The sequence below is a fragment of the Hyla sarda genome, chromosome 3 (assembly GCF_029499605.1).
Source record: "Hyla sarda isolate aHylSar1 chromosome 3, aHylSar1.hap1, whole genome shotgun sequence".
Taxonomy (NCBI): Eukaryota; Metazoa; Chordata; class Amphibia; order Anura; family Hylidae; genus Hyla; species Hyla sarda.
In genome coordinates, this window is record NC_079191.1 from 358,845,808 (window position 1) to 358,906,755 (window position 60,948).

The 60,948-nt window shown below is 41.1% G+C and overlaps 2 long non-coding RNA genes across 4 annotated transcripts; one reads left to right on the forward strand and one right to left on the reverse strand.

Moving 5' to 3' along the window:
• Window positions 1-38,888: 38,888 nt before the first annotated feature.
• On the reverse strand, window positions 38,889-52,858 carry LOC130362722 (uncharacterized). Of its 3 annotated transcripts, none has more exons than XR_008891538.1 (4): window positions 52,713-52,858; window positions 45,490-45,611; window positions 39,775-39,889; window positions 38,889-39,287 (listed from the first exon to the last, which is right to left on the reverse strand). It is a non-coding gene; the product is annotated as an uncharacterized LOC130362722 (long non-coding RNA). The 3 variants fall into 3 exon arrangements; XR_008891537.1 differs by having other exon boundaries at window positions 38,889-39,159; window positions 52,619-52,743; XR_008891536.1 differs by having other exon boundaries at window positions 52,619-52,743.
• Window positions 52,635-59,710, forward strand: LOC130362723 (uncharacterized). Its single transcript, XR_008891539.1, has 4 exons — window positions 52,635-52,732; window positions 56,226-56,357; window positions 57,587-57,665; window positions 58,172-59,710. It is a non-coding gene; the product is annotated as an uncharacterized LOC130362723 (long non-coding RNA).
• The last annotated feature ends 1,238 nt before the right edge of the window (window positions 59,711-60,948 follow it).

The window sequence follows — 60,948 nt, forward strand, 5'->3', positions numbered from 1 at the left end:
AGTGGGTCACATGATTGTTAGTCACATGATAATGTTTATCACATGTTTAAGTCATCTGTTTGTTACCCAGAGAGCACCAGGTGACCTGCAGTTGGCCTATGGGCTCCTTGCTCAGCCGCCTTTATAAGAGGGGAGGTACTACAATCTCTCTCTTGTGTTTCACTTTCTGCTGAGGTCAAGTCCAGTCCAGACGTCTGATGGTCAGTGTCCAGCACATCTGGAGGCCTCAACCTAAATTGCAGCCACAAGTCAGTAAGTCAAGTCAATTCACTGCAAAGTCCCAGCAAGCTGCGAGGTCCCCTGTGTTACTAGTCACCTCTCTGGGATCCTGGCCGAACTGTATAGACTGTACCATCTGTCTACCTCAGTAAAAGCTACCATTAAACTTAACCTGGCCTTGGACTATTATTTGCCCCTGCCTAACCTAGGACTAGCATCAGGAACACGAAGGGGTTAATACCATCTACCCCTGGGCAAAACCATCTGCCCCTTACACCTCACATTACATCCCAATGACACCACAGATAAACAGGGTACAGGTGCAGGGGAGGCACAGGAGTCACTGTATGGAGGCTGCCTGACAGGGCAGCAAGGGTACAGGGGTGCACCTTCTGTACTGGGCACCACACAAGAAACCTGCATGGGACTACAAGTCTGTGGTTACCCAGTATAGACTCTCAAAACAGACAAAAACAGAAATCTTAAGATTCTTTTCTGAACAAAAAGAAAACTTGTGAAGAATAACCATAAACAATGGGCAATCATTTTTATAACTGCATATAGCCATTAATACAAACAAATTCTGAACATTATTAGTAGAAATCTGCCTATCCTACATCATGAAGATGAACTGTCAAACATTCTAAATCACTGTTTCGTAAGCGTGGTCCTCAAGATCCCCCCAACAGGTCATGTTTTCTGGATTTCCTTACTCTTTCACAGGTGATATCATTATGGTCAGTAAATCAGGCATCACCACATGACCTAATGGGGGGGTGGGGGGGCTTAAAGACTGCACTTGAGAAACACTGATATAAATGATGGATGTAAATGTGTAGCCAAAAAGAGCAAACCATTACAGACATTGTAATCCCCCATCTACTTTGAAATCAGTACAAGCTTTTAAACATCCAACAATAAGTTTTTTTTTTTTTTTTTCAGATTTGAAAACAGTATATATTGGTCATGTTAACATGCATATACTTCAAAAAAGATATCTAAGTTAATCAACTGTGAAAGGCAATCCAATGCTGAATACTGTTACTTACTCCAAATGTGATCCACTATCTCAAACAGTTTATTAATCATCTATTTTATACATGTAAGCTGTTATAGTTTGGGATCATGTCAGTATACATGTGGGAGTTGAACATTATACATGGCATCATTGCTCAGTAGTGCTATCATGCTAGTCACCAGTCTGCAAAGGGCCTGCCTAAATGGGGGTTATAGGGTTAAGGGGAAAAGCAGCCGGATCACAGTGAGTTAATTAGTAGTCTGAGAGGGAAGGTTAGGGCACGCCCATTTGCTATACTAGTCCTCCTCACTTCCCCTTCCCCCTGTTTGAATACTCACCAGGAGAACTTGGTCCCGCCCTCCCACTCTAATTTTCTTTCTGTTTTATATTTTGTTGGTCGGGTGTGTCCGTTGTTGGACACTCGTGCTCATGATTGCAACGGTACATACCTACCTGTTATGTAGGATATTTAAACTTAACAAAGTGGTCAGATTTGTGCCCAATAACTTCGATGGAGGGCATGCCTTTAATGGGCATATCCTGTAATGGATGAATGAAGAAAAAAGAGGGAGGGTTGGAAGGGGTCCGCAAACATCACGAACGTCCCTCCAGTAGGAGGCAGGGGCGTTATATAGTGACTGCGAACTGATTGGCCTGGTAATGGATGCTGAGAAACCAAAGAGCTGTGGTAGTCATACCCACTCTGACCTAAAAACGGGCTGGCACTTAAACAGGGTCTGCTGACATACTAGCTGATATTTGCCTCTCTAGCATACTTTGCCTAAGACATCAGGACAAGAGTGAAAACAATATAAACCTGTCAGGCGGCCTAAACAAGCTCAACATGTCTCTGCTAATAAGTGGCAAAATAGAACTGTTAGCAAGATGAGACACAACCACCACTACCCGACTGACCTTTGGCGGTAACAGCCTTGTGGCTCCATATTGCCTGTAGATCAAACAACATCCGAAAACACCTTACCTGAAGACTGAGCCATGCCCCAAACTGCCCAGTTCCTGACTCCACTGGTCTCGGGAGTGGCATCTCGCTGCGAGTGACCCATCCCTTCATTGCCATCATGTCTGTAGACATGACAAGTCTTTGCATACCCAACATACCTGCAGACACTACAGCCCCATGCATGAGCCATCGGGCCCTCAGGCTGGACCAGTCTTGTGTACCATTGTGCCTATAATAGTGTTGACGTGGCAACCAGCCCAGAAGCATCATGAAGCCAAATAGTTCCTGAAACACAGTCAGGAGCAGGCATCAGCAGTACAGCAGAGGGTTTCATAACCTCTAAGATTGAAAGATCAATGTTGACATTTCTGTGAAGCATGTATTTAGCTAGTGTTAACATCCAAAAATGTAAGGCCCAAGCCCAGAAGCATCATTAAGCCAAGTAGTTTCTGAAACACACAGTCAGGAGCAGGCATCAGCAGTACATCAGAGGGTTTCATAACCCCTTACATTGAAAGATCAATGTGGAAATTTCTATTAAGCATGTATTTAGCTAGTGCTAAAAATCCAAAAATGTAAGGCCCAAGCTCAGAAACATCATTAACCCAAGTTGCTCCTGAAACACACAGTCAGGAGCAGGCATCAACAGTACATCAGAGGGTTTCATAACCCCTTACATTGAAAGATCAATGTTGAAATTTCTATTAAGCATGTATTTAGCTCATGCTAAACATCCAAAAATGTAAGGCCCAAGCCCAGAAGCATCATTAAGCCAAGTAGTTCCCGAAACACACAGTCAGGAGCAGGCATTAGCAGTACACCAGAGGGTTTCATAACCCCTTACAGTGAAAGATCAATGTTGAAATTTCTATTAAGCATGTATTTAGCTAGTGCTAAACATCCAAAAATGTAAGGCCCAAGCCCAGAAGCATCATTAAGCCAAGTAGTTCATGAAACACAGTCAGGAGTAGGCATCAGCAGTACACCCGTGGGTTTCATAACCCCTTACATTGAAAGATCAATGTTGAAATATCTATTGAGCATGTATTTAGCTAGTGCTAAACATCCAAAAATGTAAGGCCCAAGCCCAGAAGCATCATTAAGCCAAGTAGTTCCCGAAACACACAGTCAGGAGCAGGCATTAGCAGTACACCAGAGGGTTTCATAACCCCTTACAGTGAAAGATCAATGTTGAAATTTCTATTAAGCATGTATTTAGCTAGTGCTAAACATCCAAAAATTAAAGGCCCAAGCCCAGAAGCATCATTAAGCCAAGTAGTTCATGAAACACAGTCAGGAGCAGGCATCAGCAGTACACCAGAGGGTTTCATAACCCCTGAGATTGAAAGATCAATGTAGAAATCTCTATTAAGCATGTATGTAACCTAGTGCTAACATCCCTAAAATGTAAGGCCCAAGCCCAGAATCATCAGTAAGCCAAGTTATTCCTGAAAGACACAGGAGCAGTCAGGAGCAGGCATCAGCAGTAACCAAGAGGATTTCATAACCCCTTACATTGAAATGTCAAGCTTTAAATCTCAATTAAGCATTCATGTTAGCTAGTGCTACCATAACATATTTGGAGTTAATATCCCAGTCCCAGCAGTGTCAGAAAACGATATATTGGCTGAATGACACAGAATGGAGGTGGGGAAAGCATAAGGAGCTCATATAGTGTCTGAATGGTACAGCCTGAAGGTGGCTGAAGCATGAGGAGACCATATAGTGGCTGAATGATACAGCGTGGAGGTGTTGGCAGCATGAGAAGACCATATAGCGGCTGAATAGCACAGCCAAGAGTTGGCAGCAGCATGAGTAGACACTAGACCTTCACATTCCCTAAGATTAAAAGATGAATTCAAAAATTTAAACTGAAGATTTTGGTAGCTAGTGCTACCATAACAACATTTTTATTTCCAGACCCAGGCCCAGAAGCAGTATCAGTAAACCATATATTGCCTGAATGACACAGCCTGGAGTTGGCAGAAGCAACTTTTAAGATTTTGAAATTTAAATTAAGAATTTTGAAATTTAACTTTTAACTCTCAAGTTTTAGTGTCCCGGGCATGTGGGTACAAAGGACCAAATCTAACAAGGAGTCACATGTCACATGGCAGCACAATGACAGAGCCTGGAGGTGGCATCAGTTGGAAGAGACCATATAGTGTCTGAATGGCACTGCCTGGAGTTGGTGGCAGATGAGGAGACAATAGGGCCTCACAATCTCTAAGAATAAAAGATGAATTTTGAAATTTCCATTGAAGATTTTTCGTAGCTAGTGCCACCATAAACATATATAGGTAATGTCCTAGGCCCAGCAGCATCACTAAGCCATTTAGTTGCTGAATGACACAGACAGGAGCAGGCAGCAGCATGAGTACACAAGAGGGGTTCAAAACCCCTAACATTAAAAGGTGAATGTTGAAATCTCTATTGAAGATGCATGTTAGCTAGTGCTACCATCCAAAAATTTAAGGCCCAAGCCCAGCAGCATCCCTAAACCATGTAGTTGCTGAATGACACAGACAGGAGCAGTCAGCAGCAGGAACGCACAAGAGGGTTTCATAACCCCTAAGATTGAAAGATCAATGTTGAAATCTCAATTAAGCATGTATGTAAGTTAGTGCTAACATCCAAAAAATTTAAGGAACAAGCCCAGTATCACTAAGCCAGGTAGTTCCTGAAACACACAGCCAGGAGCAGGCATCAGCATGAGTTTACAAGAGGGCTTCACAACCCCTAACATTACAATGTTAATGTTGAAATCTGTATAGAAGATGCATGTTAGCTAGTGCTAACATAACAAAAAAAAATTAGCCACAGGCCCAGCAGCATCAGTAAGACAAGTAGTTCCTGAAACACACAGCCTGGATCATGCAGCAGGATGCGTACATAAGAGGACTTCACAACACCTAACATGAAAAGATCAATGTTGAAATCTTTGTTGAGCATGTATGTTTGCTAGTGCTACCATAAAAAATTTGTAGGTAATATCCAAGACAGCCCCAGCAGCATCAGAAAACAATATATTGGCTGAATGACACAGCCTGGAGGTGGGGAAAGCATAAGGAGTCCATATAGTGTCTGAATGGCACAGCCTGGAAGTGGCTGAAGCATGAGGATACCATATAGTGGCTGAATGGCACAGCCTGGAGGTGGCATCAGGAGTCCTGAAAGTGACCCTAATGCAAGGAATTTCTGAAACTGGGGACCAGCACCTTAATTATGTTTTGCAGTATCCATGGCAGACAATGAGAGAGTCTGGAGGTGGCAGCATCAGCATGAGGAGCCCATAGAGCAGCACAATTAGAGAGCCTGGAGGTGGCAGCATCACCATGAGGAGACCATATGGTGGCACAATGACAGAGCCTGGAGGTGGTAGCATCAGCATGAGGAGGCCATTTGGTGGCACGATGACAGAGCCTGGAGGTGGTAGCATTAGCATGTGAAGACCATAGAGCAGCAGAATGAGAGAGCCTGGAGGTGGCAGCATCAGCATGAGGAGACCATATTGTGGCACAATGACAGAGCCTGGAGGTGGTAGCAATAGTATGAGGACACCATAGAGCAACACAATGAAAGAGCCTGGAGGTGGCAGCAGCAGCATGAGGGCCATGCCAACTAAGGGTTGAGTGTGAGGAACCCACAGACTGTTGACTGGGGTGTCGGATGTCACTTGAGATGAAGTGGATGACCGAGTGAACCAATCAATCACGGCTGCTGGGTTGCTGGCCGTGGCACGACTGCTAGCTGACACCGGGAGCTCAGACCTCTCGCTGCAACTCCGGCTGCCACACACCACTACTCTGCTGCGAACTCTGTCGGCACCTTATGAATTTAGGCCTCTGCCACTCCTCTGTGCACGTCCTGGCAATACTCTTCCTGACATACTTATTGCGTATATGAGGGGAGTACAATACGCTTTACTACACTTAAAACAGTATTTGTCTAGAAAAGCAGCAGGTGTGTACTATTGGCTGTCCTTTCACAGTATCTAGGCCCTTGACAGATTAACAAGTACAAAATAATACACTACTTAGATGTAGGTATGCATTATGCACTGATTAGGGCAGAAAAATGCGTTACAATATGCCTAAAAACTCTGTATTTTTGTAAAACACCAGCCGGTGAGTACTTTAGCTTGGACTTTCACAGTATGTAGGCTCTTGACAGATTAACAGGTAAAAAATAGTACAGTACTTAGATGTACATATGCGGTATGCACTTATGAGAGCAGAAAAATGCGCTACAATGCGCTTAAAAACTCTGTATTTTTTTCAAACACCAGCCAGTGATTACTTTTCCCTGGCCTTTCACTGTATGTAAACTTGTTACAGATTAACAGGTACAAAAAAGTGTACTACTTAGATGTAGATATGTGGTATGCACGTATGAGGGCAAAAAAAATGCATTTCAGTACACTTAGAAAAATTATTTTCATAAAACAACAGCCAGTGATTACTTTTCCTTGGTCTTTCACTGTATGTAGGCTTGTTACAGATTAACAGGTACAAAAAAAGTGCACATCTTAGATGTTGGTATGTGGTATGCAAGTATGAGGGCAAAAAAACGTGCTACAGTACACTTGGAAAACGTATTTTCGTAAAAAAAACAGCCGGTGATTACTTTTGCCAGGACTTTCCCAGTATCTAGACTTGTTGCAGATTTACAGCTACAAAATAGTACACTGCTTTGATGTAGGTATGTGGTATGCACATATGAGGGCAGAAAAATGCACTACAGTCTGCTGAAAAAAACATATTTTTACACAACAGCAGCAGCACACAACAGTGCAGCAACACAAAAAAAAAAGTGTACTAAACCCAAAATTGCACTCTGTCAAAGAGTATTAAGAATGGAGGGAACTGCTGGTTATTACACCGTCTACAGACTAGTATAAGCAGCAGATGATTTCTTGTGGAAAAAACACAAAGAATTGCACTGAAAAATCATTCATGCCTCCTCTGCTAAGGTGGATGAAGTTTTGAGGCAGCTTGTTGAAATGTCTGAGGCAACGAAAAGCTATCTGCCCCTCTCTAATCAAATGCTGAATAAAGTGACTGGGAGGTTAATGGCTGGCATAAAAATCCTTTTAAGCACTGCTCTCTGTCCACAACGCTGATGTGACTAGCAGTTGGAAGTGGAACGCTGCGCTATGATCAATTCAGCGCGTCTGTGTAACACACAGAGACACAAAGTCCGTCCTATCACTCTGCAGTGTATGGCATGAAATCAGCAGCGGTAAAATGGCTGCCGATTATATAGGGCTGTGACATCACAGGGGTGACTGAATGCTGATAGTCTCCATCCTGCATGTGATTCAGGGTCATCCCACCTACCTCCCTGCCCTCCCTTCCCGCCTTGCCTTTCCAGCATCCCCTGCCCCATGTACCGACATGTGGATCTGCCCTTTTAGGTGTCCTGGAGCCTGGAACACTGTAAAATGTAGTTTAATGAAGCGATTTGCGCAATAGAATTGCTGTGATATTCGCATCCATTGCGAATCTAATATTTCCTAAAATTCGTAACGAATTCGGGTTTGTCTGCTTCGATTCGCTCATCTCTAATAACAGGTAAATCAACTGCCTATGTGACGAAATGTTACTGCTCTGAAGACGTGTCAGTAACAATAATCTGTGTGGTACCTCCCCCTGCAGACGTGGAAGGCATAACGAGTGAACAACAACCTATGTGTTGAAATGTTATTGCTCTGAAGACTAGTCAGTAACAATAACCTGTGTGGGGCCTCCCTCTGCAGATGTGGCAGGCATAATGGGTAAACAACCACCTATGAGTTGAAATGTTATTGCTCTGAAAAAAAGTGTTAGTAACAATAACCTGCGTGGTGCCTACCCTTGAAGACGTGGCAGGCGTAATGGGTAAACAACCACCTATGAGTCGAAATGTTATTGCTCTGAAGAACGTGTCAGTAACAACCTGTGTGGTGCCTCCCCCTGCAGACGTGGCAGGCATAACGGGTAAACAACCACCTATGAGTCGAAATGTCATTGCTCTGAAAAAACATGTCAGTAACAATAACCTGTGTGGTGCCTCCCCCTGCAGACAAGGCAGGTATAATGGTTAAACAACCACCTGAGCGTTATGATGTTATTGCTCTGAAGACATGTCAATACCAACAACTGTGCAGTGCATCCCTCTGCAGACGGGGCAGTTAACAGGTATACAACCACCTATGTGTCGTGATGTGTTGCTCTGAAGACATGTCAGTAACAAACAACTACGCAGTGCATCCCCCTGCAGATGTGGCAGGTATGAAGGGTATACGACCTCCTATGTGCCATGATGTTGTTGCTCTGAAGACATGTCAGTAACAAACAACTATGCAGTGCATCCCCCTGCAAACATGGGAGGTATGGAGGGTATACAACCGCTTATGTGTCATGATGTTATTTGCTGGAAGTGTGCCTGTAACAATAACATGGTGCATGCCCTTGGACACAAGGATTAAAAGGTAGAGGCTGAATGTCAGATGTCAACATAACAGTGCTAATATGTGACCGTAACACTAACAGTGACTAACATGTGGTACAACTAATACAATAACTTGCATGACCTGTCAGTTACAGGAACGAAAGCCAGTATAACAGCATGTAGCATGTGCACGTGATATGAACTGTAATGTGCGAGTTAAACTAACATTTGCGTAGTGTGCTGCTCCAATCCTAGCAATGAGTGACACTGACTTGGTGGTGTATATGATACAATTAGTATTGCTAGTAAATGTAAACTCCGCTGTGATAGAAATAAATAGCCGGCACTTCCGCTGGAACTAACAGACACAGTAGCAGAACTGGAAACACATGTGTGATTGCACAAAATGTCTAACACATGCGAGGGGTGACGGCTATAGTAGAACGAGTGTTCTATTAAGTGTATAGATGTGATGGAAACTATCAGGAGTATGCATGTAAATTCTAGCATCAACATCTGTATCGACATCTGTATCTGTATCCATCTGTATCTAGTATCGACTATCTGTGCCCAGCAATGGTCATGGACTGATAAGAAGGCTGGTAACCTATGTAAAGAAAAATGCTGCGAATAACTGCACAGTGTAAATTACATTAAATGCTATCAGTACTTACAGATATAGTAGTATAGATATTACGCATGTATGCCCAGGGAAAGCTATGCAGTTATGCACCATATGAATACTATGCGCCTATAAACAGTATATATGCTATTAACGAAGTACAGTATGATATGAGCGTATGTACCAATATGCGTGAAAATACTGTATAAGCTATGCCCGTATGTACCGTGTAAATACTATAAGCGTGTGCATAGTATTAAATTACGAGCGTATGTGCCGTATCAATGCAATAAGCATATGTACATTATAATTATGTGAATGTATGCAGAGCATAGATGCTGATCACTATGCATAGTAATACTATGAGCGTATGCACAGCACAAATGCCACTAGCGTCCGAACAGCACAAACACCATAGGCGCACGAAACGCAGAATGCCGCGAATGCACATGCAGCATCAACGCCACAAACACAAATGCCAAGAGTGCATGTGCAGCCCAAAAACGCCAAGAGTGTATGTGCAGCATAAATACTATGGACGTAGAACAATGAGAGTGTATGAACAGTATAGTTACTGAGAACGTGTGAACAGTATAAAAGCTATGAGCGTGAGAAAAGTATGTCAAGAACGAATGAACAGTATAAATGCCATGAGTGTATGAGCAGTATGAATGCCATAACAAATGACAGAATAAAATGCCATGAAAACCGTATAATACAATAAGTGTACGAACTGTATCAATGCCATGAGTGTATGAGCAGTATAAATGCCATGAGCGTATGATCAGTATAAATGCCATGGCGTGTGAACAGTATTCACTATACTTGCCATGAGCGTATGATCAGTATAAATGCCATGGCGTGTGAATAATAGAAAAGCCATAAGCGTGTGAAAAATATAACTGCCATGAGTGTATGAACCGTATAAAAGACCATGAGCAGTATAAATGGGCTGAAAGTAGCTTGCGGGTGTCCGTGGAGGTAGACAGACCCAAAAATCTGACTTATATGCGGCACTTCTCCGGATGGAACAGATGATGTCGGCAAAGATGCTGTGTAAACCTTTTATTTTTCAAATTACAATAGTAACATGGGCAACAAAAGTTACACAGATTCAGGATATTCTGGACAACGCGTTTCTAGAGGGGATTCCTCTGTTCATCTGGTCCCTCCACCTGGTGAGTACCATTCCAACCACCACTAATACCCTCTATATGAAATTACTTCACTATGGGCGCACATTTCTCGCTTCCTTTCTTTTTTCTTTCTGTTTGTATGATAAAGAATAGATAGTGCTATTCCTGGTAGACAATGCTGAAGATTTATCAAACACTGCTTCAGATTTCACTATTCTTCTGCACAAGCTTTGATACATCTTTCCTAATGTTACTGTGGTGTCCAGGTATAGGACCTTGTCCTGTCCCTTGTGTTAAGTCCCCTCAGCTAGAACTCCTCCATCTCCACACGGCTCCCCTTGCAGGGCTTGCCCCTTGATCGCCTCATATAAGTGTATTTACCTGTATATTATTTAATGTCTAGGTATAATAAATGTATAGGATCTTCCTGGGTCATGTGATGTACCAAGAGTTCACTGGGTTCAGGGCTTACAGGTTTGCTGGCCAATGAGCAAGCCTAAAGAACCAGCATCCACTAAAACCATGAGTTATAAAGCTCACTCCTACAAATCCTGTGTGACCACTATTCTACTCAAATCTTATAATTAGTAACACAGTGGCCTGCTTAAAACTCATTGCCGTCAGTCCCAGCAAAGCCTGGGAGGAACCTGCATCCCGGCCTCAGGAGAAACTGTTCCATTGTAAAGACTGTGGCATAAAAGTTCAAGTAAAAGTTTCCAGTTATCTCATAAATTCTACTGTGGACATTGCGTTTATTATCCCTGCCGTTTGTAGGCCGGTTGGTGGCAGGACCTCTAATACTAAGCAAACCACACCCTGGCGTCATGACAATTAAGGGTTAATACCATCAGACCCTGCATCACCATGGCAACACCCCAGACACAACATTACCATCTTTGATAGAGCTACTTAGCATTGACTCCTAAGGGGTACACATGTAAACATGTGAATAATGATTCAACTAGTAATTACATTAACGTGGTCTAAGGTGATACAAGGTGATCAATCCCAAGTGCAGTTGTGCACCATCGTTGGAGTGGAGGACCTGCACCTATGGATCACAATATGGTTTCACTACTGTGGTTAATGTAAACAATGACATTAGCTAACCCTCAAAACTGATGTAAAATTGAGACATTAGCCAGCATATCCTTATATGAAGGACACACTTGAGCCCGCACACCACGCCAAGGTTTCTCAAATGGTACAGGACCTAACACAAAACCTACCTGTGCCAGATAAATAAAACCAGGAACCATATTACGGCAGCCTTAGGTCTGACTCAGTTACCTCCAGTGTGGACTAGGCACACATACAATGGGAGGGGGGAGACAAGCTACAAGCCCCATCCTGGTTGGTTCATTTATAGCAGGCCTCACAGGTGAAACCCTAATGCTACCCAGTGTTACGTCTAGCGCTCCGGGTCCCCGCTCCTCCCCGGAGCGCTCACGGCTTCTCTCTCCCTGCAGCGCCCCGGTCAGTCCCGCTGACCGGGAGCGCTGCACTGACATGGCCGTCGGGGATGCGATTCGCACAGCGGGACGCGCCCGCTCGCGAATCGCATCCCAGGTCACTTACCCGTCCCGGTCCCCTGCTGTCATGTGCTGGCGCGCGCGGCTCCGCTCTCTAGGGCGCGCGCGCGCCAGCTCTCTGAGACTTAAAGGGCCAGTGCACCAATGATTGGTGCCTGGCCCAATTAGCTTAATTGGCTTCCACCTGCTCCCTGGCTATATCTGATCACTTCCCCTGCACTCACTTGCCGGATCTGGTTGCCTTGTGCCAGTGAAAGCGTTGTCCAGTGAAAGCGTTGTGAAAGTGTTGTCCAAAGCCTGTGTTACCTGAACTCCTGCTATCCATCTTGACTACGAACCTTGCCGCCTGCCCCGACCTTCTGCTACGTCTGACCTTGCCTCTGCCTAGTCCTTCTGTCCCACGCCTTCTCAGCAGTCAGCGAGGTTGAGCCGTTGCTAGTGGATACGACCTGGTTGCTACTGCCGCAGCAAGACCATCCCGCTTTGCGGCGGGCTCTGGTGAACACCAGTAGCCTCTTAGAACCGGTCCACCAGCACGGTCCACGCCAACCCCTCGCTGACACAGAGGATCCACTACCTGTAAGCCGAATCGTGACAGTAGATCCGGCCATGGATCCCGCTGAGGTGCCGCTGCCAAGTCTCGCTGACCTTCCCACGGTGGTTGCTCAGCAATCGCAGCAGATTGCCCAACAAGGACAGCAGCTGTCGCAGTTGACCACCATGTTACAGTAACTTCTGCCTCTGCTACAGCAGCAACCATCTCCTCCGCCAGCTCCTGCAACCCCTCCGCAGCGAGTGGCCGCTCCTAGCCTCCGCTTGTCCCTGCCGGACAAATTTGATGGGGACTCTAGACTCTGCCGTGGATTTTTGTCTCAATGTTCCCTGCATATGGAGATGTTGTCGGACTTGTTTCCTACAGAACGGTCTAAGGTGGCGTTCGTAGTGAGCCTTCTTTCAGGAAAGGCCTTGTCTTGGGCCACACCGCTCTGGGACCGCAATGATCCTGCCACAGCCACAGTCCAGTCCTTCTTCGCTGAAGTCCGGAGTGTCTTCGAGGAACCAGCCCGAGCTTCTTCTGCCGAGACTGCCCTGCTGAACCTGGTCCAGGGTAATTCTTCAGTGGGCGAGTACGCCATCCAATTTCGTACTCTTGCTTCCGAATTATCATGGAATAATGAGGCTCTCTGCGCAACCTTTAAAAAAGGCCTATCCAGTAGCATCAAGGATGTGCTGGCCGCACGAGAGATTCCTGCCAACCTGCAAGAACTTATCCATTTGGCCACCCACATTGACATGCGTTTTTCTGAGAGACATCAGGAGCTCCGCCAGGAAAAAGACTTAGATCTCTGGGCACCTCTCCCACAGCATCCTTTGCAGTCTACGCCTGGGCCTCCCGCCGAGGAGGCCATGCAAGTGGATCGGTCTCGCCTGACCCAGGAAGAGAGGAATCGCCGTAGGGAAGAAAATCTTTGTCTGTACTGTGCCAGTACCGAGCATTTCTTGGTGGATTGCCCTATTCGTCCTCCACGTCTGGGAAACGCACGCACGCACCCAGCTCACGTGGGTGTGGCGTCTCTTGGTTCAAAGTCTGCTTCTCCACGTCTCACGGTGCCCGTGCGGATTTCTCCTTCAGCCAACTCCTCCCTCTCAGCCGTGGCCTGCTTGGACTCTGGTGCCTCTGGGAATTTTATTTTGGAGTCTTTGGTGAATAAATTCTGCATCCCGGTGACCCGTCTCGTCAAGCCGCTCTACATTTCCGCGGTCAACGGAGTCAGATTGGATTGCACCGTGCGTTACCGCACAAAACCCCTCTTAATGTGCATTGGACCCCACCACGAAAGGATTGAGTTCTTCGTCCTTCCCAACTGTACCTCTGAGGTCCTCCTCGGTCTGCCATGGCTCCGGCTTCATTCTCCCACCCTTGACTGGACCACCGGGGAGATCAAGAACTGGGACTCTGCTTGCCACAAGAGATGCCTCTCCCCCCCTCCCAGTCCCGTCAGGCAAGCCTCAGTGCCTCCTCATGGCCCCCGTCCTTGTGTCACCCTGCCCCGTGCCAAGCTTCACCCTCTGCCCTCCCTCCCCATTCCCACTCCTGCTGTACTGCCTGCCTTTGAGGAAACCCTCCATTCACTCCCGGTGTCCTCGTCCCAGGTAAAGCAGTTGTCGGACAAAAAAAGGGGGAGACCTAAGGGGGGGGTACTGTTACGCCTAGCGCTCCGGGTCCCCGCTCCTCCCCGGAGCGCTCACGGCGTCTCTCTCCCTGCAGCGCCCCGGTCAGTCCCGCTGACCGGGAGCGCTGCACTGACATGGCCGTCGGGGATGCGATTCGCACAGCGGGACGCGCCCGCTCGCGAATCGCATCCCAAGTCACTTACCCGTCCCGGGCCCCTCCTGTCATGTGCTGGCGCGCGCGGCTCCGCTCTCTAGGGCGCGCGCGCGCCAGCTCTCTGAGACTTAAAGGGCCAGTGCACCAATGATTGGTGCCTGGCCCAATTAGCTTAATTGGCTTCCACCTGCTCCCTGGCTATATCTGATCACTTCCCCTGCACTCACTTGCCGGATCTGGTTGCCTTGTGCCAGTGAAAGCGTTTAGTGTTGTCCAAAGCCTGTGTTACCTGAACTCCTGCTATCCATCTTGACTACGAACCTTGCCGCCTGCCCCGACCTTCTGCTACGTCTGACCTTGCCTCTGCCTAGTCCTTCTGTCCCACGCCTTCTCAGCAGTCAGCGAGGTTGAGCCGTTGCTAGTGGATACGACCTGGTTGCTACTGCCGCAGCAAGACCATCCCGCTTTGCGGCAGGCTCTGGTGAACACCAGTAGCCTCTTAGAACCGGTCCACCAGCACGGTCCACGCCAACCCCTCGCTGACACAGAGGATCTACTACCTGTAAGCCGAATCGTGACACCCAGTAAGATAACAGGGTGCATTCTCCTAGGAAGCCTACAAATATAACAACCAAAATTATATTACTAAACCAACCACTGTATGAGATCCATCAAAGCAATACACAATCCTATAAATCCTTTACAAAAGAATGATACCAAATTCCATAAAAAATATATCTTTATTAGAATCAATTAAAATAAGTGAATGACTAAAATAATTGACCCCACAAAAATCTCATAAAAACTATAACATACATGCACAAGACATTTAAAATGCACAGGAGGGGAAATAGGAGTGACCAGCCAATTGATAAATTAGGGACTTACTGCAGAGGTATCCACAATATTGCACTATAACTCAATATTCCAATATGAGGATGAATAGATATACAGGCAAAACATTGGAGGATGCAGTATAGTTAGATCTATTTCTTTACTACTCCAAAAAAAAATAAAGCCACCATACAGATCATTGCACATATCCCCACAGGAATTTAGCTGCTGCCAACCAAAATACTGACTAGATATTTGCAATAATAAACTACAATCCATCTCCCTGCGATCTGAATCTGAAGTGTACTTGTATTTTCCTCCGATGATTCGAAACGGAACAAAATTAGAAACTGACCTGGTCAAGGTCCTTGTAGAAATTCTCTGCCAGGACCTGAAATCAGCTGCTTGTTTATGAAAGGCTAAGAATGTGGTGCCTGTATGTGCTGCCTGGGTCCAAGAGTGAAATGTTGCCCCCCCCCCCCCAAAGGATAGGGGATAAGATGTATGATCATGGGGGTCCCGCCGCTGGGGACCCCCGTGCAATCTGTCATTTAGCACCCACCTTTGCAAGCTCTCCACAGCGCTGGAGGCTCCGAGTGTGCAGCGTGATGACCATAGGGCCGGAGTATCGTGACATCATGACTCGGCCCCTGTGTGACATCATGCCCCGCCCCTCAATGCAAGTCTTTGGGAGGGGGCATGACAGGTATTTTTCTGCCTCTTTCAAAATGTTTTATTTCCTCCAGAAATGTGTAGTAAGATATTCATTGAACCCTTACTAAATGTATGCCATATATTTGCAGAGGCTAAGAACAACAAAATTATTTTTTAAGCCATTTATACTGTATAGGTCAAACGTCTTAATGGTGTAATATAACATTTAGGGTAGAGTCACAAACTCAGCATATACACTGCGTAATTGACACTGTGAGAAACCTTCCAGGTAGCGGGAAATAAGCTGTGTAAGCCCTATGAGCAGACACACAAGGCTTTCCCTGCCACAGCCCTGTTTGTGCAGTAAGATTCGGAGGCTGGCCGAGCGCACCAACTGATTGATGTACAGTCCACCTCAAAAACCTTACTGCATACACAGGGCTACGGTGAGGAAAGTCCTATGTGTCTGTCCATAGCGCATATGCAGCATATTTCTCACTGCCTGGCAGATTTCTCGCACCATCAAATATGCTGCGTGTGCACTATGTGTGACCCCACCCTTAAAGTGTCCCTGTGGCTTGAACACTCAGACCCAGACTGATCATCATATAGCCATGGCCGTAAATGTTGGCACCCCTGAAATTTTTCAAGAAAATGAAGTATTTCTCACAGAAAAGGATTGCAGTAACACGTTTTGCTATACACATGTTTATTCCCGTGTGTATTGGAACTAAACAAAAAAGGGAGGAAAAAAAGCAAATTGGCCATAGTGTCACACCAGACTCCAAAAATGGGCTGGACAAAACTATTGGCACCCTTTCAAAATTGTGGAAAAATAAGACTGTTTCAAGCATGTGCTGCTCCTTTAAACTCACCTGGAGCAAGTAACAGGTGTGGGCAATATATAAATCACACCTGAAAGCAAATAAAAAGGAGAGAAGTTCACTTAGTATTTGCATTGTGTGTCTGTGTGTGCACCACACTAAGCATTGACAACAGAAAGAGAAGAAGAGAAGAGAACAGTCTGAGGACTTGAGAAACAAAATTGTGGAAAAATATCCACAATCTCAAGGTTACAAGTCCATCTCCAAAGATCTAGATTTGCCTTTGTCCACAGTGCGCAACATTATCAAGAAGTTTGCAACCCATGGCACTGTAGCTAATATCCCTGGACGTGGACGGTAGAGAAAAATTGATGAAAGGTGTCAACGCAGGATAGGCCGGATGGTAGATAAGCAGCCCCTAACAAGTTCCAAAGATATTGAAGCTGCCCTGCAGGCTCAGGGAGCATTAGTGTCAGCGCGAACTATCCGAACTATCCCATTGAACACCTGTGGAGAGATCTTAAAATTGCTGTTGGGAAAAGGCGCCCTTCCAATAAGAGACACCTGGAGCAGATTGCAAAGGAAGAGTGGTCCAACATTCCGCCTGATAGGTGTAAGAAGCTTATTGATGGTTATAGGAAGCGACTGATTTCAGTTATGTTTTCCAAAGGCTGTGCAACCAAATATTAAGTTTAGGGTGCCAATAATATTGTCCAGATCATATTTGGAGTTTGATGTGACATTATGTCCAATTTGCTTTTTTTTTCCTCCCTTTCTTGGTTTAGTTCCATTACACACAAAGTGAATAAACATGTGTTACTGCAATCTTTTCCTGTGAGAAATACTTCCTTTTCTTAAAAAATTTCAGGGGTGCCAACATTTACGGCTATGACTGTATATAGCCAAATGTAGCTGAGCGCTTATCTCCCCCACTTCCAGCAATCTCTGTCTCACTCTATGAGACAAGAAACTTGGACTTATAGTGGAGCTCCTCTCCTGCAGCAAGATGGAGATTGCAGGAAGTCAAGGGGAGAAGAGCTTAGCCACACACTTCTCCAAGATATACGTCACTGTACACTCAGACCCTGACTGAACAAACTTCTGATATGTCTCTGTGACACGTCAAAGATTTTACCAATGGACAGGGACACTTTAAGAGACCTATCAATCCCAAGATCAGGTGTGCCTCACAAAGAGGTCACTTTGCATGTGTGATCATTTTCATTACAGTCTGTGGAATACAGGAAAACATACACTTGGCCGTTGCAGTATAAACACTTTAAAGAGTACCTGTCATATCACAAAGAAAAAAATGGTGTAAGTTGACCAGTACCTAATTCAGATCATGTCCATATTTATCTTACAAATATCTTCTTTGTGTTTCTCACTTGGATTGTGATTGTGTGCTTTGGAGGGGGCGTGTCCTCACTCTGCATGACTTATGTTCCTCCTTGAGTCTGCTGTGCTGTGCGGTGTCTCTTCATTCAATCACTGCAGGCTGCTCTTTAACCCCCTCCTCTCTGTTTTAATGCTGCAGTCTGATAGGACAGGAGTGAGCACAGAGGATTGCTAGTCACAACTTCATTTGCTGGACTTTATCTTTTTGGTCTTTTTTTATAAGCTATGATTTCTATTAAAAGGAAATTTTCTTATGAAGCACATTAAAAAAGGTTAAAGTTTTGCCAAGATGTACAACACATAAAAATGTTTTTTATATGACAGTACCCATTTAATTAGGAGTGACCATGCTGCAATCAGTGACTTGCAGTTAGAAATCAGGATTAGATCACCAGTTAGGACAGGTACAACACACCGGTAGATCACAAGCCATTAGTTACCGTATTTATCGGCGTATAACACGCACTTTTTAGGCTAAAATTTTTAGCCTAAAGTCTATGTGCGTGTTATACGCCGATACCGCCCCAGGAAAGGCAGGGGGAGAGAGGCCGTCGCTGCCCGCTTCTCTCCCCCTGCCTTCCCTGGGGTCTAGGGCCCTGCTGCCGGCCCTTCTCACCCCCTGGCTATCGGCGCCGCTGCCCGTTCTGTCCCCCTGACTATCGGTACCGGCACCGATAGCCAGGGGGAGAGAAGGGGCAGCAGCACCCATTGCCGGCGCCGCTGCCCCGTTGCCTCCCCCCATCCACGGTGGCATAATTACCTGAGTCGGGTCCGCGCTGCTGCAGGCCTCCGGCATGCGTCCCCTTCGTCGTTGCTATGCGCTGCACGGCGTGGCGCATGACGTCAGTGCGCCGCGCCGGCGCCGGTACCGATAGTCAGGGGGACAGAACGAGCAGCAGCGCTGATAGCCAGGGGGAGAGAAGGGCCGGCAGCAGGGCTCTAGACCCCAGGAAAGGCAGGGGGAGAGAAGCGGGCAGCGACGGCCTCTCTCCCCTGCCTTTCCTGGGGGTATATCGGGGTATACACACGCACACACGCACCCTCATTTTACCAGGGCTATTTGGGTAAAAAAATGTTTTTACCCAAATATCCTTGGTAAAATGAGGGTGCGTGTTATAGGCCGGTGCGTGGTATACCCCGATAAATACGGTATATACTAGTTACCCAAATTGTTTGGCATTAACAAAATAATAACCATCTACTGGGGTTGTCTGGGGAATGTACTTACATAGTCCTCCTGGCTTGTTTCTGGCACAACATGCTGCTCCCCTATGCACTGTCCTCCTCTGCCCACTGCTCCATTCTTTCTTTACTCTTTCCTCCTGCACACCCTATTAAAACTAACTGTGGAGACCGTTAAAAAGGGCTCGTAGCTTGCCTTTATAATGTCAGAAGGGGATAAGGCTTGATGAGCTATGATAGAGAGGGGGATGCTAGAAAGGAGCGTGGCATACAAGAAAAGCCTGTAAGCCAGTAAAAAGTGTCACATGATCTCTGTCATAGTTGGGAGGGGGGGAGGGGACAAAGGAGACAGAGTGGACTGAAGGTGACAGGTGTTTCCACATTAAAGCCTGTTGCAGCATTTTCCAACAGGGAAAACGACCCATTACAGGTAATAAGTGTATATTGCAATACAGTTGCTTTCCATGAGAGACCATCAGAGAGAGGGAAGTTGTTTAAAACAACAGTGACCATTTACCTTTCCTTTAAACGGGTCAAAGATGCTTTGAAAATTGATGGCTTATTCTTCAGGCTCCCAACTCCCAGCACCCCTGCCGATCTGCTGTATTAAGAGGCTGCTGCACCCGCATTTTAAACCAATGCCGGTACACTAGCCCAGATTTATCAATCTGCTCATAACAACCAATCACAGCGAAGTTTTCATATTTCAACAAGCTGTGAAAGCTGAACTGTGATTGGTTGTTATGGTCAAAACCAGACAATTTTGTATTGCAGGCAGATTGATAGATATGGGCCAGTGTAGGCCCTAAATAATGTGTCCAATCGCATACTATGACAGTGCCATTGTTTAGGTAGATCTACTTGTATGCACATGAGTATATTAATATGCATTATCTTTCAATAACATGATATAGATGTGAATAAGCTCCACTTTTATTATAAATCAGTTTTATTGTAATTCATAAAATATGAATTCTCCAAATTCCTTCTGTAGGACTTAGGCAGCCACCATAGAAACATTATTCTGTACCCCAGAATCCCAGGAGGCATAACATATCTCTACACTCAGCTGAAACCCTGATCTTCATGCCTGTTGCTGATACTGAACCATTTCCTGCCTCAGTGTGCAATTATACGCAATAAACCTGCTTCTGCACACTGGGGAAAGCATCACATAATGGAAATGTTCATATATAAGAAATAATGTTAAGAAATATTGCTGCAAAAATGAATGGAAAGGCCCATCAACTCTTCAGAACATTTGGCCCTATTACATCCTGGTAATGAAAGAAAATGCTATGGCCAACCAAGGGAAGGGTGATTTTTCCTGATCTATTATAAACTACAATATAATAGAAAATATGTTTCCTTAAAGAGCTAGCATCCCTTTTCCAACCTCTAGAAATTGAGTTAACATTGTAATATGCCTCAGCTTAATAAATAAAAAAATAACTTGATAGATAGATAGATAGATAGATAGCGAAGAGTGAAAGATTAGCTCTGCAGAACCAATCAAATAGCAGCAAACTAGCAATCAGATACAGGGACATGGAAGTAAAATTTTAACATGGCTTCTCCAGTCTTTATTTTTTAGTAACAATACAAATACAGCCTTCACAAAAAACAAAAATAAATCCTGCTTGTCCAGGGCTAACTATACATAACTTTAACCTAGGTATATTAACCAGAGGCTTATTACCAACCACCTAACACAACAGTTAACATATATGTTACTCACATAGGTTACAATGTGCTCTTTTGAGGCTGAAAACCTCTCGATTTAAACGCTCATCATCAGTGCAAATTCCTAACAGCCTAGTTTGCAAACTGACTCTCACCTAGTTTTAAACCCAGTGAACAGCAGTTTTCGGCACCTGTGCTGACCTGAGATAGTCTGAAAACTTGGAATGGCCCAGGATGGGAATGAGTTGCCCCACTCCCAAACCTTCCTTTCATCCAATAAAAATCCAGGCCCGATAACAGTCTCTTGCAAGCTAAATCTTTACAGGGATTTAATTATTTCTGGATTTCCCATATCTCACCCTAATTTCCCTGGATGACATATGCACTTACTGAACTTGACCATTCTTGCCACTGTCTCACAGTAGATAGATACAAAAAAAAAAAAAATGGTCAGCACATCCAAAACCAATATAAAACATATGCATTCAGCTCTGCAATGCATTAAGGTATGAGGAATGAATGAGGGGAGACAGTTGCTGTTATATACCTCTGGCGGCAGCTTACCGTCTCAGAACAAATAGATAAAGCAGTTAAAATTCATAATTTCTGATTTTTCTATACTCCAACATCATCTGCTGGGGGAGAGTAGAGAGGCCCCCAAACACATCAGATGGTTGGTCACTCGAGCCAAAATTGGCGGGTTCGGCCAACACATGTCTAACGTGTATGATCAATGTAACTCACCATAATGTCACACAGACATGTTAAAAGCTTTGATTGGTTAGGATCTCAGTGCTATAGATCACTAAATAGAGCTGAAAGAAGCACTTAGTTCAGTAGCATGCAGGTGACAAACTCCATAGACTAATGGAGCTGTCTCCTGCAATTGGCCAGGCCGAGCCCAGAACTTGTCAAAACCTTTTTTTTTTATGACAGTAATGCTTTAAGTCATCACTGTTGTCATTGCATATAAATAATTTAGTGCGTAGATTACAGCTATGGCGGTCAGTACAGCTTTAGGGGTAGGTGCTTGGCTCAGGTCAGCTTGGCAGGCCTCACACATGCACTCTTTGTCTAAAACAACATTGGTTATATCACATTTCTAGTTATGTCCTATTTTATTATTTATAAGTTGTTTCTTTCCTTTTAACGTTACAGTATTGTAACATTTGGCCCCTTTCACACTATACATTCATCCGTTTTAAAGATCGGTTATAATGTTCCGTTATGAAAACCCGGAAAATTGTCCGTTAAATGGCCGTTACAAAATTCCATTATAGTCTATGGGATTTTTACATTATCCGTTTTAACCCGTCATAGCCCGTTATTAATGCATGCACTATTTCTTCTGTTCTTTCTCCCATCATAAAATAACATCCGTTATTAATAATGGGCTATGACGGGTTAAAACAGATAATGTAAAATCCCATAGACTATAATGGGATTTTGTAACGGCTGTATGGAGTTTTGTAACGGATGATTTTCAGGGTTTTCATAATGGAACATTATAACAGATCTTTAAAATGGATGGATGTATAGTGTGAAAGGGGCCTTACAGTATTGTGTGACCCAAAATGTTATAAGAATTAAACTAATCACAAGAATAATTTTCCTCTCAAGAATCATAACCAGCTAACCTGAGAAAAGGTAAAGTCATCTGTGACCTCTTCCTTCCCAAGTTGTTTTCTGTATCATCCACACAAAGTAATGGTGTCTTATAAGTCAATAAATAATATCACAGAACAGCAGTTTCCCTAGTAGCTAAATTTGACATAAACATTACAACTACCTAGTAAGATTGTAGTCCTTATTCCTTTAGACTGTAAGTAACGGTGGGTTATGACTTGGGCCATTGTAGTAAATTTCGAATCTCAAGGTACACAGTACTAAGCACAGTCGTCGACTAAAGATGCAGAGCTAAACCTCAGAGAGGCTACATGGTAAACGGGCGAAAAGATTAATAGGGCTGATAGACTGTGGAAATAAGGTTTAATTGATCTATTAGGCAAGCTGTGTATACAGTTTTCATTTTGAGGGACAGGCGTGTATATTTGTGCAGTCATCCTATGTAAACAGGTGGAATAAGTTGAAGCCCTAGAGGCTGGAGCGAGGCGGAAACATGGCTGACTGCTCAGAAGCAGATCCAGGGCTGAGTAAATTGTCTCATACCAGCAGATTAATGTCACAATGAGAAAGCTCTTTGGGGTTGAATGAATTGCATAACACATTAAGTTCCCTACTCCAATAAGTCTATCTGGTGCATATCTATGAACTGTCAGTGAAGGATTTGATTCCTCATTATAATTATTGATTGAAGAATTAAGCTACATGACTTGAAAAGACTTAGATCGCTGGAGACAAGATGCATCACCCTGTGCAATGTACTTACCAGCTCATTATGCTTGATGCAATGCTGACCATCTGGTACCATGGAATGTAAATGTGCTAAGAAGACAACAGAATTAGGTGACACCTAAGTAGCATATGATCTCCACAGTCTATGGTCATGTTCACATTAGGTATTTTTAGGTTGTAAAACAGCATTTTTATGGCTCACAAAATTGGCAAAAATCTGCCTTTGTGCACTATTGAGTTCAATTGAACTCAATAATAAAACAGCTAATAGTACAGTTCATAATGGTACACACATAACTTCTGCTAATTTTTCATTCTTATGGCCATAAAATGATGCTGTTTTTGGGATGATTTTTTTATTCGTATTTTAAACCATTTAAAAAAAATTGAAAATTTTTCTCAGCCATTTAAATAAAAAATAAAAAAGAGACAGATTTTTTTTTAAGTCTGAATAAACCAGCTGTAAACATTGTGTGAACATGGCCTATCATTGTAACCTCCCATGTAACATGTACTATTCATCTGCAAAGTTTATGACATGTAAAAGTAAAGCTACTTTCACTCTGCCATTAGTGCCCGGCAGTGTGACAGCCGTTAGAAGATAGCGGGAGAAAAATGTGTGCTTGCGCGGTCTTTGTGCTTATCTTCTGGCGGAATAAAGGCCAAAATAACGAATGTCAGAGAATCCCATTCAAGTGAATGGGATCCTCTTTGCCCGTTATGCCTCCCGTTGGGCTCCGTCACACTAATGGCCGTTAAAGGCAAAAAGAAAAAAGAGAGCCATAATGGCCGTTTGTGGCGAGTCCCAGCTGCAGTGTGAAAGAAGCCTTAGGATGCGTTTACACGTGCATATTTTCTGCTGCAGATTTGCTTCAGCAGATTTTGTTGCCCATTGAAGTCAAGATCTGCATAAAAAATATGCACGTGTAAACGCACCCTTAGGCATTTCCACTGCAGTTTTTGGGCCAAAGCCAGACATATATTCAAAAGAAGTATAAAGGAAAGACAGCAGTAGTTAAAAAAAATTAAAAAAAACTAACAAGTGGAAATGTAGCCTTAAGACCCATTCATACTTCTGAATTTCCACTTGCGGAATTCTGCAAGCGGAAGTTCAGAAGTGTGAATGGGAGTGCGGAATCCCATAGAAATCTATTGGCTTTAATTTGAGGCGGAAATTCTGCCATATGAATAGACCCTAAATGTCCATGTCCATATCTGAACACCATTTTTAATGTTTGTTTTTCTGAGTCCCCATCATTGCCCAGTGTTCCAACCCGGGAGTTTTAAACATCGTGCTGCTGGACCAATGTCATGATAAAGTATGATATGATTGTCTGGGCTCCACTGTTTAACTCTCAGGCTGTGGAGACTGTTGGTACTGGGAAATCTCTAAACTGTACTATGTTTTTATTTGACATATAAGAAAGATGTGTACCAAGTTTAATGGAAATATCTCCATAAATATATTTATATGTCCAAAATTCTATCCTGAATCATTTCTTGTATATCTTTTAGAAATCATATCTAATTAATTTCTTGATATACAGAGCTCCAAATTTTCTAGCTTTGCTAGCATCTATCCAACACAATAATGCACTAACACACCTTTTTTAATGGGGAACATCGGTATATAAGTTCTTATCCCCTATCTACAGGATGGGGATAAGTGTCTAAATGTGGGGTCCAACCGCTGGGACCCCCTGCAATCTCCTGCCCTGCACCACAGGCTCTCTCAATGTATGAAGAGACCTCCACTTCGTGCATGGATTACTGTGGACCACTACATGGAGCGGTGGCTGACACACCTCTTCCATGTTTTTTGTAGGAGGGCCGAAGATACATGGAGGGGCGTGTTGACAACCACTCTGTGCTGTGGTCGACACTAATCCGTCTCAAAATTTTGGCTGCCTGCAGTAACCTCTAGAGGGACTATGGGAGCTTTCTGTATTCTCTTCTTTGTATGAGAAAATATCAACACAATTTACAATTTAACGCTGGTAACTTTTTTATTTTGCTGAAGATTTCAAATTGTGGCAAGATTTGTTGCAAAAATTATAATTAATTTCATCCAACTTAGGAAGTGTAGTACCCGGGGGGTGTAGTGTAGGTAGTAGTAGGGGAGGTGGTAATAGCCCAGGGACAGATGGTAATATAATCCGTTGTAGTGTTTGTGACGCCAGGGTGTGGTTGTTTGGTGTAGGGCACCGCTGACAACCAACCCAAAAACGGTATATGTTAAATGAGAGTCCAAAGCAGGTTGTGATGCAACTGGAACTTTACTAAAGAAGGCAGTATAACAGTCCTTACAGATGGCGACCGAGACACAGTGAACCTCTCAGGCTTGCTTGGACTAGTAGTGATAATAATGATTATGCAGGCCACTCTGCTACTATTATGACTTTAGTAGGCACAGTAGAGACTTGACTTGTAGAAATAGATGAGACTTACAGATTAGATGTGGCTGCAGACTTGTAGGCATTGGCCTATCTGTACTGGACTGAACTTGTACAGGACTGGTGCTTGCTTTACCATCCAGGAACTAAGAGCAGGAACCAAAAAAAGTTGTGTGGAGACTACAGCCCTTTTTTATATCAGGGGCTGGACTAAAGCCCCTTGGTAACTGGTTTTCTGTGGTTACCTGTGCCCCTGTAACTCTGGGTATATCATGTGATCACATATCACATGACCATAGGAAGGTCCTATACAGTTTAAACATCCTAAGAACCTAATATTTTCTGATTGTAATTTGTTTTTGTTTTTTTTCCATGGGGCTGCTAAATCCCCAGTTTTCTCTACAGGATTTAGAGCTATGCTTATCAGCAGTTTCATGGATATTAAAAAAAACAATAGACTGGAGGTGATGCTATTGACTTCTATGAAAGCATTTTCTAGGCATACTTTGTGTCCTGTTCAGTGGCTTTTGGGCAAGGAAGGTGAGCTCTGATCATCACCTATTGTGAATGGCCTGCTCCTATCTTAACTATTTATGAGTTGCATTTCATTATATTTCTGGCTGTGATTATGAGAAGACTGCTGGAAATTTCAAAACAAGTGTCAGCTTATTATTAGGCTTTGAGGCCAGTCTGAGAAAAGCTCAAATTCTGAATTATTTTAAAATATAGATAGTAAAAGGGAGAATTGGAAAAATTCGTACAAAAAAAAAAAAAACATACTAATACACTTGATTTTTACAATAGCTAATTTTCTGTAGACACATTTGGAAAAACTTTTGACATGTCAACCAGACTTGTACTTTAGATTGTACTGATCTCAGAAAGCATTACTGTTAATAAAAACTATTTTGACTTGTCGGTCAGTTGAGACGAGCTGCGATCATGAGTTGTTATCCAGGGGAAGCAGGTGGCATTGGGAAGCAATGGATGGATCTTCAACTGGCCAGGGAGCTGAGCACAACGCCACCTACTTTCCCAGCTATTAACTCCCAATCGCAGGGAGTCTCAGGAGTGAGACCCTGTGCGATCAACAAATTTTGACATTATCTGATCAACATTTAAAAATTGTCTTTGATGACAGTAATTCTTTAAAGGGGTATTCCGCCCACAGACATCTTATCCCTGATGGGACCCCTCACAACCTCCGTCCAGACACCCAGCATTCTACACAGTATGTTTGGAACGTTGGGTTTGGGTGGTCAGAGATGTGACATCTTGCCATGCCCCCTCGTGACATCACATCCACTCTATGGAGGTGACGTGGCACGACGTCACTTCTCCGGCCACCCAAACCCAGCATTCTAAACATACAGTTTAGAATGCTGGGTGCAGCACGGGTGCTGTATGGAGATCGCGGGACCCCCAAATCCGACATCTTATCCCCTATCCTTTGTCTTTGGGTGGAATATCCCTTTAACACTATTTTTTAAAGCATCCTTACTTTGCAACATTTTTTACACACCTTTTTAAAACATTTAAACTGTGCTCTGTGTAACCACAATGATTCGAAATGCAAAATGAGTATAATATGATTCAGTATCTTAATTATATTATTTAGTTGTAGGATACATTTTTTAAGCAAGATTACTGTATATTAGTATTTGTTCACACTAGCAAATAACTGTCATCTTCATTAGAAAGTGTTTTTCTTTTCTACCACCCACTAGAAGAATGTAAAATTTCCAATGGCTTATTAGCTGATGAAGCTGCGGGAGCGCTGTGTGCTAACATGTATTCTTCATGTGTATAAAATTCTAGAGAATTATGGTTTAGCAATAAACACATTAGACATGTACAGTAATATTGAGAAGTCATCTATCAGTGTTAGTAATGAGGCATAAACAAGGCTGAATTGTCGCTGCTGCACCTGTTGAGATATTTTGGCAAGAATTGGAAGACAAAATGATGTGTGCCATGAAAACAACATAGCCTAGCATGGTTTGCCAAAGGGACTATAAATATGCTAATGACTCTTAATCAGGAGCACAATTGGAATATGCAAATTATTTCTAATCAGGATCAGAATTTGAATAATTGGTTTCTATGTATAACATACACAGATGTATTATGACCATGAAAAAAAAATTCCCAACTCGTTCAACAGGACTTCATGCAAGAACACGCAGTCAGGCTCAGGCAGAAGGAGTTTCAACTGGTTCCAGTCCAATTCAATGAACAGAATCTAATTTAATACTGGTAGAGCTTCTATGCCCCGTCATTGGTATTCAGCATGAAGCAGCAGGATGACTAGTTTAACTGTTATGCTTATGGTTGAGAACATAGTGCCTATATTTAAAGGGATTTTTTTGCCATTTTGATGCCATTGCCACTACAGGTCATGGACCCTTTCCCCTGTGACCCTTGGGCTAAATACATATTGCCCTGTACTACTAATACCTCTGCTAGGGTTAATATGTGTATACCTAATACGCTGCAGGTGAGTGGCTTAAAGCATGGTCTCTTCTATAACCAACTTTTTAAGTGGGTTCTCTGATACCAAGGATAATACTTGAGGTGCCATCCTCTGGCCTGTTTCTTTTTTATTCCTTCTTTTAAGTCATGGTTTGGTATTACCAGTTTGAATTGACAGGATTTTTTTTCAAATTTTTTGGTATTTTATATATCCTTATCCTGATTTATAAAGTCGAATGATCTAGTTTTCCCTGATTTGCAGGAATCGATTGTTAAAATAATAGCCGGTTCAGTCAACTGAGGAGAAGCGGGATCTCTGCATACTTAACCTGTTAAAGAGAGAGTCTGCTCCCGTTCTATAAAGCAGGGCCACGGCGTCAACGTCCGGGACCCGTGGCTAATAGCGCGCGGCACTGCGATCACTGCTATTAACCCTATGGGAGCTATAACCCCCTACGGGAGCTATAACACTGCAAAAAAAAAAGTGGAAAAAAAAAGTAAATAAAGATCATTTAACCCCTCCCCTAATAAAAGTTTGAATCACCCCCTTTTCCCATAAAAAAAAAACTGTGTAAATAAAAATAAAAATAGACATATGTGGTATCGCCGCATGCGGAAATTTCTGAATTATAAAAATATATCATTAATTAAACCGCAATGCGTACGCGCAAAAAAATTCCAAAGTCCAAAATAGTGTATTTTTGGTCACTTTTTATATCATGAAAAAATGAATAAAAAGCGATCAATAAGTCCGTTCAATACAAAAATGGTACCAATACTTTAGATCACGGCGCAAAAAATGAGCCCTCATACCACCCCATACACGGAAAAATAAAAAAGTTATAGGGGTCAGAAGATGACAATTTTAAACGTATAAATTTTCCTGCATGTAGTAATGATTTTTTCCAAAAGTAAGACAAAATCAAACCTACATAAGTAGGGTATCATTTTAATTGTATGGACCTACAGAATAAAGAGAATGTGTAATTTGTACCGAAAAATTTACTGTGTAGAAACTGAAGCCCCCAAAAGTTACAAAATAGCGTTTTGTTTTAGTTTTTTTCAATTTTGTCTCACAGTGATTTTTTTTCCTTTTCACCGTAAATTTTTGGGTAAAATGACAGATGTCATTACAAAGTAGAATTGGTGGTGCAAAAAATAAGCCATAATATGGATTTTTAGGTGCAAAATTGAAAGAGTTGTGATTTTTTAAAGGTAAGGAGGAAAAAACAAAAATGCAAAAACGTAAAAACCCCGGGTCCTTAAGGGGTTAAGGAGCGCTTACAATTAAATTATCAGTGGACAGTGTTGTAAAGGGCCCTAGACTTCCAGCACTACTGCCCAGCACTCTCTGTATGATTTTCCAGCATCCATATCTAGGTGCCAGGTCTGACTAGCTAAGGCCAGATTTGCACATAGTGAGGATGTCACTGGAGTGAACACGGGCCAGGTGAGTATCTTATATACAGCGGTACAGTGGGGGGCACAGTATAGAGCTCATATATGGAGGCACAGTATAGAAATCATTTGTCAGAGCACAGTGTATTAATTCATATAGGGGGCACAATGTACTAATTCATATTTGCGGCATAATATACAATTAATTCATATATAGGTACACAGTATATTCATTCATATATGAGGGCACAATGTATTAATTAATTCATATATAAGGGCACAGTATATTAATTCATATATGAGGCACAGCATATGAAATCAGTTGTCAGGGCATAGTATAGAACTTATTTATATTTGTGGGCACAGTATATTCATTTTTGGTCACGGTAATAATTAATTCATGTTAATGTGTGGCAGTACTGTATTTAGTGTTACATTTAGAGGGTGCAGTGTGTGGCAGTGTTATATTCAGGGTGTACAGTGTGTGGCTGTTTTATATTTAGAGAGTACAAAATGTGCCATGGTAATGTGTTCAGAGGGCACAGTGTATGGCAGGATTATATTTAAAGGGCATGGTGTGTCTCAATGCGACATTCAGATTGAACAGTGTGGCGCAGTGTGATATTTAGAGGGAACAATGTGTGGCAGTTGTATATTCATAGGGTACAGTGTGTGGCAGTGAACAAACCAAAGCTTACAGTATAAATATAGTGCCCAAAGGTCGGGAAAGTTGAGAAAAGTATTGTAACGCTGTCCTATATTATCTTTTCATAGTGCATAGAACTGCAATATGCAACAATAAAACTACTATAATCCTACAAGACAAATATTGCAGCAGAAAAGAATTGTATTTAAACAAATAAAGCATATATTTTTAATACAATTTTTTTCCTGCCACAATATTTGTCTTGTAGGTTAATAGTATGTAGCTGTATTATATTCAGAGGGGACAGTGTTTAGCAGTGTTATATTTAGAGGTTTCAGTTAGAGATGAGCGAACTTACAGTGATTCCATTCGTCACATACTTCTCGGCTCGGCAGTTACTGACTTTAGCCTGCAGCTTTCAGGTGCTCCGGTGGGCTGGAAAAGGTGGATACAGTCCTAGGAGACTCTCTTATATTGATTATTCTCTTTATATACAGAATGAGGATCTGCTGACAAACTGTGGAAACAATGATGTCCAGGTGTGCAGAGGGAAGAAGTAAGTAGAAAAAATCATGGCGGCCGAGACCAGATGAAGAAGAAAAGGAAAAACGACAGAAAGGCAGTCACCAGTGAGTCCTTTATATCATAGGGGATTCTGCCTAATTGTGTCCTATCAGTGCTGTAGTCACATGTAAGTTCTACAGTGATGATGAGTGAAACAACAACTCCCAGCATATCTTTACCACTACCTAGGTCACACTGGGAGCTGTAGTTTCATGTGACAAAAACTTATTTGGCACTTTACACCTATTTAGCAAATTGTCTATTGGATTATTATGTTAATTTTCTGCAATGTGCTACACCGCAAGTTTCCATCACACCCAATAAGGACTCTGTTGTTAAACATTTGAATCCCTGAGTAGCTTTTGCTTACAGATCTTTAACCAGTTCTTTGGCTTTCCCCATGGTTCAGTAACCAACAAAGAAAGTACAGCCGGCATGACATGCACAAGGGTTTCTCAAGAGCTAAGAACAACTTGAATATTTAGACACAGACACTAATTACAATCAGTCAAGGCACAGACATGGATACACATCCTTTATTGTACTCTTAATTTGTGTGTGTGTTACCTTGAGTGTATGTTATCAGCCAAACATTAAGGCTATGCAAGCATTATGATACACAATTCTGCTGATGATAAATCACTTCACCTGACCAATAATACTAAATCAACAAATGGTGCTTTGCAAGATCACTGAGATATATCTTTAGAATTGTGCCTGGGGTATGTAAACTAATAAGCACAACTGCTTATACAAATAAATAAATAAATCTTCTATATGTGTCCTAGGGGAGCAACTATTTTCCCACCTATTCTTTCTAAAAATCTTTTTTCAACAGTTAGGCTAGGTTAAGACAACAGAATCTTCAGAAATTTCTGTCTAGAGATTCTGAGTGCAACCAGCGCCGAGTGAAGCAGTCGAGGCTATGACCGCGCGGACATTGCAGTCCCCAATAGACTGCAATGTGTTCCGTAAGTATTTCCACCTGAAGAATGACCACCTGAAAAATAATAGTTGTCTGAAATGGTCAGTTTTGGCTGACAATTGTTTGAGAATTGTAGATAAATTATCATTCACAATGGCTGACTACTATCTACCAAAAATGTCCACTTTTAGGCTGGATTTTTTTTTTCGGCAGTGGTTGGCTGAAAATGTGGCATGATCGGGTAAATTCAGACAATCTTTTGCATAAGGGGCAATTTGACTTGGCATTTTTCTTTTAACTTTTCCCTGATTGGTCAGTTTTACCCTTGCATGTGGCAGGTTGGAAAGCTTTGTACAAACAATCCCATTCTTGACTGATTGGCTCTAGTGCGGCCATGCAAAGTCTTATGTATATAGTCTGCTTGAGACAATTGTCCACAGTAGAAGTTCCACTTCCAACTAATACTGTCTGCAGAAGAATTCAAAGGACACTAATGCCCACCCTTTTGTTGAGCTCCATCTACCACCAACAAGTGAAATGAACAGGTGGAGGTTACCACCCCCATTCTCTGCAAGATTTGAGAAGCATACAGAAAATCCTGCAAACACTGTGAAATTCTACTGTTTCACTAATTTGTCCATTTTCCATACTGATAAATCTGCTTCCTTCTTCAGCTACGCCATCTGATATATCTATGTATTGGTGTCTAAATGTGATGGAAAGAGGGTCCTTTCTTTGCTGGCTCCTGCAGTAGAGTTGATTCTGGATACAGGTAGTTGGATAAAAGTTCTGATACAATGAAGTTAAATGCAAAAGCTAAAGGTTCCCCTGCAAATTAGTCCAAAGTTGGCCAAACCTGCTGTTTTAAAGGGGTATTTCACCCCTAGACATCTTATCCCCTATCCTAGTCCAAATACACCTTTAAAACAGCAGGTTTGGCCAACTTTGGACTAGGATAGGGGATAAGATGTTTGATCGCGGGGGTCCCACCGCTGGGGACCCCCGTGATCTCCCTACTGCACCCAGCATTTGTTTAAAGCGTCAGGTGCAGCGCTGGAGGCTCGTGACGTCACGGCCATGCCCCCTCAATGCAAGTCTATGGGAGGGGGCGTGACAGACGTCACGAGCCTCTGCCCCGCATCGCCAGTCATCCAGCATGAAGTGAAGTTCACTCCATGCCACAGATGTCTGGGGTGCTGCCGAGATCGTAGGGGTCCCCAGCGGCGGGACATCTTATCAAACATCTTATACCCTATCCTTTGGATAGGGGATAAGATGTCTAGGCGCGGACTACCCCTTTAAGCAGGTATGGAATGACTTCTGACTCTTCCCTGACAGCTGGTATTGGGGGGAGAGAAGGATCGGCTACATTGGATGTCAACTGTCTGACACTTTTGTTTTTAGAGAGACAAGCCACCACCAGAGCTGTCTGTTGTTTGCCACCCCTCTCCCCATTTAGAACACATGATACAATAAAATAGTTGTAAGTTTAACAGTCGGTCAACACCAACTAAAGGTGTATGGCCACCTTAAAGGGGTACTCTGTTGAAAAACATCTTATAGGGAATAAGGATAGGGAATAAGATGTCTGATCAGAGATGGGATCCCCAAGATCTCCGGGCCGGCAACGGCGGCTACCGGAACACGGAAGCTTTGAGCTTTCGTATTGGTGACGTCACGCCACGCCCCTTCCATTCATGTCTATGGGAGGGGGCGTGACGGCTAGTACGTAGCCATCAGGCCTCCTCCCATAGACATGAATTGAGGGGGTGCCGCGCCCGAAATCGCAAAGGTCCCCAGCGACAGGACTCCAACGATTGGATTCCTTTGGATAGGGGATAAGATATTTTCAATGGAGAACCCCTTTAACAAAGGGTGAGACCCTCCACTGGTTATTTGAAGACCTTATCCTGTGCACCACCATGAGACATCATAATTAGTCTGTTAATAATTCGATAAACATCGCTCTTATGTTTGTTAGTTCTGTTCTTTCAAAAGATAAGATCTATTCACAAAATATACAGTCTATATATGTATTTTTTCTATATATAATGGGCATGTCTGAGTCATGGGTAAGCATCCACCATCGTTTCTTCAGGAGGGACAATTCATCGTGGATTAATAGAAACATAATAAGAATTTCCTCTAGAAGACTGCAGATGTCCGTTTATATAAATAGAGCTACAATATATTGCAAATGAGTTTTTCTATGAAGAAATAATATTGTCTTTGTTGCGTTACAGGGAGTGATTCCAGATTCTCTTTGATGATCTTATAAGGAGACATTTCTTCAGTAGGACTCAACATAAAGCCTTGACAATTGGTTAAATCAATCGTGTGCTTGGCGGATCATTCAGAAACTATTTGTATTAGTTGTTTATCAAATTATTAACTGCACAGATGTTGCTGGCTGAAGAGCAGCTGATGATTCTCCCTGCCAGAAACACAGACAAAGGTCTGCAGGAATAATTGGAGATGTGAACAGAATATGAAATTAATTTGCTGCTCTTAATTCCTATGCAAATCCTGACCTCTGATAGAGACTATCAATTACCTTGCATAGAATGAAAAGAAAGGAGACTGTTTCCTTTTTTTAAAGAACTTAGAAAGGGGGAACTATTTGCAATGAGCAGTGGGTTTGTAAAGAACCGAACGTCATGGACTTGTTTAATTCAATCCCTCAACTTGGAATGATGCCTCGGAGGAATAGAAACTACATTCAGCGAACAAATAAAGAGACAAGTAAAATATTCTGCTTAATTGGTGTCACATCTGTGTCTTGACGGGGATATCAGCAAACACACTCTGGATTTGGATTCTTTCTGTTCATAAAAGCCGGGACAAAACGACTGGGGAGAACAATTATGTGTAACGCGGCTATATTAGAGGGAAAGGCTCAAGACGGAAAATGTGCTCTACAGGTGTATGCTATGTGGTGGGGGTAGGGGGGGGTCAAGAAATAGAAACTAAATTAGGAACTAAAGAATAAATATATGGAGTGTTGTCTTAGTGCTATGAGATATAAACATGTGCAATTCTATTTAGGGATTTTATTCTGATTTATATATTAGTTGTATTTTAGATACTATAGATGATTTTAGATGTTGAGATACAGTGGTCCCTCAACATACGATGGTAATCCGTTCCAAACGGACCATCGTTTGTTGAAACCATCGCATGTTGAGGGATCCGTGCAATGTAAAGTATAGGACAGTGGTCTACAACCTGCGGACCTCCAGATGTTGCAAAACTACAACACCCAGCGTGCCCGGACAGCCGTTGGCTGTCCGGGCATGCTGGGAGTTGTAGTTTTGCAACATCTGGAGGTCTGCAGGTTGAAGACCTCTGTTAGAGAAAGTTGTAGTCACTTGTCCCCGCCGCTCCGGACCGTCACCGCTCGTCACCGCTGCCCTGGATGTCGCCTTCCATCGCTGTCGCCGCGTCCCCGAGGTGTCCCCGACGCTCCGGCAAGGCCTCTGCTTCTCCGGCATCCTCACTCTCCGTCGCCGCCATCACGTTGCTACGCACACCGCTCCTATTGGATGACGGGAAGCCGTGCGCAGCGACATAATGACGTCGGTGGAGAGCGCCGACGATGCAGAGGATCCGGAAGAGCACACGCCGGAGCCCCGAGGACAGGTAAGTGATCATCAGCGGACCACAAGGGGCACTGTAAATGGCTATCCGGTGGCAGCTGAAGCAGTCAGCGCTGCCGGACAGTCGTTTATGCGATGGCCCCGACATACAAAAGCATCGTATGTTGTTGCTGCCTTCAACATGCGATGGCCTCTGAGAGGCCATCGTATGTTGAAACTATCATATGTCGGGGCCATCGTAGGTCGGGGGGTCACTGTACATCTATTTATCTACCAATCTATCTATCTACAAATGTAGGAGGTAGATCGAGATACCCGATGGTCAACAAAAAGGCTCCTTTCCCTGCAGACAATGCATTAGTTGTTCACGTATGATCAAAGGGTCAACTTTTCATCATCCACATACACACAAAGAATACAACATCAAATATTTTCTTATGTGTACATCAAGCTTTGTTATATATGTGCTATTTTGCTTGTGTCAAAAATTATATGTGGGAGAAACTACTTTGGAATTCCGGACCCGCCTCAACCAGCACAGGTGCTCCAAACGTAAAAAACGAATGACCTACCTGTGTCCAAACACTTTGTTGAGGCCTGTAATACGGAGGATGACCTACAGTTTATGTTATTGGACCACATCCCTGTGATAAAATGTGGAGGGGATAGAGTAAATTTACTATAAAAGAGAGAGCTCTTTTGGATTTTTGAGCTCGGTACATTATACCTTAAAGGGGTATTCCAGGCAAAACCTTTTTTTTATATATATCAACTGGCTCCGGAAAGTTAAACAGATTTGTAAATTACTTCTATTAAAAAATCTTAATCCTTCCAATAGTTATTAGCTTCTGAAGTTTTCTGTCTAACTGCTCAATGATGATGCATGATGGGAAGCTATGCATGATGGGAAAATATCCCCATAGGAACTGCACAGCTCCCGGGACGTGAGTCATCAGAGAGCAGTTAGACAGAAAACAACAACTCAACTTCAGAAGCTAATAACTATTGGAAGGATTAAGATTTTTTTAATAGAAGTAATTTACAAATCTGTTTAACTTTCCGGAGCCAGTTGATATATAAAAAAAGGTTTTTGCCTGGAATACTCCTTTAAATGTACAATGCTGCACTGTTATTGGTGATTAGTGTCACTGTACTATATCTCATGTATCATGCCACCACAGATTGTTTATTATGTTTTATATGATTGGCACTAGTGTTTTGATTCATATGCAATGTTTTTACATATTTTGTATAATGAGTGTTTATTTGACACTTGATTGTTCACCTTATATAATGTATGAGTTGTGATCACTTGAATATGCTTGAGAAAGATGGCGTGATGCTATCGAAACGTCGCATCCACTTGCACATGGGCTAATAAATGCACAGTTAGCATTTTGGTATGTTGCTGGACCCTTCTTGTGGCTGTGTATCTATCTATCTATCTAATCCCCATTCCAATGGGAATGTCTTTAAGGTTCACAGGTGTGGGAATTAACAATTAATATGAATATGTATTTTACTGCACACTACACTTTGTAATGAATATCATAATGATTTTGCACATTTGTTTACTTGTACTATGTGATATATGCAAATCTTGCACTTTGACACTCTGTGACCTTTTAAGATTTTGCACTTTGTTTTATTAATTTATTTATTCAGGTACTTTATTGGTACATTTATATAACTGTGTGGTAGTCACTGCTTTGTACACTGCTTGAAAAAGACTGGCTGAGCCAATCGAAACGTAGCTTGCTGTGAGACACTGAAAGAAATACGTGGAATTTTTTTGTATGTGCTGTGCTGTCTGAAGTGGAGGGCCCCTAACCCAGGCTCCAGAACCTGCGTGCACCAACTACACCTATTCAAAAGGGAAAGGGATGTACTGTTTTTTCTACACTATCTATCTATCTATCTATCTATCTATCTATCTATCAATCTATCTGTCTATTATCTATCTGTCTATTATCTATCTATCTTTATTACATTTTTCACCAAATGACATTTGAGCCCTCTTAAGCTACTGGTCGGTAGTGTTGAGCGGCATAGGCCATATTCGAATTCGCGATATTTTGCGAATATATGGACGAATATTCGTCATATATTCTCTAAATTCGCATATTCGTAATATTCGCGTTTTATTTTCGCATATGCGAAAATTTGCGTGTGCGGAAATTAGCATATGCGAAAATTAGCATGTACAAAAATTAGCATATGCGAAAATTCGCGCACCAGTCTCACACAGTAGTATTAGAGCCTTCTTTACACCACACAAGCTGGAAGCAGAGAGGGGTGATTACTGTGATGTGTACTGTACAAAAAAACAAAACGAATATTCGTAATTACGAATATATAGTGCTATATTCGCGAATATTCGCGAATTCACTAATAAAATTCGCATTGCGAATATTCACGAGCAACACTACTGGTCGGCTGGGAGGGCCTAACAAAGAGAAGGAAGTGAGCAGATATGTCCATTAGGGTATGTGTTGTGCTGTTTTCCAGTGATCTTACTCTGGTGATTGGTTCCCTTTGAGCACTGTAACACTACAAGAGCTTTGGAATGTTGCGTATCATCTATAAGAGCCAGTCGACATTATAGAGATTTTTTTTCTATTCAAAAAGGGGTTATATGAGATTATTAAAAACATTTTTTACCTTCTGGAGACACTGCCCCCTTTGTACATGGGTTGTCCCCGGTTATTAGATCTCAGCTCAATGCAAGAAATTACCAAATTTTCCAGGTAGAACTTATTAATGGCCCCTACTTAAGATAAGCCATCAATATCTGATCAGTTTAGTGGTGATGCCTGGCACCCTTGGAAATCAGCTGCTTGGCAGAGCCACAGTGCCCAGATGTACACTTAGAAAGGATCTGGAGGCATCAGTTCTGTTCATTACACAGTGACCTTGCTGGCTTACTGCAACTCAGTTACCATTCACTGCAATGGGAGTTGAGCTGCAGTACCTTGGCATGGCCATCGCACAATGAATGAAGCCAAGGCTTCTGACTCCATTCACAGTGTACATGCAGGGACTATGGCTCTGCAGAAGAACGTCACCCTGCCAGATATTGATGACCTATCCTAAGGATAAAAAAGCTATTATTTTTGCCCAGAAAACTTATGTAATGTTTAGAGTGAAGTATCTTACGATACAACCTAGATAAACACAAGAATACAGAGAAGTCCCAGCCTTTACAAACAGTCTATCATGATGGAGGGTGGAGGGTAGACAATGGTAGGACTGCACATTATTTAGTACCCATTGGATTATAGGTATATCCCTAGGTGTCTTCTGGACAAATTCCATGTAAAGGTTCTGCCTTTCAGTATTATTACTGCCCTAACAAGGCATAGTATGGCATGTAGAATCATGGCAAGCAAATGGGCACATAGCTGCATCTTAAATACCTCAAGGAGGTTGCTATAAAAAAAATCATCATATCACTCTCTTCTCATTGGCAAATATTGTCCCTCCTTCTAATATGTAAATAATCAGATACATATCTCTCTATGAAGTCATTGAGATGCTCCTAAGGAAATTCTGAGTCAAGGTGTTGAGATCAATGAACCTAATACCTTCCCTAATGTTCCAATATAGCTTTTCCAATATTAACTCCTGCATACTACTAAATCAATATAAAACAATACCCAGCCAACTGTGGTACATATATGCATGCATTACCTACATACATATATATTTCATGATATCAATGGCATAATAACATTTTATTCCTGATTTTGGGCTGGGGATTGAGGATATTGAAATCTCCAAGTGTGTCCATATTGTTGTCATTAGATGTAGTTAACACGTCATTAGACGGATAATAGAAGTAAGGGTAGGATGCGGCGGCGTGATAACAAAGAAGACGTCTCTGGTTTTTCCGCAGATGCGCCGATGTGGTCTTGTGTCAGCGTTCTATGAGGCTGTCCATCCATCCCGCCTATTCAGAGGCTGCCTTTATTCTCTCATCATATTTTCTAATGAGTAAAACGAAATAGAATGAATACTGTGATCAGTCTGTTTGTCGACCTCTGAAAGACCTCAGCAGTAAAATGATGTTGTCAGCTCCTGTCCTCACATCCAATACGTTCTGCCTTTCACTTCCCTGCAGCCCAAACAAAAGGCGCACAACAATATCAATTAATCATGCAGCAGGCAAACAAGGAGATTTATTCCACTACAAATAGCCTCATAGAGAGACGCTGAATGGGTGAGATTAGCATGTGAAAAGGGAAGCAAAACTCCACAGTTCAACAGCTAAAGAGCAATTTGATGGGGCTGGGATGGGGAAATTACTTGATTAGTGTCTGCGGTAGAGATCACAATTAGAGACCTCAGTCATCAATCCGACCAGAAAACACAGCTCAGCTAAAATAAAGCTATAGTATTGGAGAGCACGAAATCTGTTATGGTCAAATAATGGCAGATAGGGAATGTTCACCTGCATAACCAACAACACGTAAACCGCTCCCCGTCTACATAGAGCTAAATGTACAATTCCCATCCCTCCGCCGCTTTCATCCACACACATGATCCAGATGTAGAAGAACTGATTTTGTTATTTAGCGGATTAGAATGCATTAGGGTTATACCTGCAGGTCTTGGCTTACACGATTAGATCCGTCAGGTCTGCTTCATTGGATAACTGAGCTGTCCAACAGCTATGGCTGCTTTCACACAAGGATATTTTTTTAGCCATATTTTAGTCTGTAATACAAAGCCTAATGTTAGTCTATGGAAGAAGTCACATGGGCATAGATAATATGAATACGTTTTATGGGTAAATGATGCCCATTGAAGTCAGTAAGGTCTCCTTCACACATCCTTTTTTTCATCGCAAAAAAAAAAACATTTTTTGTGTTTGGCTTTTTATTTTCTCTTTTAGTTAGGGTTGCCACCTTTCTTGCAAAAAAATAAAAAATACCGGCCATGTTAAATTAGCATAATTCATTATATATGCATTGATGTCACAGGATACACATATGAAGGGGAAATTTTGTTCTATTCTGACCCCTATAACTTTTTTATTTCTCCTTATATGGGCCTGTGTGGGGCTCATTTTTTGCGCCCCGATCTTTAGTTTTTAACGGTACCAGTTTTGTTTCGATGTGACTTTTTGATCGCTTTTTTTAATTAAATTCGGGAGTTGCAGTTAGTTACTAACTACAACTTCCAGCATGCCCTGATACAGCCTGTGGCCCAGCAGCTGCCCAAAAAACACTGCAACTCCCAGCATGTTGGACTATACAGTAGTATATAGTATAGATCAGTGTTTCCCAACCAGGGGTGCCTCCAGCTGTTGCAAAACTACAACTCCCAGTATGCTGGACTATACAGTAGTATATAGTATAGGTCAGAATATCTCAACCAGGAGCACCTCCATCTGATGCAAAACTACAACTCCCAGCATGCTGGACTATACAGTAGTATATAGTATAGGTCAGAATATCTCAACCAGGAGCACCTCCATCTGATGCAAAACTACAACTCCCAGTATGCTGGACTATACAGTAGTATATAGTATAGGTCAGTGTATCTCAACCAGGAGCACCTCCATCTGATGCAAAACTACAACTGCCAGCATGCTGGACTATACAGTAGTATATAGTATAGGTCAGTGTATCTCAACCAGGAGCACCTCCATCTGATGCAAAACTACAACTCCCAGCATGCTGGACTATACAGTAGTATATAGTATAGATCAGTGTATCTCAACCAGGGGCACCTCCAACTGATGCAAAACTACAACTCCCAGTATGCTGGACTATATAGTAGTATATAGTATAGTTCAGTGTTTCCTGACCAGGAGTAACTCCAGCTATTGCAAAACTACAACTCCCAGCATGCCCAGACAGCCAACGGCTGTCTGGGCATGCTGGGAGTTGTAGTTTTGCAACAGCTGGAGGCACTCTGGTTGGGAAACACTGGTATAGTATATGGTGCAACATTCTGGGAGTGGAGGATTGGTTGGATAAATACCGGCCATTGCATTGCCGGTATTTTTAATATAAAAATACCAGCATGGTGGCCAAAATACCAGCCAGGTGGCAATCCTACTTTTAGTACTTTTATTTTGTATTTTATTTTTTTTTTAAGCGCCGTTTTTCTCTTTCATTTTGCTTCTTTTGTCTTGACATTTCTACTGCAGGATATGAACAAACACCACAAAAAAATAAAATAATAATAATAATAATGCAACACACACACTATCATATGTGCTTTTTTAATAGACCTTATGGAGGTCTATGGAAGAATAATGCCACAAACTGGGTAGAAAGAAAAAAACAAATAAAAAACACTGTAGCGACAGCATGTTACTTTTAAGAAAAAAATATCACTAACCCTATGTGAGGAAAGATGCCTCTAAGTATAAAGCATTGTAGGTAGAGTGTTTTCTATTTCTCTATTATGGACATTTATCAACGGGTTTAGTCAGGTTTTCTTTACTATAACTGTCGCAAAATTGTCGCAACTGCGACTACGCGATTTTTCGTGCGACATTTTGACTGGAAAACGAGAAAAGCAAGTTTTCCAAAAATGAACTACGTAGTAATAATTTAAAAATGGACTATGGGTAGTCAGGTATTTATTAACTGTGACAGTCGCAACTGCGCAAAAAAAAAGTCGCAACAGGGTTAAAAATTGACTAAATTTACTCCAGCTCAAACATGGAGCAGAAAAAGCTACTACCAAAGCAAAAAAGGAAAAATTGCTTACGTGAAAGAAAATTATCAACAGGCGGAAACCAGTTGATAAATAAGTCACACATAAGCAAAAAAAAAAGTAAGGAAAAAATTACTAAAAAAAAGAATACATAAGCAAACATTGATAAATGTCCCTCTATAAGGCTACAGACTTGAGGACAGTGCAAAGTATGTGTCAGATTTATTAAAGCAGCTCATGCTGATTGATACATTTGGCTTATCTGAAGACTCTCTAGTCAACATTTTGACCAACTATTAGTTGGCTTACTTGTAATGCATTTTTGGTGCATTTAATGGGGTACTCTGGTGGAAAACTTTTTTTTTTTAAATCAACTGGTGCCAGAAAGTTAAACAGATTTGTGAATTACTTCAGGAAATAAAATCTTAATCCGTCCAGTACTTATTAGCTGCTGAATACTACAGAGGAAATCCTTTTCTTTTTGGAACACAGAGCTCTCTGCTGACATCTCGAGCACAGTGCTCTCTGCTGATATCTCTGTCCATTTTAAAGGGGTATTCCAGGCCAAAACTTTTTTTTATATATCAACTGGCTCCGGAAAGTTAAACAGATTTGTAAATTACTCCGATTAAAAAAATCGTAATCCTTCCAATAGTTATTAGCTTCTGAAGTTGAGTTGTTGTTTTCTGTCTAACTGCTCTCTGATGACTCACGTCCCGGGAGCTGTGCAGTTCCTATGGGGATATTCTCCCATCATGCACAGCTCCCGGGACGTGACATCATCATTGAGCAGTTAGACAGAAAACTTCAGAAGCTAATAACTATTGGAAGGATTAAGATTTTTTTAATAGAAGTAATTTACAAATCTAAAAGTAAACAAGAAACAACAGTGGCACCGATACCTTAGGCCTCCTAAGACCACGAGATGGAGACGGCGTCCCGCTAGACTGGAAATCCACCCTGGCAACGGAGGTGCTAGGACAATAAAGACCGTAGTCACCAAATAGTAGTAAATGAAGAAAAAAGGTGTCCTGCACTCACCGCTTCTGTCCAGGTAATCCTGCTCCCATCTCGGGTCACGACTCGAACACGGAGGGCATGGGTTGTGGAGCGCTCAGAGGCGACTGCCGGCCTCGAGGCCGGATGAAGCGCATTCCTATGCGTGAAACCGCCGGCAGTCGCCTCTGAGCGCTCCACAACCCATGCCCTCCGTGTTCGAGTCGTGACCCGAGATGGGAGCAGGATTACCTGGACAGAAGCGGTGAGTGCAGGACACCTTTTTTCTTCATTTACTACTAATTTACAAATCTGTTTAACTTTCTGGAGCCAGTTGAGATATAAAAATAAAGTTTTTGCCTGGAATATCCCTTTAAGAACTGTCCAGAGTAGGAGAAAATCCCCATAGCAAACATATGCTGTCATACTTTAACTGAGGGTCACCTCGCCTTTGCCAATGTCACACCCTTTTTTCAGATGCAGTAGAAGTGTCAAAAACTGTCACAAATTTCTAAGGCCAATGTATTCTTTAAGCCATTCTTTTCAGTGTTCTTCTAAAAAAAAAAAAAAAAAACACTATGTGAGAAATTACCCTTATACACCCTAAACTTTGCAATTTTTATACTGATTTACTGATGATTTACTGATACAATAGTCTTTAAACATTCATTTTGTGGATCTTACTTACTTGTACAAATGGATTTATGTGTAGTGACCTATAGATAATGTTTATCTGCCACCTCGTGCACATGCCTATGCCTATGTAGTAAGGATACATAATATGTTGCCTATAGAATTCTAAGGTCCCATACTGTATATTTGCCTCCAAGTTTAAAGAGGCATAAGAATGTTCTTTTTCTTTTCAAACAGAAACAAGATTCATGGAATACAAAGTTTATTGTATAGTAAAATGCAAGTGTTTTCTCCTTCCAAAGTCACCTGATGGCAGCACATTAAGTACCTCTGGATCCATAATACAGACCCTAGAGGATTCCATATATTGTACGTAGTAGCCCTCAGTGTTCACACAGCCATATTGATGGCCTATTTTTTATATTAATGTATCTAGCTTAAAGGGGTACTCCGCCCCTAGACATCTTATCCCCTATCCAAATGATATGTGATAAGATATCAGATCCTGGGGGTCCGGCTGCTACGACCTCCTGTGATCTTCGGGCCAGCACGACTGTGTACTAGCAACCACGCCCCCTCCCATAGACATTAATGGAGGGGGTGTGGCCTGGCGTCACAAACACAGAACCCCTAGGCTTCCGTGTTCAGAATGCTGCGGTGCCAGCCCAGGCTACCCCCCCAAGCAAGCTGACATCTTATCCCCTATGCTTTGGACAGGACATAAGATGTCTAGGAGCACAGTAACTCTTTGATGTGTCAATGTCCTTAAAAAAAAATCAGGTCACAGAGACATGTCAAAAGTTTTAATTTGTCGGGGTCTCAGCGCTGAGACCCTCATGACCATAAGAAAGAGAAGGGAGAATCGTGCTCTAGCTCGCTTCACTTATGGTCTCACAGTGATCTCCTTCGTACTTCATAGGACAGCCCTATTCTCAGTCTATAGGCTGTCTGGGCATGCTGGGAGTTGTCATTTTGCTGTCTGGGCATGTTGGGAGTTGCAGTTTCACAACAGCTGGCGGCACCCTGGTTGGGAAACACTGATCTTTGGGACCACAGGACAGAGATCGCACTGCTACATGCTTCTCCCTGCTCGTTCTAAAGATTGGTGGGAATCTTAGCACCGAGACACTTTTCCCATGCCTCTGTGACAGGTCAAAAAGTACATGTATAGAAGCCTTCTGAATCACCCCCAGCAAATGATGTGGGGGAGAGAAGGATCGGACAAGTTGCATTTCAACTTTTATCCTTAGGAAGATAAAATACTGCCAGAGGAGTCTGGCATCGGCTTACCCCCACTACATTCCATTCAGAAAATATGCATGCTGAGCCACACATTTATCTGTATGGAGGGGTCAGGAGAGGTAGCTGTTTAGCCGACAGTTATCACATGTGTATGGGTACCTAAAGAAACCCCCCTTTCCTGAGAAGGTTTTCTTATGTTATTCTGATGGGGTTGTACCCTGTTTTGGCAAGAATTATGGGAAAATATTATATGAAAAAAGTAAGACAAATGAGCAAATGAGTCTGTGTAATGTCATTTTTATGTACACACACATATATATATATATATATATATATATATATATATATATATAAATATTTTTTTTTATTTTTTTTTTTTGGGGGGGGGGATGTTTACCATGTTCTGACTTCTGGGATCTGTTTCTCTTTTAAATTGGAAAAATGAAAGAGAAATCTATCTAAGCTATCTAAAGGAGCTCTAAACAACATATGTGCTGAGAAAGATGCAAAATTACAACACTTGTATTGCTTGAGAGTTTGCAGCCATGTTTACATACTGTAAGAGTAGTGAGACTTTTTTGTGTTCTAGAAACAGCAAAACCCCCGTCCACAGGCTTTATCTAGAATTGCTCCTCCACCCATTCAATTGTGCTATAGATTTAACTTTTAGTAATCAGCCCAACACCTGGTAGTTTAATACAACACCATAAGAACATTACTCATAAAAACACATTACTTGAATGGAATTATTCTCTTTATTATAAATATAGTACATTAGTTTATTGAGTCCTGTAGTCCATGTAGCTTCTTGTTGTAGTTGCCTTGTTCTTCGTTTGCAGATTTTCTTCTATTTTGAAATGGGAAATGCTTTATTTATCCATTTTGTTCTTAGTAACTATGAATATAAAAGGAATAGATATGAAAGAAAAAAAGCAAGATATACACAAGTAATAAAGGAAGCAAAACCTAAACAAAGTATCACAAAAAGGAGCCAAAATAGAATAGAACAAATCAAATAGCTTAGCTAAAAAATAGATGGGCATATATGACAGACCAAAACAAGGTTGACACTAGTTTTAATTTATATATATATATATATATATATATATATATATATATATATATATATATATATTAGAGAGTCAGTATACAACAGTACGGGTATGCAGTTACATACAACTGGGAGATCTTACAAAATTCTATGAAATAAGAATAAAACATATAAATAGTTATACATATACATAAAGTGGGATATTTCTCAAAGCTTGTGCTGAAGAACTGTGGACCATAACCGTCAATGACATCAGATCCCTTCTTACATTTTTAAATAGGCCTCTTAAAATTAAAGCTTAAATCTGATTGGTTGCTATGGGCAAATTTCTTCCTTTGCTCAAGGTTTTAGAAATCTCCCTCCATTTTTTTTTATCATGTTATGAAAAACTCCCATATGGCTGGAATATACATGTCCATTTCACAGTGTTTTGAAACTTAACTTAAATAGCTAAAATTGTTAATAGATCAGAAAATATTCACATTTCAAATATTCACAACAAGGACAGATATATCTCAATAAGGTATTTCTGAGTTCCATCATGTTTTGATATTTATGTACAAAATAAGAAAATAACGGTGGCATATTCAATTGGATCAGTGTTTCCGAAACAGTGTGTCTTCAACTGTTGCAAAACTACAACTCCCAGCATATCCAAACAGCCAAAGGCTGTCCGGACATGCTGGGAGTTGTAGTTTTGTAACAGCTGGAGACACGCTGTTTGGAAAACACAGCATTAGATGCTGTATTACAGCGATATTCTACCCTGGAAGTATTGATTCTGGGGGAGAAGACCGCTGTAATGCATTGCCATACGGAGACACATGGAGGAGTACCAACTATTTGATGGCATGGAACTGCATGGTGTGTTACCATTAGGATGGGCTCACATTTAGTATTTTGGTCAGTATCTGAAACAAAAATACAGGAGTGGATTTAAAACACAGAAAAATTGTTCAAATGTTTACATTGTAGTTTTTCTCGGTGTTTGTTTGATTACTGGTTTTGGCTATAAACACTGACCATAATACTATGTGAAACTAGTCTAATGGCTCTGTTGCGTCTGGATGTAGGTACCCAAGAAATAAGAAAGATCAAAGTGCACAGAGCCCTGCTTGTCCTCACTGTACAGAACCCTGCTTGTCCTCAGTGTACAGAGCCCTGCTTGTCCTCACTGCACAGAACCCTGATTGTCCTCAGTGTACAGAGCCCTGCTTGTCCTCACTGTACAGAACCCTGCTTGTCCTCAGTGTACAGAGCCCTGCTTGTCCTCACTGTACAGAACCCTGATTCTCCTCAGTGTACAGAGCCCTGCTTGTCCTCAGTGTACAGAACCCTGCTTGTCCTCAGTGTACAGAGCCCTGCATGTCCTCAGTGTACAGGGCCCTACTTGTCCTCACTGTACAGAGCCCTGCTTGGCCTCAGTGCACAGTACCCTGCTTGTCCTCACAGAACCCTGCTTGTCCTCAGTGTACAGAGCCCTGCTTGTCCTCAGTGAACAGAGCCCTGCTTGTCCTCAGTGAACAGAGCCCTGCTTGTCCTCAGTGTACAGAGCCCTGCTTGTCCTCAGTGCACAGAGCCCTGCTTTTCCTCAGTGTACAGAGCCCTGCTTGTCTTCCGTGTACAGAGCCCTGCTTGTCCTCAGTGTACAGAGCCCTACTTGTCCTCACTGCACAGAGCCCTGCTTGTCTTCACTGCACAGAGCCCTGTTTGTCCTCACTGAACATGGCCCTGCTTGTCCTCAATGTACAGAGCTCTGCTTGTCCTCACTGCACAGAGCCCTGCTAGTCCTCAGTGTACAGAGCCCTGCTTGTCCTCAGTGTACAGAACCCTGCTTGTCCTCAGTGTACAGAGCCCTACTTGTCTTCACTGCACAGAGCCCTGCTTGTCCTCACTGAACATGGCCCTGCTTGTCCTCAATGTACAGAGCCCTGCTTGTCCTCAATGTACAGAGCCCTGCTTGTCCACACACACTTCCCGTATTTGGACTCCTCGTAGAGACACACAGGCAATAGCTGCAAGGACAAAAATATACATATTTTTTAACCAATGTATATTACAAATATACATATAATGGTATTAGAAAGCCAAGAGAGGAGCAGCACACCTAAAGATGTGGGTGCTATTAGTGCAAATTCCTGGTCACGGGATAAACGTTAATAAATCCAAAAGAAGACCGCAGCACCCCAAGGTAAGGTGAATAACGTAGGTAGCGTTTATTCCATCTAGTTCAGAAGGGCAACGTTTCAGCTGCGTGCATGCAGCCTTTTTCAAGGCTTGAAAAAGGCTGCATGTACGCAGCTGAAACATTGTCCTTCTGAACTAGATGGAATAAACACTACCTACATTATTCACCTTACCTTGGAGTGCTGCGGTCTTCTTTTGGATTCATATAATGGTATTATCTACGTTATATAAAAAGTTTTTGTTGATGACAGATGCACTTTAAGTAGTAATCTTAAATAGAGACATAACTTGTAGCTTCTTGACCCCAATGTACAATCTGTATCAGAGCCCCATGTCCACTTTATACTTGGAGCTCCTGAGGCACTGGGGCTCTGGTGTGTCTACTACCTTTGCACTGTGGACCTCAAGCTATTGCTAAAATACAATCCTGAGAATGCACGGACGGCCAACAGCTGTCTGGGCATTCTGGGAGCTGTAATTTTGCGATTTTTGGAGGTCCACACTTTGCAGACTACTGCTCTATAGTAACACCCCTGATCTTACAGGGGTACTCCGGTGGAAAACTTTTATTTTTTTTAATCAACTGGTGCCAGAAAGCTAAACAGATATGTAAATCACTTCTATTAAAACATCTTAATCCTTCCAGTACGTATTAGCTGCTGAATACTACAGAGGAAATTCTTTTCTTTTTTGAACACAGAGCTCTCTGCAGACATCATGACCACAATGCTCTCTGCTGACACCTCTGTCCATTTTAAGAACTGTCCAGAGTAGGAGAAAATCCCCATAGCAAACATATGCTGCTCTGGACAGTTCCTAAAATGGACAGAGATGTCAGCAGAGAGCACTGTGGTCATGATGTCAGCAGAGAGCTCTGTGTTCCAAAAAGAAAATAATGTGTTCTGTAGTATTCAGCAGCTAATAAGTACTGGAAGGATTAAGATTTTTTAATAGAAGTAATTTACAAATCTGTTTAACTTTCTAGCACCAGTTGATTTAAAATAAATAAATAAAAAGGTTTCCACCGGAGTACCCCTTTAAAGTATAAGGCTTTTCATGTCAATCCATGGAGTATAAAAATTGCTAGCCAAAAGCGTTTTTGACTAACAAACAATACCACCAATCGGTCAATTACACCAATCGGTCATTCTTGACAGAGCGCAATGGCAGTGTGAAAGTAGGAAAGTAGCCATAGACATCATTGTATCATCAGGCCCCACCAAACACTGATAACAACAATCTATGGCCAGCCTTGTCTTGACCAGAGGAGCCAATCTTCTCCCCTACATCACTGGCATAAATATACCACAACAATCCCGACTAGTGTTTGACACATATCTACATGGCAGATAAAGGAATATCCTCAGAGCAGAGTAGGGTACAATAAATAAAATAGGTTTCACTACTGTGGAATGGAATGGATGTCCAGTTTATGATTAGGATTGGAAGGTCTATCAGGATATATATATATATATATATATATATATATATATATATATATATATTTATTAAAACATTGCTACAATAAAACAGATTTTCCAATTTGCATTGATTGATATTGAATAGACTGTTTCCTTGGCATTGCATTCAAATTCCATTACAATTAGATTTAATTAACTGAAATATTTTAAATCATAAGGAAAATACATTGGACATATTTTAATACTTTGCTTCAATTTCGAAACCAAGCCTAAATAGTGACACTAATATGTGAATTCAGGAATGGTGGCATAGTGCGGCACAGATCGATAATGCCAAATAGATGATCATGTATGTACAAATTACTGTGCGCAATTAATATTTATTTTCAGACATCGGGTAAGATGGAGTAAAGAGAGAGTTAACAGTAACATTTTTGGGTACGGTACTGACATTTCAAAAAGGGTAAAGGCATGTAAAATGCCAACTTTCGAATCAGCTTGTAACTATTCTTTCAATAACGTCAGAAAAAAAAATAAAAAAAAGTAAAATAAAAAGTGACTATAGGAGTATACACTTAGGGTACATTTCCACTTGTTTTTTTTTTCCTGAATAAAAAAACACCAAGAAAAAGGCCAAATCGCAGGAAAATGCAGTGATGTTTTAAAAAAAATGGCAGAAAAAAAAAACAAGTGGAAACTTAGCCTTAGTATAATATGTATTTGTGATGTGATAAAGAAAAAGGATTATGTGTAAAGATGCAGATATGTGTATGAGCAACGTTAGCAATTTGAGAGTGTATAAGATATACACTGTGTATAAGATATATGTATGTATATAAGATATATGTATGTGTATATATATATATATATATATATATATATATATATATATACACACACGCACACAGCAGAAATATTTTAGGATGAAAGAAGAGCTCTGTAAAGGCATGAATATTTGCATGGGCATGCCAGCACTCACCTATCACTATAATTATAGAACAATAAAAACCCAAAGTATGCCATTTATCTGTAGCAAGTAAAATGTGGCATCTTCCTAAATGACTCTTTATCCTGTATATTATTTACAAGTGTGTGATACATATACAGTAGTGGCTCAATCTTCAGACACGTCCATCAAGCTCAATCTCTCACAGATCTAGCTATTTGGGCCAGTAAAAAAAAGAATAAATCCACCCCACCTCCCATCCCAGGCAATTGTGGCCAATTTTACCTCATATGGCAAAAAGAATGTTCCTTCCTGTCTCCATATGAGCAATCAGATCAATTTCCTGGATCAAATCATTCTATACCTTCTTTCTATTAAGACTGTTGATACTATTAGTTAGAAGTGTCTGCTCCTTTCTTAAATATCCTCATTGATTTTGCCATTACTACCTCTTGCGGCAGGGCATGCCATATCTTATCCAATGTTTCATGACTATTCTGAGTTTTGTCATTATAAATAGGAGAGATGGAGGCTCTTTAGGGTTAATGCAAGAATGAAAAGTTTATCTATGGGAGCTGGATGATTCTTTTCATACTCTACAGGCACAATTGACATTTTCCTATTCTTACATTACACTAGCACAAGGTGAGGAGCAAGTAGATTTATTAATACAAAGAAAAGCATGTTCCCATGAAGAAAGCAGTTCTGGTAAAGCAGTGCCTGCTCACTGTTCTCCCTATTTCCTTAGGATATACACAGAATGTTACTGTGAAAAGGGGAAGAGAAACGCAGCAATTTATTCCAATGGGTGGTTTTTAAGAAACTGGCAATTTAAACCGGTTGGGTGTTATTTAGTCCTATATGAAATGAAATGATCCCATTTCTCAAATGACAGTGTCTGCCAGGAGAAGTGAATAGCCTCTAAGGGTAATTGTCTCCTCATGATATTTCCATTAGACTCAATCTTGGCCTTTAATGACATTCACTTGGCTGGGCTGAAAATACAGACAAATCAAACACAAAACTCAGCATTTAACAAGTTAATTTCCTAGGTTCCTGGGCCCTGTGTCCTATAGTTCTGCTTTCACTGTGCTCTGTGGAGAGGCTGAGGGGACAACAGTACCTTAAACAAAGGCTACAACTTGTCCTAATTGTCTCAAAAGCGAGGGCAATTATTAACCCCTGTGCTGCCAGCAACAGCAGATCACCAATATATATACTTACTCTGGAACAATTACAAAGCTTTTCTGAAAATCCATCATTCTTTAAATATTAATTCAGATACTAAAGCTTAAAAAGACATGTGTATGCATGTATATATACATCTATGAATAACAATGTGTGTGTATATATATATATATATATATATATATATATATATATACATATATAGATATATATATATATATATATATATATATGTATATATATATATATATAGATATATATATATATATATATACCCAAACACACATTTGTAGATACATAGATAAACAGAACAACTCATGGTTGCATAGTCTTTCTATACATGTCAATTAAATGTCATACTTACTGTTCACTAAATAATCTAGCATAAATGTATAAACATAAGAATATTATTTTTAGAATCTATATGAATAAACATTGTGCTATTACTATGTAGGTTTGGCTGTTATTTACTCACTTTGATTCTACATTTAAAATTCACATGATTAACTACATTTACCAAACAATGTAAAGTTTACAATTATATTTAGTTCACTATATAAACAGCTTTGCCAATAAAGTAGTATTTACAACTGTCATATTATTTTTATTATAGTTTGTATGACCTATTTTGTTTTCATGAAATAGACTATATTATTATTAATGTATGTGTAGTTCACGTGATGATTATTATAATAATTGATAAATACAGCCCTGAAAATCTTCCTGTGCCTCCATTTATTTAGGGGGATAGAGATGGGATTGTACAGGAGGATTATTGAGCCGTGTTAACACATTGGCAGATGTTGGTAGGTTTCTGACTTCCAGGCGATCTGCTCGGCAGAGGTTATCGGCAGTAGGTTGTTATCATGTATCGGTGTTTATTTGCTTTGTTGATATGTTTACATTTGTGTTGTTGTTGTTATTATTATTAGTAATAATAATAATACATACATACACATTTAGTTATTATTCTGTGCAGGTAGAGGAGCAGAATGTACAGAATTGTTCTCCTTTCTCTTGCTCTATTCTTGTATGAGCCTGAGAATAATTGACAATAAAGCTTAATAATACATAGAAATAATAGGGGCTGATAGAAGGAACAGTCCTACCTTACACATCGGGCTGCCCGTGCTCTCCCATGCTGAGCTGCTGTGATGTGACTGCAATAGAGAGGATTTTCCTGGAAGGAGAGAAGGTACTTACACTCCATGAGGAGACAAGAGGTTGGTGTCATGGCAGATCCTCCATCCTTGTAATTGTTGCCGGGATCAGTCTCACTCTATGCTGCTTCCTCCACTTCATAGGGTTCTTATCCATGTGCTTGCTGGATGTTATGCTAATGCATGCTTTTATATACACACAAACATGTGTGAGCATGCATGCTTTTATATACACACAAACATGTGTGAGCATGCATGCTTTTATATACACACAAACATGTGTGAGCATGTATGCTTTTATATACACACAAACATGTATGAGCATGCATGCTTTTATATACACACAAACATGTGTGAGCATGTATGCTTTTATATACACACAAACATGTATGAGCATGCATGCTTTTATATACACACAAACATGTGTGAGCATGCATGCTTTTATATACACACAAATATGTGTGAGCATGTATGCTTTTATATACACACAAATATGTGTGAGCATGCATGCTTTTATATACACACAAATATGTGTGAGCATGCATGCTTTTATATACACACAAATATGTGTGAGCATGTATGCTTTTATATACACACAAACATGTGTGAGCATGTATGCTTTTATATACACACAAACATGTGTGAGCATGTATGCTTTTATATACACACAAATATGTGTGAGCATGCATGCGTTTATAAATATATATATATATATATATATATATATATACACACACACACACAAACATGTGTGAGCATGCATGCTTTTATATATACACAGAAACATGTGTGAACATGCATGCTTTTATATACACACAAACATGTATGAGCATGCATGCTTTTATATACACACAAACATGTGTGAGCATGCATGCTTTTATATACACACAAATATGTGTGAGCATGTATGCTTTTATATATACACAGAAACATGTGTGAGCATGCATGCTTTTATAAATAAATATATATATATATATATACATATATACACACACACAGACACAAACATGTGTGAGCATGCATGCTTTTATAAATAAATATATATATATATATATATACACACACAGACACAAACATGTGTGAGCATGCATGCTTTTATAAATAAATATATATATATATATATATATACACACACACAGACACAAACATGTGTGAGCATGCATGCTTTTATATATACACAGAAACATGTGTGAGCATGCATGCTTTTATATATACACAGAAACATGTGTGAGCATGCATGCTTTTATATACACACAAACATGTGTGAGCATGCAGGCTTTTATATAAACACAAATGTGTGAGCATGCATGCTTTTATGTACACACAAACGTGTGAGTATGCATGATTTTATATACACACAAATGTGTGAGCATGCTTTTATGTACACACAAACGTGTGAGTATGCATGATTTTATATACACACAAACGTGTGAGCATGCAAGCTTTTATATACACACAAACGTGTGAGCATGCAAGCTTTTATATACACACAAACGTGTGAGCCTGCAAGCTTTTATATATATACACAAACATGTGTGAGCATGTCTGTATGTGTGTTATTATATCAATGTTTATCATGTGTCTGTGTATGTGAGCATTTGTGTATATTTTTATATGAATCTATGAATATTTATGTAAATATCTACTTAAATAACGGTTGTGTATGTGTACATATGTATCATGCATGTGCATTTGTGTATATATTTATATGAATCTCTGACAGTGTTTCCCAACCAGGGTGCCTCCAGCTATTGCAAAACTACAACTCCCAGCATGCCCGGAGCAGCTGGAGGTACACCGGTTGGCAAACACTGAACTATGACTATGTTTGTAAATATTTACCTAAATAGTGGTTGTGTATTAACACATTTATCAATATACGTGTGTTTATATGTAGCATGTTTGTATGAATGTATGTATGTATCTGCATGTGCATATAATGTATGTTTCTGCATGTGCATGTAATGTATGTAACTGCATGTGCATGTAATGTATGTATCTGCAGGTGCATGTAATGTATGTATCTGCATGTGCGTATAATGTATGTATCTGCATGTGCGTATAATGTATGTATCTGCATGTGCATATAATGTATGTATCTGCATGTGCATATAATGTATGTATCTGCATGTGCATATAATGTATGTATCTGCATGTGCATATAATGTATGTATCTGCATGTGCATATAATGTATGTATCTGCATGTGCATGTAATGTATGTATCTATCTGCATGTGCATATAATGTATGTATCTGCATGTGCGTATAATGTATGTATCTGCATGTGCATATAATGTATGTATCTGCATGTGCATGTAATGTATGTATCTGCAGGTGCATATAATGTATGTATCTGCATGTGCATATAATGTATGTATCTGCATGTGCATATAATGTATGTATCTGCATGTGCATGTAATGTATGTATCTATCTGCATGTGCATATAATGTATGTATCTGCATGTGCGTATAATGTATGTATCTGCATGTGCATATAATGTATGTATCTGCATGTGCATATAATGTATGTATCTGCATGTGCATATAATGTATGTATCTGCATGTGCATATAATGTATGTATCTGCATGTGCATATAATGTATGTATCTGCATGTGCATATAATGTATGTATCTGCATGTGCATATAATGTATGTATCTGCATGTGCATATAATGTATGTATCTGCATGTGCATATAATGTATGTATCTGCATGTGCATATAATGTATGTATCTGCATGTGCATATAATGTATGTATCTGCATGTGCATATAATGTATGTATCTGCATGTGAATGTAATGTATGTATCTGCATGTGCATGTAATGTATGTATCTATCTGCATGTGAATGTAATGTATGTATCTGCATGTGCATGTAATGTATGTATCTGCATGTGAATGTAATGCATGTATCTGCATGTGCATGTAATGTATGTATCTGCATGTGAATGTAATGTATGTATGTATGTATGTATGTGCATGTAATGTATGTATCTGCATGTGAATGTAATGTATGTATGTATGTGCATGTAATGTTTGTATCTGCATGTGAATGTAATGTATGTATCTGCATGTGAATGTAATGTATGTATGTATGTATGTATGTGCATGTAATGTTTGTATCTGTATGTGCATGTAATGTTTGTATCTGCATGTGAATGTAAATTTTACTGCAAATATGTCATTATATAAATGTGCATTTTAATAAGGTGTATTTACACATATATTTGTATCTGTGTTTAATCATACGTAAATGTATATATACAGTATATATGTGGGTATTTATTATGTGTATAACATGCACAATAAAACTGTTAAATAAATAGACGGTATAATCAATAAGTGTCATATTTAGATAATGAATGTTACAAATATTTTACCATGTATGAATCCATATACAAATCCAGTTTAGAGCAGCCATATATTTTGAGAGGGATTGATATCCAATGCAATATTACTGCTGATAGGAGGGGTCTATGCAAGATAATCTAACAGTGCTGCAATATTAGGATGTCTGGCTGTGATGTTTACCCCTAATAATGTATGTTGCATTTTAAGTGTTTTCCAGGTCTGCATTTAAAGTCCTATGTATAATAGACATAGGGGGAGATAAATGATGCTCCATCAAGCTGGAGATGACAGATGATAGGGACATAGAAAGTACAGTCTGCTGTTCTAATTCTACTTCAGGTACATTTATATATTGCTGACAGCAGCCCATACACACAATGCAGATGATGTTTTCCATATTGCTTGCTTCTCAATTAATTTACTTTGAAATTTTGAAACAAATTTTTTTATATGTTATACCGTATGTATATCTATGCTTGTGTTATCCAACATAATATGTATATGTCAGCCAAAACATTAAAACCACCTGCTTAATAGTGTGCACCATGCGATTATACAGCATCATATGCAGCCAGCCAGCTGCAATGTACTGCATGTTAATACCATTCTATCATATCTAGCAGAACAGTAGCTGTTTTGTGGGATAAGACCAGATGTGCTAGCTTTCAATCCCCACATATGTCAATGAACTTTGGGCACCCTGTCTTCAGTGCACCGTTTGTCATTCCTTGGACCACATTTGGTAGGTGCAAATCACTGCATAATAGGATCAAAACACAAGTCCTGCTGTTTTTGAAATGCTCAGAACCTGTTGTCTAGGCATCACAATTTGTCCTTTTCAAAGCCACATAGATCCTTATGCTTGTCCAACTTCAAGGACAGTTCACTTGCTGCCTTTTGTATGCCTTCCCTTGACAGGTACTATTATAATGACATTAATATTGTTATTCACTTCACCTCCCAGTGGTGTCATTTTATTTCTAAATGGTCTGAATAGGTAGATAGATCACTGCAGGACTTGGAAATAGATGGGTGAAGGTGGCTTGGTTTGATTAATCACATTTTTTTCTTACATCATGTGGATGGCCAAGTCTGTGTTCATTACTTACTTACTTAAGAAATTACACCAGGATGAACTATGGAAGGAAGGCGTCCTGGTGAAGGCTGTTCAGCTAGGAAGCCTTGGGTCCTGATATTCATATGGATGTTACTTGAACACTTACCACCTGCCTAAACATTCTTGGAAACCAAGAACGCTACTTCATGGCAATGGTATTTCCTAATGGCAGTGGTCTCTTTTAGCAGGATAGTGCAGACTGCCCCATTGCAAAAACTGTTGACGAAGTGGTCAGGGTGTTGAGCTGCCCATTCGCAATCCAATCATGCATCAGGAAATGGGCTGTAAAGAGGCCCCAGCTCCCAATTTACACTTCTTTAAGGAACTACTTGTAACATCTTGGAGGCATAAAACTATCACCCCAAAACATGTAACTTACTAATAAAGTGTTTTTACAAATTGTCCTGGCTTTATAAGGTGTGTTTACAGCATGCTGACTTGTACTCAACAGTGCCAAATGCAGAGGAGCAGACAGGCAATGAATACAGCAGTCTTTACTTTACTGACTTCATGTGTGAAGAGTCAAATAGGTAAGCAATTCTATATGCTTCTGCAGAATTTTAATTTTTTAATTTGATGTTGGAGTTCCTCTTTAAAAACAGCACAAGCACACACATAAAAACGGTTATTCCTCAATAGACATTGTATAATCAGAGTCTACACAACAGAGTGATATTTTGCCTTAACAAAGCTGTAAAAAGATGAACATTATTGTATAGGTTCTTTGTAAATATAGTGCATCTCTGTACATGGTGACTAGAATAAAACATCATCCATATACAGAAACATTCTGGGCTTTGTTATAGATAGGAATGTACATGTACATATTTCCATAACACTGCATTCTTTCCAGCAATATAAATTGACCCCTTTGTAATAGTTCAGTAATGTGCTGTTAATTTCATAACAGTAAAGAAACTCTGACAAATACTAAATAAAATGTGCCATGAAGCGCTTTTCTCCAGCCTTATTCTAATCCAGTCAATAGTCTGATTTGTAATATGATTTATTATTTTTTTTTAATCTCAACATGCAGGTCAAGTAGCCTTTCTTGCCTTGAGAAGGGAGATCGGATAGTTAACCACTTTCCAGGCTGATTAATGTCAAGCTGTATGAAGCATGTTCTAAATATGCCTATACTGAAGTGTTTCCTTTTCCAACCTAATCACCTGTCTCTGTCAGTGCAATAAAAAACCTTTTTGGGTTGTACATCACTATAAACCACTATAGTGTTGCCATTTCCATAATAATATTATGACTATTTATTTACACTGAACTGATTGGTAATTACAATATTACTATCATGTTAATGTATTCAACTCGCCCGTTTCCTATGAGGTGTTCCTTCGAGTAGCCGTGGCTCTAGCCAACATCCATGTCCAGATGGTGGGTAACTGTACACCTATCTTTCCTTCTATTGAGCCAAGGCCCTCATTCTCCTCTCTTGCATTGCTGGCAGAGTTGGGTTGTCAGACACCTGGCGCATAAAGATGCCATGCTGGTGGCCTAGTTAAAGAGAAATACAGTCTTTTACAGGATCGGGTTAAGTGTCAGATCACAGAGGTCCAACTGTTAGGATATCTCGCATCAAAAGAATGGGACTTTTAATTCTCCAGTCTAAATGGAGCCATGGCATGCATACTCAGTCATTGCTCCATTTATTGCTGATAGGAGTGCCAAAAATAACAAAGTGCTGTACTCAAAATTCCCATAGACAATGAATCGATCAGCGGTTGAGTTTGCACACTAACACTCTATTCAGATGAGAGCTTTGGGGGTCCTGTACTCAAGAGTGAGTAACCCTGCCCCATGAGTAGGGGGAAAGATTCTATGGTGACAAAACCCCTAAAAGGTACAATCTTGCTTTTTGTTGCAGTACCATTGACTTTGTTTTCAACCCTGACCTTGTTTCCAGATTTTACTTCTGTCTCACCATTTGGTTTTGTTGCCTGCTTCCTCTTGCTGTTATTGACGTATGATTTGTCTCCTATGATCTGTCTCATCCTCTAGTTCAGGGGTACTCAACTATTTTAGTAATGCAGTACTAGCTTATGTCACATGCAAGAAAGAATAATTTTTCATCAAAAAAAAAGCTGATTGTCTCTTCATCACTCTCATCTAAGATTATAAAAAAAAGGTGCCAGCTCGACTCGATCGTTAAGTCCCAAAACACCTGCCGCTTCAAGTCTCAAAATCCAGTATGCTTCTCTCCGTAGCAGGGTAACATGTCTATCACCACCTTTTGGGAGAGATTTAACCCTTTCTATTTTGATGAAAAATAATTCTTTCTTGCATGTGACGTAAGCTAGTATTGCATTACTATGTTGTTCCATTCACCTTTTTCACCATGTGTGTTTTGTTTTGATCATGTGTTCACTTTGTTTTGACATGTGACGTGAGTACCGCCCACCCTGACGCCTATATATGGAGTCACAGGTGATGCAGTAATTGTATACCGGCTTGAAGAAGCGCTGTTACCAGTGTGAAACAGTCTGTCCCAGTCCACGTCCCACGCCTCCCTCTGTACACCTGCCCCTGATGTCTGGAATGCCGAAATAAAGCTCAGTTGAAACCCGATGAGTGCAGTCCTCCTTCTCTCAGTGCATGTGCATCTTTGTATTTGGACTTTGCACCACCGATATCAGCTTTACATCAGCGTTATAGCCTTAGTCCTGTTAGTGCTGGACCACCCTTTGTCTCTCTTTGACATTATAGTTTTAGTGAGGGTCCCCTTATCCAGGTTTGCCACTGGTAAAGGTCCAAGCAAAGCGCTGAGGCCTGGTTCACACTTAGTGGCCTCAGTGCCGTGAAGGAAATAGGGAAAATGACTGGAATCTGGAGGACGTAAACCTACAACCTTCCCTGTATTTTCTGAATACTGCCAGAGACTGTACCCTTAAAAAGAATATTGGCGCATACTGTACCCCAGAATAAAATACTGCCACATTGTATATCCTAAATATAATTCTGCTACATGTTGTACCCCTGAATATATTACTTCCGCATGCTATTCCCCTGAATATATTCCTGCCACATGCTATGCCCCTGAATATATTACTACCACACGCTATGTCCCTGAATATATTACTACCACACACTGTTATATATATATATATATATATATATATATATATATTTAATGTATATGACCGCAGCACTGTGCCCCTGGTATATTACTGCCGCACGCTATATTCCTGGTATATTCCTGCAACACATTTTGCCCCCCACAGTAAATGATGCCACTGTGCCCCCAGAATACATGATGCCACTGTGCCCCCAGAACACATGATACCACTGTGACCCCAGAATACATGATGCCTCTATGCCCCCAGAATACATGATACCACTGTGCCCCCAGAATACATGATACCACTGTGACCCCAGAATACATGATGCCGCTATGCCCCCAGAATACATGATGTCGCTGTGCCCCCAGAATACATGATGTCGCGCTGCCCACAGAATATATAATGTCACTGTGCCCCCAGAATACATAATGCCACTGAGCCCCCAGAATACATGATGCCACTGTGCTCCCAGAATACATGATGCCACTGTGCCCCCAGAATACATAATGTCACTGTGCGCCCAGAATACATAAAGTCACTGTGCTACTACATAAACTGTGCTACTGTGACTCTTCAGCACAGTCATGATGGGAGTTATAGTTTTGGAATGTGGTGCCGGGAGAGTAACGGTGACTGGGGTGTTGCAGTGGTAGTGTAGGGTCTGGTGGTATTAACCCTTGAATGTTGTGACGCCAGGGTGAGGTTTCCTCAATAGTAATGTTCCTACCGCCAACCGTCCCACAAA